Here is a 72089-nt window from a genome sequence, read left to right as displayed (position 1 = left end):
ATTGGAAACATTTTTGGGCTTTGTCTGAGAAAGAAATGGATTCAAATTTTCCCTCCAAAACTGACTTTTTATTGGAGCAAATCACTTTATCTTTAAGTGCCTCAGGCATCTCCCTAGGACCTATCTGTAAACTCTGGACTATTTTGTCATCTCTGTAAGTGGAAAGAGTTTTCTTTTACACTGAGAAAAACAACAGGTCCTTCCTGTATTTGAACAGTAAAGCTTCATATTTTATTTAAAATTGTGTCTCTTTCTAACAAGGCAAACTTACAGTAGTTTTCTTTTTTTTTTAGGGAAAGCTAATTTTCTAGATGTTCTATGTTAATAACTATTTCAGAAGGGGGCAGAGTCAAGAGGTGGTGTAGAGGCAGCAAAAGCTTAGACCTCGGAAAACCCTTCCTTACCAATTACAAATTAAATGCTCCTAGGGAACTGAAAATCAAACCTAAAAACAAGGAAGAACCAAAGAACCCTACTGAGACTCAAATTAAAATGTACACCCCCCTTCCCCAAGCTGGAATTCAAGAACACTCGGGTTTAAGGGGAAGGAAAAAGGAAGGTCCTAGGACACCTCCCCCACCTAGAGAGCTAAGCCTCCAGCAGCAGCTAGATCCTCTGGGCAAGCAAGAGTGGTGATTTGGAGGGAATACCTTGAGGGCAAAGCTGTGCCAGGCTCAAAGCATCAAACACAGGTGGTGGGGAAACAGTTAGAGAAGAAGCACAGAGCACAGAGTGGGCATCCTAGTTGCAGCAGGAGAGACACTCCATATTGCCACCCCTTCCCAAGGTTTTGGCCTCAAGGCACATCCAGCTCAACCCAGCTGTACTTAATCACATCAAAGCCTTCAGAGGACAGGGAAGCTCAAGCTCCAACACCCCACCCTGACAGTCTGCTCTCAGAGATTTGCTGACAAAGCTCCAAGAGTGAAGGCAGAAAAAAAAGCCCCAAACCACAAAAAAATGAGAGGAGCAAAAGCTCAGGCAATTACATAGTGTAAACAAGGGGGTAAATATGAGAAACAACAGAAGAATCTACTGATCACCTCCTGTACTTAATCCCCAACTGACAACACCCAGGAATGTTATAGCCAAATTCAAGAACTATCAGACCAAGGAAAAAATATTACAAGCTGCTAAGAAGAAGCTATTCAGATACCATGGAACCACAGTGAGGATAACACAGGATCTGGCTGCATCTACACTGAAAGGCATGGAATATGATATTCCATAAATCGAGGGAACTAGGTCTACAACCAAGAATCAACTACCCAGCAAAACTGACTATATTCTTACAGGGGAAAGTATGGTAATTTAACAAAATAGAAGAATGCCAAGCATTTGTAAAGAAAAGACCAGGCCTGAACAGAAATCTTGATGTCCAAGCACCGAACATAAGAGATTCATCAAAAGGTAATTGAAGAGGGAAAAAAGAAAAACAAACCCCCCCAAAACAACAGAAAAACAACAGAAAAAGAAAAAAGAAATTGCAGTTGACAGCTTCTATATAGGCAATGAACAAAGAGAAAACAGAACAGAGAACAATGAGGTAACATTAACAAAAAAAAACAGAAGCCTCAGTGAAATGGATACAGGCTTTGGAAGAACTCAAAATACAATTCAAAACACAATTAAGAGAGACTGAAGAAAACTGGGAAAATAACTTAAAAAGTAAAATAAGTCATCTAGAAACAGAGGCACTTGAACTAAAACAAGAAAAATAGTGTCTTGAATTCCAAAATTAACTAGTTTAAAAATGAGGCAATGGAGATGAAAGATAACCTCAAAAGAAAATCAGACCAGAAGGAGAATGACCAAAAAGCCAGAGATGAAATCCAATCATTAAAAGCCAGAATACAACTAGAATCAAGTGCCTTCAAAAGGCAGCAAGACACTATAAAACAAAATCAAAAGAATGAAAAAAAAAACTGAGGAAAATATGAAGTACCTAATTCACAAAATGAAGATTTAGAAAATTGTTCCAGGAGAGACAACTTAGGAATCACTTGTCTACCAGAAGAACATGACAAAAGAAAAAGTCTGCACATCATATTACAGGAAATTATCCAAGACAACTCCCTGATATTCTAGAACAAGAGGGAAAAGTAGAGATTGAAAGAATCCACTGATCACCTCCTGTACTTAATCCCCAACTGACAACACCCAGGAATGTTATAGCCAAATTCAAGAACTATCAGACCAAGGAAAAAATATTACAAGCTGCTAAGAAGAAGCTATTCAGACACCATGGAACCCCAGTGAAGATAACCCAGGATCTGGCTTCATCTACACTGAAGGATTGAAAGGCATGGAATATGATATTATGTAAAGTGAGGAAACTAGGTCTACAACCAAGAATCAACTACCCAGCAAAACTGACTATATTCTTACAGGGGAAAGTATGATCATTTAACAAAATAGACGAATTGCAATCATTTGTAAAGAAAACACCAGATCTGAACAGAAAATTTGATGTCCAAGCACAGAACTGAAGAGATTCATCAAAGGGTAATTAAGAAAGAGGGGGAAAAGAAAACAAAACCTCCCCAAAAACAACTTTTTTTAAGAGACCCAATAAGTTAAAGTGATATGTATCCCTATAAGAAAAGAGGTCATTGGTCACTCCTAAAATGGGAACAATGATAAACTGTATATGATGAAATGCCAAGACAAAAATGTGTATATAGATATATGTATGCATAAATACATATACACACATACACACACACACACATATATATATATATATGTATATATATATATATATATATATATATACACACCACTAAAGCTAAAAAAAGAGGTTAATACTAATAGAGATGGGAAAAGAAACAAAACAAAAACAAAGAAGCTCATGGTGGGAGGGAGGAGAACATCAATACACTGGAAGGGTAAAGAGCTTGGAGATAGGAGATACTCAATTCTTATGTGCATTTAAATTGACTCAAAGAGGGAAGAACACTCCAATCAATTGGGGTAGAGAATTGATTTGTGCCCTATAGGGAAGTAAAAGGGTAACAAATGGACTGGTGAGGAGAGAAGCAGTACAAGGGAAGGAGAGTATGTGGGGTTAGTATAAAAAGACTGTAAAGAAAATAAGAGGGAAATAAGAAGGGAGGAGGGGTAGAAAGTGAAGTAAAATAATGGTGGGAATTAGGAGGACTGATTAAAAACAAAACAATGGTTTAGAAGAAAATAGTGAAAGAAGAAAAGGCAGGACTAGGAGTGGAAATCAACATGCTGGGAAATAGAAACTCGGCAATAATAACTCTGAATGTGAATGGAATTAACTCACCAATAAAACACAAGCAAATAGCACAGTGGATTAGAAATCAAAACCCTACCATATGCCTTCTAAAAGGAACACACATGAGGAAGGTAGACACACATAAGGTAAAAATAAGAGGATGGAGCCAAATCTATTGGGCATCAACTGATAAAGACAAGGTAGGAGTCATAATCATAATACCTGACAAAGCCAAAGTAAAAATAGATCTTGTCAAAAGAGATAGGGAAGGTAATTACATCCTGATAAAAGGCAGTGTAGATAATGAGGAAATATCAGTACTCAACATGTATGTGCCAAATGGCATAGCATCCAAATTTCTAAAAGAGAAACTAGTGGAACTCAAGGATGAAATAGGTAGAGAAACTGTAAGTGGGAAACCTGAACCTTCCTCTATAATAACTTGATAAATCAAAACAAAAAATAAATAAGAAAGAGGTAAGAAAAGTGAATGGAATCTTAGAAAAATTTGAGTCAGTAGATATGTGGAGAAAAATAAATAGGGACAAAAAAATAAATATGGACAAAAAGGAACACACATTTTCAGTAGCACATGGTACATTCACAAAGATTGATCATGTACTAAGACATAAAAACATTGCAAACAAATGCAAAAGAGCAGAAATAATAAATGCAACCTTCTCAAATCACAATACAATAAAAGTAATAATTAGCAAGGATACATGGTGAGGCAAGTCAAAAATTAATTGGAAATTAACCAATACAATTCTCCAAATATGACAATCTAGGTGATATGGATGAATATTTAAAAATACAAATTGCCTAGACTAATAGAGGAAGAACTAGACTACCTAAACAAACCCATATCAGAAAAAGAAATTGAACAAGCCATCAAAGAATTCCCTAAGAAAAAATCCCCAGGTCAAGATGTATTCACAAATGAATTCTATCAAACATTCATAGAACAACTAATCCCAACATTATACAAACTATTTGACAGAATAAGAAAAGAAGAAGTTCTAAAAAATTCCTTTTATGACACAAATATGGTACTGATCCCAAAGCAGGAAGGTAAAAAACAGAGAAAGAAAACTATAGGCCAAACTCCTTAATGAATATAGATGCAAAAATCTTAAATAGGATACTAGCAAAAAGACTCCAGCAAGTTATCACAAGGGTTATTTACTATGACTAGGTAGGATTCATAACATGAAGGCAAAGATAGTTCTATATTAGGAAAATCATCCACATAAATTATTAAATTAACATGCACACAAATTGAGATAATCACATGATTATCTCAATAGAGGCAGAAAAAGCTTCTGACAAAATACAACAGTCATTCCTATTGAAAACATTAGAAAGAATAAGAATAGAAAGGTCTTTCCTACAAATAATAAACAGTATATATCTTAAAACATCAGCAAAAATCATCTGCAATGGGGATAAACTAGATGCATTCCCAATAAGACCAGGAGTGAAACAAGGATGACCATTAACACCTTTATTATTTAAAATTGTACTAGAAACACTAGCAGTAGCAATTAGAGAAGAAAAAGAAATTGAAGGTATTAAAATTGGCAATGAGGAAACCAAGATATCACTCTTTGTGGATGATATGATGGTCTACTTAAAAAATGCTAGAGAATCAACCAAAAAGCTAGTTGAAATAATCAACAACTTTAGCAAAGTTGCAGGATACAAAATAAACCTGCATAAGCATCAGTATTTCTATATATTTCCAACACATCTCAGCAGCAAGAATTAGAAAGAGAAATCCCATTTAAAATCACCCTGGTCAATATAAAATACTTTGAAATCTAAGTGCCGAGTCAAACATAGGAACTATATGAACACAACTACAATACATTCTCAACACAATTAAAATTAGATATAAACAATTGTAAAAACACTAATTGCTCATGGGTAGGACAAGCTAACATAATAAAAATGACAATCCTACCGAAATTGATTTACTTATTTAGTGCCATACCCATTGAACTACGGAAAAAACTTTTTTACTGTATTAGAAACAAAACATAATAATGTTCACTTGGAAGAACAAAAGGTCAAAGATATCCAGGGACATCATGAAAAAATGTGAAGGAAGGAGGCCTTGCAGTCCCAGATCTCAAACTATACTATAAAGCAGTGGTTATCAAAACAAATTGGTACTGGCTAAGAGACAGAAAGGAGGATCAGTGGAATAGACTTTGAGTAAGTGACCTCAGCAAGACAGTCTATGCTAAACCCAAAGATTCCAGCTTTTTGGGACAAAAATCCACTATTTGATAAAAACTGCTAGGAAAATGGGAAGACAGTGTTGGAGAGATTAGGTTTGGATCAACATCTCACACACTACACCAAGATAAACTCCGAATGGGTGGATGACTTTAATATAAAGAAGGAAACTATAAGCAAATTAGGTGAACACAAAAGAGTATACACGTTAGATCTTTGGGAAAGGAAAGATTTTAAAACCAAGAAAGAGCTGAAAAAAATCTCAAAATGTAAAATAAATAATTTTGATTACATCAAATTAAAAAGATTTTGTACAAACAAAACCAATGCAATGAAAATTAGAAGGGGAGGAACAAATTGGAAACAATCTTCATAACAAAAACCTCTGACAAAGGCCTAATTACACAAATTCATAAATTAATAAACCAATTGTACAAAAAATCAAGCCATTATCCAATTGATAAATGGGCAAGGTAAAAGGATAGACAATTTTCAGTTAGTGAAATCAAAACTATTAATAAGCACATGAAAAAGTGTTCCAAATCTCTTATAATCAGAGATGCAAATCAAAACAACTCTGAGGTATGACCTCACAACTAAGAGATTGGCTAACATGACAGCAACAGAAAGTAACAAATGCTGGAGGGGATGTGGCAAAGTTGGGACATTAAGGCATTACTGGTGGAGTTGTGGATTAATCCAACTATTCTGGAGGGTAATTTGGAACTATTCCCAAAGAGCCCTAAAAGACTGTCTGCCCTTTGATCTAGCCTTAGCACTGTTGGGTTTGTACTCCAAAGAGATATATAATAAGGAAAAAGACTTGTACAAGAATATTCATAGTTGAGCTCTTTGTGGTTGCAAAAAATTGGAAAATGAGGGGATGCCTTTCAATTGGGGAATGGGTGACCAAATTGTGCTATATGTTGGTGATGGAATACTATTGTGCTCAAGGGAATAATCAAGTGGAGGAATTCCATAGGAACAGGAATGACTTCTAGGAATTGATGCATAGTGAAAGGAATGGAACAAGGAGAACATTGTAATGGACTTTTCCATTAGTGACAATGCAGTGATCCTGAACAACTTAGAGGGTCTATCAGAAAAAAAAAAAGAACACTATCCACATTCAGAGGAAAAACTGTGGGAGTAGAAATACAGGAGAAAAAGAACTGCTCGATTACATGGGTCGAGGGGAAATGGCTGGGGATATAGATTCTAAATGAACATCCTACTGCAAACACCAACAACATGGAGATGGGTTTTGATCAAGGACACATGTAATACTCAGTGGAATTGTGTGTCTGCTACGGGAAGGGTGAAGGGAGGGAAGGAAGGGAGATAATATTATTCTTGTAACCAAGGAATAATGTTCTGAATTAACTAGATAAATTAACTTAAATTAAAAAAAAAACTATTTCAAATGTTTGTGAAAGTTCTTTGTATTTGGTACCTTAAATTTTTTATTTCATGTCTTTCTTTTGTTTTTTGTATATTCTGCAAAACACTGGAAAAATCTATGAATTTGTAGTCTCAAGGCTTATTTCAAATAGAAATACTTATTATTTGTATGACTATGGAATAGTAACTTATGTTATCTATTTCTCCCTTATAAAATGATATGTTTTGACAAGGTGACCTCTAAGGCCCCTTTGATCTCTAGATCTATGATCCTATGATGCTTATAAACGTGGTTACTATATAAAAAATGCAAAAGAAAAACATCTATAAGTCAGAAAAGGGATGAAAAAAGAGGTTAGGTTTCTATCTACTTTCTGCTGAATGTTACTCATTCCCATCCACCTATCATGGCTAATGGTAACTATAGAGACAGAATATTTTTTTTAGATGCTTGGAAATTAAAAGCGAATTGTAAATGCTCATATTAGTCTTAACCTAGTAGTTTTGAATAGTTCATTAATAATCAAACCTCCTGTGTTCTGTAAACAAGAACATAATGCCAATATTGCATGGTTGTTAACCAAAAGCGTTTCTTTGAAAGTGGCAGCAATAGGTTTGATGAGCCATTATGCTGCTTTACAGTGGCAAATGCCACCTTTTTTCCTTTGTTGAATTTAATTATCATTTTGCATGTTAATTGCCTGTTATTTACATACAATTAAGTTCTATTTCACAATTTAAGCTTTTTCAAAATGCTTAATTTTTTACAATTTTATATTCATATAATTTTAATTTTGACATTTTCCCCATATACCAATAAGAGGTTTGTATGGTACCATCTTCTAGAAGTATAGATTTCAATTTATATATTATTTAGAGGATACAAGAGGGAATTAACCTTGAAATATCAATGATTTTTCCCCTTAATCTATTAGCTTCTTGGTGGTATAAGTGGTATTCAATTGAAGTCCTCCTAACTATATTTCTTATCACTCATTGTTGATTGATTATATATATATATATATACATATATATGTATGTATGTATGTATGTGAGGGAGGGAAAGATAAGAGCTATCATTTTTAATGTGTCTATTGCACTATGCTACATGTCTTACAAATATTATTTCATTTGATCCTCATAATAGCCCTGTAAGGTAAGTGCTATTATTATCTCATTTAATAGTAGAGGAAACTGAGGCAAATAAGAGTTGAGTGACTAATCTAAGGTCATACAGCTATTACTTGTTGGGATTTGAATACAGTTCTCCCTGACTCCAGGACTAGGAGTCAGAAAGAGAGAAAAATACTTCAATATAAATTCATAAATTTTATATTTGTCCCAGGATTCCATTGCCCTTCTTCAATAGTTTATCCTTCTCCTTTATAGCTAGTGTTCTATGTTCAATGAAATTAACTTTTCTTACCTGGAGAAAAAATTGTTATAAAAGTACAGGAAGCAAAAATAGTACAAATCTTAAATAAGATTGAAAGATAGCTGGAATAAATCCTGCCAGTTCAACAAGCAAAGATGAAGCAGAGAAGAGAAAGAAAGTAAACAGGAGATGAATGCACTAGATTCCAAGAGTTAAAACAGTCAGAGAAACAGCTCATGCAGTTCATTCCCGAAGCAGATCATTTATCCAGTCAAGGCATGCTATTCATGATTACCTTCAGTTTTGCATAGTATAACTTATGACTTGAAATCAACTGACCTTAGGCACTAACTCTCTTTACCCTATACTTTCTTCTTTTTTCTACCTTTCATGGGCTTCTTCCTATCCTTCTGCCCTCATTTCACAAGCCTTTTTTTTTTTTTGCCTTACTTTCCATAAATCTTCCAATAGGGAAAGTTATATGTTCAATTTCTCATTAGACTAATTGCAGAGAAGAAAAGAGAGACAGATAGTGACAGAGAGATAGCAGCAGAGACAGAGAAAGTTAAAAGACAAAGGCAGCCACAAAAAGAGAGGACAGATAGAGAGTGAGACAGAGAGAGAGGGAAGAAGGAGTGAGAGAGGATGGACAAGGTATGTAAGGGAGGGGAAGAAGGAGTGAATGCATAGTAGCCTACTTTGACAATAACAATTCAACATATATTTGAGAGATCAATATATAAAAGGACATTCCAAGTTCTTAACGATATTAGAATTTAAATTATTAATTCCAAAAATAGTAGCTATTTTAAATGTCCAAATGACCATCTAATTTTGTTATTTTTTAATAACTTCAAATACTCTACCTATGTTTTTGTTTTTATTTTTGGGTCAGGATAAAAAGTTTGAACAACTTCCATATTAGAACACCTTTTATAAATACTGTGACATTTTTCCCTATTGATTATGAATCAACTTTCTAAAATAGCTATTTTCCTCTTCCTAAAAAAATATCTTCCTTTGGTCGCTCACGTAATAATCCTAAAATATTCCTGGCCATTAGATAAGGCCTTAGGAACAGTCAGAGAGAGATTACTTTCAATTTCTAATGCTATTTGGGTTTCTTATTTAAACTGTTTTGTCTTTCTTCACCTTGGCTAAGGGAAGATAAATTTCCTGTAATGCTATGTAGATACATTCAGTTAAAAAAAAAAAGAAAGAACTATCTATTAGAATTTTGTTGTTAATATGTACACTTATAAAAGGGTCATCATTAGTAATGATTTCCTGAGGCCAAATGGCTAAGGGAAGTAAAGATTGTTTTGGTGCCAGTTGCAATGTATCATTACTACTAGCACATTATGTAGGCCAAAGTCTTTGTGATTTTTAGATGGCCAATAAAGTCCTTTCTGTTTCTAGAATTATGATCTTACAATGAATGGGCATAATGAATGAAGAACACCTATCACTCATTACCTAGGCATCTGGTTCATTTAGTAGATAGAGCTGGAGTCAGAAAGACCTAGCCTCAGACAGTCTGTGTGACCTTGGGCAACCTCTGTCTGCCTCAGTTTCTTCAAATATTAATTGGGGATATTAATTCTCCCTGCCTCCTAGGGCTTTTGCAAGGATCAAATAAGATCCTTTAGGATATTGACTATGTCCTTAGAAAGAGGAAACTGTGGGAGGACACAAGTTTTGACCAGAATGAGAAGGCTTAAATGGATTGTGATTTTTAGTGATGCAAAGGATTAAACATCATTATATAACAGTAAGTGTAATGCAACTATTTGAGAGAGAGAGACATTACTATAGTCTCAAAACTTCTTAAACATTTAGACCTCCAAAATTTTACTCATACATCTAAATTGTTTAATTTCATCTAAATGAAGCAACTTAATGGAAGCATCTATCACAGAAATAGATAGGTTAGAGAACTAACAAATGAATATGTAGATGAATGAACGAATAAATGATAACAATCATCCCTTACACTGCTGTACTCAGTTCATTTGCAAATCTTTCCATCTTCATGTTACATTCGAACATGGCTATGTATTTCTAGTGATACTACAACAAAAGTAACAGGACAAACTTGAGTCTGATCTCCAGTTCTAAGATAACATTTACTACCTGTGTGAACATGAGCAGGTCACAAAAACTATGGAACTCAGTTTCCTCACAGCTAAAATGGAGATCATAATATACTGTACAGCTCTTGGGTTGTTTTAGAAGAAAAACGTATGGAAAATGTCAAGTTTTCTGGTGTTCTTTCTTCAAATCTCTACTCTAATCCATTCTCCATGGTGTAGAAAATGTGATGTTTCTAAAGCATGGGTCCTAACATGCTACCCCTCCTCAGTAATTTCTGGTCTCTTCCTAGCACCTCCAGGATCAAATTTACCTTACTCTATTTGGCTTTTAAAATTCTTCACAATCTGTCATCTTTCAACTTTTTCATTCTTTTTCTACTCTCTTCAACTCTATGTAGTTTATGAATCAGGTACAGGTTCGCTGCAAATGACACTATGCTTCCTGTCCTTTTTCCTCTGCATTGACAATCCATTCATGCCAGGAATTCAATATCCTTTCACCTGTATCTCTTTGTTTCCTCAGTTTCTTTCAGCTCAAGTTCAAACTCCCAGAAGAGACCTTCTTCAAACCCTCCTAACAGCTATTCACTTTCTTTCCTTAAGACCTTTCCTCTGCTCTGTATATATCTTGTGTGTACCCAATGGCAGTCTTAATATTTGTATCTATTCAATTACAGTATATTCTCCATATTTTTATCTTTATCCCTAGAAATTAGCATATTGCTTGTCAGATAGTAAGCATTTATTACAAGTTTACTGAATGACTGACAAGAAATGAATCGGTCTTTTTCTCTTTGACCTTCTTCAATATTACTTCCATCTTGAGAATTTTCCTGAAACTGCTCTCTCCAAATCTTTCTATGACTATTCTCCAAATCATATGCATAAGATGTTTCTGGAGCATTCACACTATTAATCGTTTTTTCTTTATAATTTTTTGCTCTTAGTTATTTTGTTGTGGTTGTTATTGGTTCCTCTTCTATTCCGGATAGCCCTCTCCTCATAACCAAGTAGTAAATCTGTATAATGGGTTCTACCTCACCAGACATCCTTTTGGAGAGGTTTAAGTGTTTACTTTTTACATGTGTTGTTGAGGGATTCAGATAAGAATTTGATTTAGATAGTTACTGGCACTCTTTCTGACAGTGTGTAATTTTTATATGTGAAATAATGTTGATAAAACAGTGCAATCCTATCACCATAAGTGCAAAACAAGGCAAATAGTTGGTGCTTGGAGAATCTATGGCACTCTTCTGGGCAGAGATAATCACCTTCTGACAGCATAACCACTTCATGACATAAAATAAATATGAAAACCATTGTTACTAATGGCCTTTGAAGAATTAAGTGTGCTTAGCTGCTTTGATAGTTTGTTACTAATGACTCCCAGACTCCAATTCTTATTATGAAAGTCAGGAGAGAGAACATGATACAATTCACAAGCCAGAAAAGTGTACCTTTTAACCATGTGTCAAACCCACTATGGAGCTACGATTTCCACTTATATTCCATAGACAAGAAATCCAATCAGAGGTAAAAGAATGTTCCCAGCAAGGGGACCTGAAATTGTTTGATAATGGGAGACATTAAGTGCAAATCAGACCCTTGTTCTTGATTAGAAGCTTCTGATTATGACATAGCATTTCAGATTGTAGGATTACACCTTGTAAACAATGTGGCAAATGAGGCAAAGGAGATAGATCCTGTGGTTTAGAGCCAGGGCTGAGCTCAGGTGTCTGGACTCCTTTATACATGATATCATTGGGATTAACACTGCAGTCTCCAGATCTGCTCTGACTCCTCCATGGTCCCTGTAATCCCCACTTTAAGGAAGCTGTCCTCCCCACCCTCTACTGTTCCGGAGAAATTCCTCTCCCCAACAAACAGAAGTGACAATAACCCCATCACTTTGCTGTGGTGATATCTGCAAAAAAGGGAACAATTCGGCAGACACTGCCAGAGCAGCTTCTATCAAGCCGGCAACTCTTTATTTAACACAAACAATGGCCAATTAAATTCCTCCTTTCTGTGTGCTTACTTGATGTTCACAGTGTCTCCTGTGATAGAAGTGAGGGCGCCTCTAGAACAGTAGCTTGCTCTCTCTGCCTGCCGTGACTTTTAAAGTGACTAATAGCAAGGGTTCTTTGCCTGCACAATTTTCCGTCCTTCATCTCTATTAATAGGAAGGTGCACAATGGGTCCTTTGAGTGTTTCTCTTGTTTCACCAAGCTTTCCTACCGAGCTTATGTAACTTCAGTGCCTCATGCCTGTTTCTTGTCTCAAAAAACCAAATCAGAGGTATTCCAACAGATCTCCTTTCAAAACTGCGTTATCTCTTTTGGCTGTCAAACTGGATCAAAAATAACAAGCTAATGGCCCCATGGCCAGTTGACTTTGTCCTATGTGGACCCATACTAATTTTGAAACCACCAAAATGGTACTAAACACGGTTTATGGAAATGTTTCAGGATCAAAAGTCAATAGGAATGTTGCAGAAAATAGAATATAAAATAATCAAAGGTGCAGCTGAAGTGTGGAAAAGTGAGGTGATTTTTTCAAACTCCCACAGTCCCTATTCTATGCTGAGACTGTGAATATGAACACCCTAACTAAACAAATTCAGATTGTCAATTGAGAATTATCTTTGGAAGAGAAATAAAATAGTGGAATCCATGGAAAATAATGGGAGTTTCAAATACTCTGTAGTAGGAGCAGAAAAGAAGGGGAGAAAAAGAATATTGTATACATATTTGTAGCTCTGAAAGTACAGGTACAAAGATACAAAGAAATACCTGTTGCATATAACAAGAAAGAGTGGTTTACATGTAATTTAACGCCTTCTGTCTCTTTTTAAATTATCATTTTATCTATGCCTAAGGTATAGGTGGGGCAGCTAGGTATCACAGAGGGTTGGATCTAGAGTCCAGAAAATGAGTCTTCCTGAGTTTAAATCTGGCCTCAGAATCTTACTAGCTAAGTAACCCTGGGTAAGTTACATAACCCTGTTTGCCTCAGTTTTCTCTTCTGTAAAATGAGCTGGAGAAGGAAATGGCAAAACCACTCCAGTATCTTTGCCAAGAAAACTCTAAATGGGTTTACAGAGAGTCAGAATCAGATAAGACCAAAAAGATTCAACAACAAAAATCAATTAAATAATTGTTGACTGACAAATGAAATTATTGTTTTAAGTTACTTTGAAAGATTTAAAGTTCTATGCAAATATCAATTGATACTACTGTTGTTAATAATCCACACATTAGGAAGTTAATGGTGTGAATAGCAAGCTTTACTTGACATCAGTGAAACCTGATTTTTTTCTTTTACATGTTAGATGGGTGAACCTGGGCAAGTTAAATAACTGTTCAGTGTCCCAGTGGCAGAGTCAAATTCCAGAATGGAAGTCCTATTACAATGATAAAATGGCAGTTTTTGACTAAAAAAGTACCCTATTATCCTGTCCTATCCCCCCATCCTAAGAAATATAATAAAAAATCCTAAAAACTATATATGAATATATGTGATTTTCTTCCAGAAACCATTTTTGGCATTATTGAAATATTTTAAAAAAACACACATAAGCAGTTTTGAAAATTATAAAATAATATATTTTCAATTACCTTAGCTGCTAAGAATGATAAATAAAAATCCATATTATTTCATAATAGCTAAACACATTATGTTGTGTGAAATGTGAAACTGGTCTAAACTTTAAACATAAAGTTAAAAAACATATCTATATATAGTTAAATTTGAAATGAATCCTATTTGATCCTGCTCACTAATAAAAGAATTTGGGAGACAGGTGAAGAGAATGCTTGGCAAAACTTTTGCCCTTTAGCCTCATTATTGAAACAATAAATTTACTAGCAAATGTAAGCCTTTGAAAACTCTCCTGGTATGTATCCTGTTAAGTATTGACTGGGTAAAAATCAATTGAATTGAGCAAACATTTATTAAACAAATAATAAATTCTTAATAAGAACATATAATATATATCTATTTGAATACAGATAGTGCATATGTATGTGCATATGCACTGAGATATAGTGCATTAAGGTATATATATATATATTTATATATATACATACTCATTATGAAGTTATTAACCAGTACATTATCACATTATCTACTTTATTTGTTTTTCAAAGTACCAGCTCCTAGTCTTATTTATTAGCTTAATAGTTTTTTTTTATTTCATTTTTATCAATTTCTCCTTTAATTTTTAGGATTTCCAATATTTTTTTAGTCTGGGGATTTTTAATTTGTCCTTTTTCTAATATTTTTTAAGTTGTAAGCCCAATTCATTGATCTCCTCTCTCCCTATTTTGTTGATATAAACATTCAGAAATATCAATTTTCCCATTAGTACTGCTTTCTCTGTATCCCATAAATTTTGATATGTTGTCTCCTCATTGTCATTCTCCTCAATAAAACCAGGAATTGTTTCTACCATATGGTTTTTGACCCATGAGTTTTAAAGAATTAGATTATTTAGTTTCCAATTAATGTTAAATTTGCCTCTCTATGATGCTTTACTAATTATAATTTTATTGCATTATGATATGAATTTTTTTCATTTGTTATTTCTGCTTTCCTGCATTTATTTGCAATGTTTTTATGCTTTGTAAATGATCAGTCTTTGTATGTGTACCATGTGCTGCTGAAAACAAGGTATATTCCCTTTTATCCTTCTTCCTTTTTCTCCAGATATCTATCAACTCAAAATTTTCTAACCTTTCCTTTACTTCTTTTACTTCTTTCTTATTTATTTTTTGGTAAATCAAATTTTAAAAAAGCAAAAAAGATAATCAAATTAGTATCAAAAATGAAAAGGATGATCAATGAAGACAAAATTAAGATAATTATAAAGAATTACTTTGCCCAATTATATGGCAATAAATGAAAGTCTAGGGGAAATGGAAGAATATTTACAAAAATATAAAATGCCTAGATTTACAAAAAAGGAAATTGAATACTTAAATAATCTCATCTCAGAAAAAAGAAATTGAACAATTCATCCAGGAACTCCCTAAAGAAAAATCTCCAGGCCATATATATTCATAAGTGAATGGGCTAGCTAGATTCACAAGTGAATTCTATCAAAAATTCAAAGAACAGCTAATCCCAATACTACACAAACTATTTGACAAAATAAGCAAAGACGGAGTCATACCCAATTCTTTTTATAACATAAATAGGCTACTGATTCCCAAACCAGGTAGACCAAAAACAAAGAAAACTGCAGACCAATCTCCTTAATGAAAATTGATGCAAATTCTTAAATAGAATACTAGCAAAGAGACTACAGCAAGTCATTACAAGGATTATTCACTATGACCAGGTGGAATTTATACCAGGAATGCAGAAATGGTTTAATAATAATGTACCATATCAATAACCAAACTAATTGAAATCACATTATTATCCCAATAGATGAAGAAAAAGCCTTTGACATACATTATGAAATAAGAATACAAAATGTATCTTAGCAATAGAGTCCCCTCTGCAGTTAAAAAGAACTTACACATTTTTAAAGAAAAAATAACAAAATAGCTAAAATGAAACTACTAAAGAAAATTCCTCCTGAGTTGAATTCATTTCTTTTATTAAAGCACTATTAAATATAAGAAATGATGGGAATTTTAACATGAATTCACACTATGCATTTATTTAATTGCCTCCAGTTCTGTAAACTGTCAGAAGGCCTCAGTAAAGTAGAATGACTTTGTGTTGATTTTTAAAATATTTTAATTTATAGAAAGTATATTATGCATACTTATACATTATCATCGTATGAGGGGCCTAATTAATTCCTGGATTGGGTTAGAATTGCTCACTGATTTAATAACAAGATTCTACCCAGCACCTCATCCCATCTTCTCAAAGAAAATACACAATGGTTCTATGATCCCTGCCTTAAGAAGAGGGAAAGAGGGAAAGTGGAGAGGTCAGTAATTACCAGTTTGGAGATTCCTTCCATTGAAGTCAATTAGGTCTGTGATTTAGGAGATACATAATATAGAAGGTTTGGAGGTACTTAAAGGTTAAGTCACTTGCCCAGGGCAAAGTATTAGAGTAACTATTTAAAATCCAGGTCTCCATGACTCAAAGCCCAGCATTTTAGCTACTATTTTTTTTTGCCTTTATTTCCCAGTTCCAGGATCAAAATAAGCTTTTCTATTACCCAGTCTGTCACTGGTCTGGAGCATCTGTTTCTCTATTAGAAAAATTTTTCTTTGGCATACTCTATTCAAAGTATGCTCTGTTTAAGAAAGGGGGCAGGGAAGGAATTCTTTAAAGTGCCTTCCTAAATGAGACTGGTTAGAATATAAAGCACAGCTGCTGGGAATGTCTGCATTACTTTGTAGACAGATTATGAAAGAAAAGGCCATGAAATAAATGAGAATACATCAAATTGATATACATGGGTCAACCAAATTCCTAAAGTGAAATTTCATTAAAAAATTGGTGAACTGAGAATGGGAGTGGAATAAGATTTTGAAAAATTTCTGTATTCAATATTCTGTATTTGCTTTTGGTGAGAATTTCTAAATGGCTATAGGTAGACAAAGAATTATTACATCAACCCTAGATAGAGTAGGAGATGAAAACAACAGGTAGGGTCTAGATGACCTGGGAGCCAGAACATAAAAGTTTAATCCAGAATTAGATCAGTCCTAGACAGAGCATTTTTTGTAAATTTCTTTTGTTAGTGAGAAGGCAGAGAGATCATTAATCTTCCTGTTTCCATCTAGCATAAAGATCTGACCCTATTGGAGTCCAAGACATTGAACCTATCTTTCACTAATATTCCCCATAATCCTAAGGAGTGAGTGCTTCAAAACTATCTGTCTAATACATCAAAAAAGAAATCTTTTTGGATAAGGAAGTTTAAGAGGTAGTTGAGCTAAGAATTCTTTGAGTAAATTGTGTTGTTTAATTCATGATATGATAATAAAAATTGATTTTCTGTCTTGTATACATTTAGAGTTGAATTGACCTAGGATATTTCACAGAAATGGTATAGGGGCAAAGCCAGTGGTTTTGCCATAATTTTCCAATAATTCTAAATCATATTTCATATTACTCCTAGAAAAAATAGAATGCAGTTATCAAGTCTTATCTGGCAATCTGAAATAGCATCAATAAGAGTGTTGAGTAGCTGGTGCAAGATGATATGACAAAATTCTCCTCAAAAATTTTAGAGAATTGGAAAGTACAGAAAGATTGGAAATAATCAATGTTCTCATTTTCAAAAAAAGAAAATAGTAGGTCTCAGAAGTTAAAACTGGGTAAATTTGACATTTATTTCTGTCCAAATTCTAAAATTAATCATTAAGTCACTGACTTGAGTAAATATGTAAAATGACTTAGAAATCACTGAGTCAATGCTAGATTTCTAAGAGTCAGTGATGGCAAACTTACTTTATATGTATGCATAGGGAAAGTCTCTTTTCCCCTAGTTGTTAAATAAATATCAAAATTGAAAACTAATTTCTGTAGGCTTATAGAAAGCAGGATATGAAATAGATGTTGGCTATACCAAGGGAGCTCCTTAATTTTTTATTTTGGATGACAGGGATGTTGCATAAGCCTATACTAAGTTGTAATAACAATTGGCTCTTTTATAGTTGTCACCTAAGAGACTTTATGATAATCTTTGATATATATCAAATCGTGGAGTTCAAATTAGAGGACATTAGTTAAAATTAGAGTCCCTATTCAAATCTAAGCCTCACCTTTCGTGCTACTTCTGTGATTTGGGGCATGTCACTTAATCAGTCTGGGATAGACTATTTCCTCATTAGTAAAATGAAGTTGTTGAACTAGAAGCCAAGACTTTGTGGTTTCTTCTAGCTTCATCTCCATGATCCTATAAATAGTTATATTTATTGCCAGAGAAAATTAGCTTGTGCTCATCACCCCCTTCTGACAACACACACACACACACTCCAAGACTATCTCTAGATTTAGAAAACATCAATTAAAATGTGTAATAGTTGAAAAGAAAAGGGAAACCCATGATGAAAAAAGGCATAGATTTATTTAGATTTTCATTTGTTTTAATTTATTTATTTAGACTCCCTATGGGGAAGAGAAGGGCATGGACACAGAAGGGAAAAATCTTCACTGTTGACTAAGTTTCTCCTAATGTTACATGGTGAAAGAAATCAATAGAAGCAATGAGGAGGAAACAGAATTCAGAGATTAATCCAGGGTTGTTAGATCAGAAGAAGTTTTGCAAATGCCACATAAGCTAGATGGTGTGATAGAAGATTTTTGAACTACATCTGTAGGGAAAAAATCTCATTTAGAGGAAAATGCCTTCATTAAAATCAGCAAAAAAAAGTTTTTGCATAACTTGGGGTTTCTATATAAAATAGAAGGTGTAAACTGAAAGAAACTACTACTGATAGAAATAGAAAGGTAAAACTGAGGGGAAACTGTTTCTTCTGCAATGATTGCTGTTCTCAGGCTTTGACTAGAGAAGGCTGCTAATGGGACCTAAGGCTGCTTATTTGAAATGGAAGTAGGAATGAGAATTTTGTATTTCATATAGCAGGCAATGTGGTACTGTGGAGAAAAAGTGTACTTTGTATTTAGTAAGCTCTAGATTAAGAGTGACTCAGCCAAAGGTAAAACTACAATCTAGAGATAAGTTGATATGCCATTGGAGGTATTTCCACACTAGGAATTTCCCACATTGATGAAATCAAAAGTCTGGACTATCATATTCCTCCCCCTGCAAGGAGCAAAAGTGGGGAGAATGTTCATGTTCCGAATCCAGATATTTAAGCTCAAATTATTTGTAACATTAACACTGAAAGATAGGTATAGACTTTCAGAAAGAATCATAAGAGTAATGACAATTTCTTATCTAGGAAAAATTTTGTTTATAGGAAAGTTACAGGAATATTGGAATTAGTCGATAACCTCATCTATAATAAAGGGAAAATGTAAGATTTGGGAAGCTAAAAGCAGGCAACTTTGACATTGATCTCTGTACAAATTCTAGAATGTATCATTCAGTTAACTGTTCATGAGAACATAGAAAGCAATTTAGAGATTACTATAAGTCAATCTCAGATTTCTAAGAATAAGCTACATGATAAATTGACTCATTTAATTTATTTCATTTTATTGGTGCTAAAGTCGCAAGGCTGTTAAATTAGGGAAATGTGAAAGTCAAGATAAATGGATTTTTAGCAAGATATTTGGCAATGTCTCAGTATATTCTTGTGGGTAAACAGGGAAATGTGGATTGAATCATATCCTAGTCAAGTTTTTTTTTAAGTTAATATCTTATATTTTTGATTTTTAAATTGTATTTATTTAAAACATTCTTTTAAAAAATTGATTTCTAAATTCTTTCCCTTCTTCCTATCCCATCCATTAAAAAGGTAAGAAATATATCAATCATATGTATGAAACCATGCAAGGTATATTTCCATGTTAGCCATATTACAAGAATTGAAAATTGTACTTTTATTTGTAGTCAGAGTTTATTGGTTTTCTCTGGAGATGGGCAGCATTTCTTAATCATGAGTCCTTTGGAATTGCCTTGTTAATCCTATCAGAGGTAATCATCATTACAAAATTGCTATTACTGTGAACAATGATCTCCTAGTTCTCACTTCACTTGGTAAAGGTCTTGATATGTTTGTTTATTTTTTCTGAAACCAAACTTTCATCATTTGTTATAGTGCAATAGTATTTCAACCCAATCATATGCTACAGCTTATTCATATATACCCCAACTGTTGAGCATTTCTTCTTGTAAGGGTTAAATTAGGGGTTTGACAAAAATAAAAGAGCAGCTTTTAATAATTTAAGTTTTAATGAGAATATACTAGAGTTGTAAATTAATATTATCCCTTTAAGCCAGAGAAAAGTTCTAGCAGCTTTTAACAATTAATAATTTAGTTTTATTAAAATAGAGACAGTAAAAGAATATAGCAAAATGAATATAGTAAAGGAGGGAAATATAGGAAAGAGGTAGAGAAAGAAATTCCCTAATGTCTATATGTTATCCTATAACTACTCATAACTACTATCTAAAACTGCCTATAACTACCAATAATAACAACTATCCCACAAGGTTCCCACCCAATCAAAACCAACCCAATCAATTGTTTTTAATCCAACCCCCAAAAAAATCTAACAGCCAAAACCAAAAGCCCCAAACCCAAAAGTCAAAAAGCCCTCCAGTGGCTAAAGCCAAAAGCCCTCTAAAGGTTAAGGTCCTCTCAGTAAGCTTAGTCTCAACTTTTATATTCTAACAACTAAATGCCAACCACCAACCCAGCACACTCACAGAAGCCAACTTCCCTGCAACTGCCATCACCTATCAGCAACTGACTCCCACTTCCTCAAATGAAACTGGTCTGACTTTTATATCCCCTTCTTACTTCAGTTCCTGTCTCTCTGGTTTCTCCTTCCTGTCACTGTGGGCTAGTTATTCCCTACACATCTGTATGGTAAGAGGACCTCCAGGCCCCCTGTTAAATTAGAGAAAAATAATAAAGAATTCTTTTTACACTCTATTTCCAATTTATTGCCACTTCTAAAAGAGTTACTATAAGAAATTTCGTACATGTAGGTACTTTTTCCTTTTTCTTTGATATAGATCTAGTAGCAAAATTGCTGGGTCAAAGGGTATGCACAGTTTTATAGACCTTTGGGCATAGTTCCAACTTATTCTACAAAATGGTTGGATCAATTCAGTTCTCCTCTAACAGTTCTTTAAGATATCTATTTTTCCCTCTTTTCCTCCAGCATTTGTCATTTCTAATAGGAGTAAAGGTATCTAAAAGTTCTTTAATTTGTATTTCTCTAATCAATACTAATCAGAATTTTTTTTTCATATGGCATATAGATAGCTAAGATTTCTGCTTCTGAAAACTAGCTATTCAAATACTTCGACTATTTAATACCAACTAGGGAAGTAGAAAGTGTTAGATTTGGAATCAGAAGGAATGCTATTTATATCTACCATTTAAGCAAGTCATTCACCCTCAGTTTTCTCCTCTAGAAAATTAGAAAGTTCAATCAGATGATACTGGAAGCTTGTAGCTTTAAATCTATATTACTGTGGCATACTGAAAGAGTAGTTGCTAACCCATATCTTCACAAAGGTTGCTTCCCAGGATGATGACTTCAGATATTGGGCCAAAAGTATTGCCATTCTTAAGGCTTTTGATTCAAGATCCCAGATTATCATCATTAAGGTCTGAGAGAAGATGATGGTAAAGATGGTGGTAGTGGTAGTTTCATTCATCTGAAAGATATTATCTCCTATTTTTTCCTCAGATTGTCTTTCTGCTTCCTTCACATTTTCAGTTGGGCTTGCTAGTCATTAGGATAATAGCTATTTGGCAGTTAGTGGGGATGACAAGTACCTTTTCTAAAGAAGCTGACTATATGATGGCTGTAAAGGATGGACTTAAAGAAGGTTGCAAGGCAGAGTATGGAGCTGCTTTCACTCCTGTACTTATCTGACTTTTGTGCTTATCTGACTAAAGGTGGAAATTGGTCAGGAGTTGGTGGCAATGAGGAAGGTGGATCCTTTCAGCACAATAATTTTGCCCTTCAATGATGGCTATAGGACCTGGGTTGGAAATAAGTCTGGTGGCTTGTAGGACACTCTTATTCCTTATTCACTTGATTTTATAGTCCTGGGATAGCTGTAGCACTAAATGGGAAATGGTCAAGATGATGACTTGCCTGGCACAGAGTGACCATTGGCTCTCCTTCAGGGTGAATTGTTGATTCATTAAGTTAAAAGGAGACACCCTGAGAGACAAACTCTTTCACATGTATAGTTATCCCTAAAGTTAAACCCTGGTTTTATGTACATATATTTGCCTTCACACAAGAGATTTACAACATATTTAGGCTTATTGGCAGGAACTAATTAATGAAGAAGCATAGGGAGCAAAACAAACAAATCCTCATTAGGTAGATCCTAATGAGCAGAAATTCTAAAAGTAAGATTTTGTGAAGAGAATTTATTGTTGGATATAAAATTCTGGATATTCAACACATTTTGTGTTTGATGTTTGCACACAACTCTCAAATATGTCTTACTGTAAATTATAAATATCAAAAGTCTAATCCTTAGGCAAGAATTTTAATCTTACAGTCTTTTTGGACATCTCTACTTTGTGTTAAAAAACCTTAGAAATATTCTAGTCAGACTTTTACTCCTGGTAACCAAGATGGCAGAATAAAGAAAGTTCTGAGTTCACCCAAACTTACTTGTAAAAGTCTACAAAAAATGAAAAGCCTCCAAACAAATTTTTGAGTGACTGAACCAACTTTTATTGAAAGAGAACAAGTGTTTAATCCAAAGAAAATGTAGAGAGACAGCAAGAAAGACCTATATCACTAGGCTAGAGGGGAAGAGCAGAGCAGTGGAACCAGTAAAGTGTGGAGCAGGCCAGCTGATGCAGATGTGAAGATTTGATTTAGCTACCTCCTGATTGTAACAATGGAGATACTTCATCTAACAGAATCAGGAATGTCTTGTGAACTTACATTTCTCCACCCTACTTAGTCTAACAAGGTCAGGAATGTCTGCACTCATACTTAAGGATTAAGTATCTAGGAGGATAGCCCTTGATATATATGTGCAGAAACAGCTGACAGACGCTTGGGCTGTCCTAAGTCTAGCTAAGCTACTATTGGTACAGATAAGACACAGGAAAGTGACATAAAACTGTCTATATAGGGCATGTTACTTCCTCTCTTTGGTCTCTTTCCCTAGAGAGGTGGATCTGACTGGGGACTTCCTGTGAGCAGGTCTGGGCACCAGTTTGATCCTGGAACTTGAGCCTGGAGGAGATCCCTCAAACAGCTTCCTTGAGACGGTCACATGGTAGGTGATAAGACTGACTTCCCTTTCCTTTGGCTCTCAAGGGAGGCCCCATGGGCCAAGGCCTTTAATTCCTGCCTGGCCCAGCCTAAGCCAGAGCAGTTTTTATTAACTTTTCCCCCTCTCTTTTTTAATTCTTTCCTCTATATTAATTAAAATCACCATAATTTCCAGCTGGCTTGGGTATTTTATTATTTCGGATATCCCATGGCAACCAACAAATAATTTAGATTATAAGTCACAACCATAAAATTATCCTTACACAAAGGAGTAACCCTGTGCATGCAAACAAGTAGCCCAACATACAGGAAGGAACATTAGTAATGGACCAAGGTAAACACACTGGGAACTATGGACTAGGGGAGAGGAGGAGCTAGCATCTGAGGAGTGAAATTCAGCTCATTCTAATACACTTGACACCTGGGGCAACCTAAGGACAGTACTCCCTTCAGCACAGGAAGGGTCTGAAAGTCAACATACAGCCAGGATCATGAAACAGCACCCTGCTTCCCACTTAGTAATCAGCAAAAGAAGAAGGAAAAAAATCTGACTCTAGAAAAACATTTCAGCAACAAGAAAGATCAAAATGCAAGATCAGAAGAACAGTAATACCAAAATTGTAATGTGTGAAGCTTCAAGGCAAATGATAAGGGATGTCAAGCCCAAAATGAACTTCTAGACAAGCTTCAAAATAAGATAATGAAATAAATAATAAGATAGGTATAAGAAAAAAAAAAGAAATTAGAGACCTAAAAAGGAAATACAAAACTTCAAGAAAGATAAATATCTAAAAAAGAAAGTATAAAATTTCAAGTCAAAAAAATGCTCCCTAAAATTAAAATTGGAGAAATTGAAGCTAATGAATCCATAATATAGCAGGAAACAAACAAAATAAAAAAAAAAACAAAAGCATGAAAAATAGAAGAAAAACAAACATTTGACTGGAGAAACAACTGGCCTGGCAAACATAACCATAAGAAATCCTCTAGAAATCATTGAAGTGCCTGAAGGCCATTATTAAAAAAATTCATAGAGACCATATTGCAAGATATTATTAGGTAAAACTGTCCTGATGTTCTCAAACAGAATGAGAAAATAAAAAGTGAAAGAATTCACCAATTTCCTCCTGAAGGATTTCCCTAATTTAAAAAAAAATAAATCCCAAGAATATTAAAATAAAATTCCAGAACTCCCAGACCAGGAAACATGTTCCAAAGAAACACAAAAATTCAAATATCATGGAGCCAAAGTAATGATTGCATAGTACCTAGCAGTTTCTACATCAAAGGACTAGAAGGCATGGAACATGATATTCCACAAGTCAAAGGACCTAAGACTACAACCAAGAATCATCTATCCAAGAAAACTAAGTATAATAGTTCATGGGAAGAAATACACACAATGCAATAGAAATATTCTATTCCAAGAATTCTTGAGTTTTGGGGGATGGCGGTAATGGACTCTTTTGACAGGGTGATTAAATCTATAAATTCTCTCTTAGACTAGTTTTTTGTTGGTTTTATTTATACTTAAAAGAAAGGGTAATTTTTATTAGATCTTAGTGAATGTAAGTAGTTCTTGTTTTCCCTTTCTTTCTAAGTCCTTAGAGTTCAAGAAATTAATACACATAAACTGAGAATTTATAGAACTTACTTTGAGAAACCCTGTTTTATTCATATCTTCTCACTTATGTTTGAGAAAATTGAGGTCCATGAAGTTAAGTGACTATACATACATTTTAAATCTAATTACAGATAGATTTGGATTAATCAAGTAAAAAAGCATTTATAAAGTGCCTCCTATATGGAAGGTAGTATTGCAATGGGAATACAAAGAAAAGAATAAACATACAAATAAAAATCCCTTACTTTATAGGAGCTCAAAATTAAATTATTAAGACAATATGAAAACCAATAAATATACATATATATGGATACATGTATATGTGAACAATGAATTGAAGAAAATCAAGTCAACATCTGATGGTATCTCAGAGCAAAGACAGGAACATTAAAAGGGGTTGTAAAAGGATTATTGAAGAAAGAGTAATTAGTTTTATGAAATAAGTCATGGAAGTCAGGAAGCTGAAGTGATAAGAAATAAAATTCTAGGGATTGCAGGCAACCACTGAAAATTAAAAGAGTTGAATGATGAAGGAATGGTAAAGGGTCCAGTTGGTAAATAAAGGGGGATAAGGTGTAAAAAAACTAAAAAGCTAACCAGAGCACTCTATATTTGATTCTGGAGATCTAGAGAGAGCTAGGGGTTGGGGTTTATTGAATGGAAAGGATTACATGATCATATCTGTTCTTATTTAGAATCCAAACAGTATACTTTTGAGTCCTGAAGAATTATATAATGACGTCAAGAATTGACTTAATGGGAAGAATACATTTTAAAAAATTGACACCTTTGTGATACAAGCTAATGCACCTTCAGTGAACAGTAAAATGGATCACAAAAATATTAAAAATATTCAATCAAATATCTTCATGATGATGAAACACAAGATTGCTCCATCATTTCAAGGCAGCTATAGAACAATTAATGCTTTCTTGATGAAAAAAAGAGAATGAAGTTTGGAATATGTCTCAGAATATCTCATAAAGAAATTTAAAGCTTACGAAACTACTTCTGGAATAAATGCTGAAGAATTAGCTGATATTAGTTACATTCCAAAGGATGTCTAGAAAGTAAGTGAGAAAGACTTTGAAAATGGGAACAACAGACATCCAAGGATAGAGCTCTATTTGAAGTGAATTCTGTGACTCTATAAATAGTACATGCTTTTCACTTCAGGAACTATCTAAAATCTCATCTTCTACAATTAGTCTTTCCAATCCTACTCATTGCTAGTCTTCACTCTGTTGATTATCTCTATATGCTTCATTTCTAAGTATTTGTTTGCACGTTGTCTACTCCAGTATACTGTGAGCTTCTTGAAAGCTGAGACAGTCTTTTAACTTTGTGAGTTTTTTTTTGTATACCCTATGCTTAACATCATACTTGGAATATAGAAGGCACTTAAATGTGTATTGACTTGACTTGACCTATTATTGTTTAAGATTTCCTCTCATTTATTATAAATATTTATGGATTGGCATAGCCTACAGAGGCTTTATGAAGGCAGGGGCTATGCCTCATTTAATCTTTGTATCTCACCTAGCAATGACTATAGTGTCATACATATTTTAGGTGTTTGGCAAATATGAGTTGATGTGAAATATGTGAGATATAAATATTCAATACAGTAATCTTCTCCCTAGTAGAATAAACTTTATAACACCTCCTATGTATTTTACATATATTTTAATATAATACTTCCTGTGAAAGGTACTAATATTTATCCCAATTATAGATGAAGTAATTGAGGATTAAATATGCTTACTAACTTACCCAGAGTCACAGCTAAAAAGTATGTGGTGTGGTACTCCTACTCACATCTTCATGATTTCAGGTCTACAAATGATTATGGGAACATTATGGGTTTATTGGATTATGCAAGTGGCACCTAGTTGGTCCACAGATAGAGTCATTATGACTTATGGTCTTAGACATTATCTAGCTATCTACAACATAATCTTTGCTCATCTCAGGGTTCTCATTTATAAAGTAAGTATAATATCACACCTACATTCCAGGATTATTTTCAGGACTAAATGACATAATATTTTTAAAGAGCCTGGTACATGGTAAATGATTAATAAATACTAATTTCCTTCCTTCCTTCCTTCCTTCGTTCCTTCGTTCGTTCCTTCCTTCCTTCCTTCCTTCCTTCCTTCCTTCCTTCCTTCCTTCTCTTTCCTAGTTCTAGATCTAGAATCTAGATCTAGATCTACAAAACTAATCATACTGCTAATTTTATACTATTTACTCCACTTGCTGACACAGACAGATGAGTCATTTTATATTAGGGAAGGAAAATGTTCCAAACCTATATTTAAAAAAAAGACTTCTAGTGAAGCTACTACTACCTTTTTACTTCATTTAATTTATTTTATTTTTTCCAATCAGACTTAAATACAGTATTTAGATACAAATTCCTCTATCCTTGAAGAATAGTAGCCACCGAATCATATTCCTACATAGTAGTGGGAAAAGAATGCTATCTCAACTTTAAGCTGGTGATTCAGTTTTTTTTTTTTTTTCTGGAAAGATCAGCCAGATCAGAGCCTATACTCTCTTACCTAAGGGAATGCATCATTTCTGACAGAGTTCTCAGGTATCCAGTAACTAGCAGAACCTGGGGTCAAATACCCTCATAATCAAATTGTTGTACTGATGTGGATATTTAGTTCAATAGTTATATAGAGACAAGTAAAGTCATCCCCAACTGTCTTCACTTCTCAGAGAATACAGAAATAAAGGTTTCCCCTCTGTTGTTGAATAACAATCAGGGAGCCTTCATAGAACCAAAGCAATCTCATCCATAAGGGAAAAAAATGGCATAACTTCAGTATAAAAGCAGAATTTAGGGACTAAAAACTAAGTTCTGAATTCTGCTTTGCACCATACATGGTTATGTTGTTATTACTGAATTACTTAATGAATCTGATCCTCAACTTTCCCAACTATAATAAAATGATTTTTAATCTACTCTACTATCTGCTTCTGTTTTATGAGTGAGTTCATCCCATTCACAATCAGAGGTTTGATTACCACCTGTGTATTCACCATCATTTTGATTTTCTCTTTTAATCCTGACCTTTCTTCTTGACTATTTCCTTCCAAACCAGCTTTTTTGCTTTTAATCAGTCCTCCTTTTCCCCACCCTTATTTTACTTTCTGTTCTAACCTCTGCCTTCTTATTCCCCTACTACTTCTCTATAAGGTTCTTTGGTCACTGTCCAACAACTATTTCTACCCTTTCAATACTCCCCTCCTCACACATCCCCTTCCTTATTCCCTTTTAATTTCTCAATAGGGTAAGATATAATTCTATACCTCAATGAATCTGGATGTTTCTCCCTCTCAGAACTGATTTCCCTGAGAGTAAAATTTAATTATTACCTGTTACTCCTCTCTTCCTTCCCTTCTAATAAGAGTATCCCCTCTCCCCAATGCACTTCTTTATGTGGTACAATTTACCCTATTTTACCTCTTCCTTTGCATTTCTCTTAGTTCAATCCTTTTCCCCCCATTCCTTTTTTTATACCATTCTAAATAGCTCAATGCCACAACCTCTGCCTATATATACTTATTATATTATGATAATGAAGATAATTTTTGAGAGTTATAAAGAACATTTTTTCATACAGGAATATAATCAATTTGACTTTATTGAAGCCCTTAATTTTTTCTCTCTTATTTACCTATTAATGTTTCTTTTAAATTTTCTATTTGGATGCCAAATTTTCCATTTAGTTCTAATCTTTTCCCTTGGAATGCTTGGAATTCTCTTTTATTAAATACCCATAGTTTCCCCTTAAAGTATATAGTCAGTTTTGATGGGTAGGTGTTTCTTGGTGATAGACCCAGTTCTCATCCCTTCCTGAATATCTTATGCCAAGCCTTGTGGTCCTTTAGCTGCCAAATCCTGTGTAATACTGACTGGGGCTCCTTGATATTTGAATTGTTTCTTTCTGGCTGTTTGTAGTATTTTCCTTGACCTGTGTTATATTTCTACCTGCCTCAGTCTCCCCTAAATTTTAATCCTTATACCTGGAAGCTCTTGAATTTGGCTATAATATTTCTGAGAGTTATCTTTTGGGGATTTAATGAAGGGACTTATCTATAGATTCTTTCATTGTCTATTTTTCCATCTTGATCAAGAATACCAGGGCAGTTTTCTTGTATAATTGCTTGTAATATGATACTTGTCTTTTGTTGTTGTTGTTGTTGTTGTTGTTGTTGTTGTTGTTGTTGTTGTTGTTGTTGTTGTTCCAGGCTTTCAGGTAATCTAATAATTTTAAAATTGTCTCTCCTGGATCTGTTTTCAAGGTCAGTTTTAATTTCAATAAAATGTTTCATATTTCCTTCTATCTTTTCATTCTTTTTATTTTCCTTCATTAATTCCTGCTGTCTTGTGAGATCGTTAGCTTCTTCTTGCCCAATTCTAGACTTTAAAGACTGATTTTCAGCTAAGATCTTTTGATTTTCCTTTTTGGTTTGGTCCATTACTGTTTTTCATATCTTCCAACAGATCAATTATGGTCTCCAATTTGTTTATTACTTTATTTGATTTCTGTTCCTGTTTTTTATTTGGGCAATTTTGTCTTTTAATCTGTTATTTTCTTTTTGAATTACTTTCATTTCTTTTTCCCATTTTTCTTCTACCTTACTTACTTGATTCTTGATGTCCTTTTTGAGTTCTTCCAGAGCTTGTGAACAATTTCCATTCTTTTTTTTTTGGAAATTTTGGTTGTGTTTGCTTGTTTCTCACACTCTGCTGTTGTTGTTTTTTTATTTTGCTCTTTTTCTCTATAGAAATTTCCAGGGTCAAGAGCTTTTTTGATGTTTACTTCTTTTTTCACTAGAGGACTGGGATTCCTGCATGTTAGTGGTCATTTCTATCTTGGTTTCTGTCTTACAGGGTTATTCCTTGGGACTATCTTCCCTTCCCCATCAGAGATCTGAGTGAGGGCAGGTAGATCTGTAATCTGTTGTTTTCTGCTTGGGAGCTTTCTCCCTGCTATTCCTCACTGCCTAGTTCTGTCACAGCCCACTGGAGTGAGTTTGTGGTTCTTTCAGTGTGCCCCCTTGGAGATTTCCCTAGTCCTGGTTCTAACTGGTGTGGTAAATGAGGGAAGGGGTAATAATCCCCTGTGGAGATTTGACTCCTTATAACATGAGACTCTCCTCTCATTGCCAACCTTTCATGTTGTATACAGTGGAAGAGCCCCTTTACTTGTCCTGTTTTGACCTCTGTCCTTTTGAGATGCTTTGTAATGATCAATTTGGAAGAAATTTCTGAAGGACTCTACCTCTGTATGTAATAAAATGGGAATAATATTTTCTCTACCAACTTCATAACATTGTAACAAGGAAAAGGTGTTGCAAAAATAAAAATAATGTATGAAAGTTAGTTGTTAAAGGGATACAGATCTGTCTGTCAAAATATGCAGGAGATTCTCATGTTAAATAAACAAAAAAAATTCATTGTCTTCATGATCAATTGCAATTTTGAAGAATAATAGGAGCTAAGATGTAATATAGTATATACATACTTATAATAAAATTATACGGTATAATAACAATAAAAGCTAACTAAAAGAGAAATCTAATTCAGTTTATTTCCTTAGCCATAAACTAAGGGTTACCTTAACCAATATCTTCTAATTATTCATATGATAAACCCTAATGGGATCATTCAAGAATCTATTCCCTTTTATTGGATATACATGATAAGGTTGAATAACCACTTTTCAGAGGTTTTGATATTGGAAATTTCCAGTGTTCCTACCAACCAACTCTGAGGTTCTACATGATGGGGTTCACTGCTTTTTTTTTTCGGAAAGGAAAATAATACAAATTCTTCTAAGAAGAATAATCTTTCAATAACCTGAAATTTTTTTGACAAAAGTGCCTCATTTCCCCTTAATCCAGGAATCAAATTCTCTTTTTTTGTATATGATAAACAGAGACTTGGCATATAATGAAGGGCTCATTAACCTACAATTCTATATTACTTACTGTTTCCTGATCTTGGGTCATATTCTTGTTATTTCCTTCTGAAAATGTGTTAAAAAGCTTTTGCAAATTGAATTATTATAAATGAACAAAGGAAACCTACTATTTAACAGAAAATCACAATGAATTCTTTTGAAAATGAAATAAACACTCACTAGCATATCTTTTTAATGTAAATTACATCTCTGCATTGTTTGCTCAATATAATGCACCTATTAGTAATTTTCCTCTCAAGCAACCAGGTAACCAGAGGGTTAGAATGAGCCAAATATAAATACAACCCATTAAAAATAAATAAAATTTCTGTACTTTGTGTATGATGATATTGTATACCTTGTGGCTTTGAATACTGAATACCTGCAAAAAAAGGATCCAGATTTCAGTGACCATGTTTCTTGTGTTTTCCTTAGAAGAATTTCTATTATTTTCCTTTCAGAAAAAAAATAAGAGCAGTGAACCTAAACATGTAGACCCTCTATTTCCCACTAGATAGAAAGACAACTTCTCCTTTATCTAAGATGCTGAAATGGAAATGCATTGTTGTTAAATAGAATTAAAACAATTTTCTATTTCAGCTGTCCTACTTATGGCCTTTGGTAAATCAAGTCATTTTATCTGTCTAGTATTTCCTATGTTTTTTTCTACAAATCTAGGAAGTTAGACCAGGTGACCTGAAAGGTAGCAATTAAGTTCTACATTAATGATTGTATTATATGAAAACAACAACAACATACAAACTATAACAAAAACAACAACTCTAGTACCTCCTATTATGGAGAATTAGCTCAGTTAATATTTTTGCTCTTGTGATATTTTGAATGAGTGGAATACATTTGTTGAGAGGAATAAGTGCTTTCCCACCAGAAGAATTGTTTTTTGGGCATAGTTGTAAATGTGGAATATTTCAATAGTTTTCTTTATGCTTCCATTAATTCTACCCCTGATAAATATACTGTTTATAGGTGATTAGTCATCTTCAAGGATGGGCTTTTATTAGAAATCAATGTAGTAGAATTTACTGTAATTGCTTATCGATACTGAAGTTTGCTATTACTATGGTGAAATATGCAGAGAGGATATTTTAAAACTTTTCCACTAACTGGGGAGTTTCATTATAATGAAGAATACCAGCAATGAATAATTCAGTTGTAATTAATCAATTACTTTAATAATAACCACAGCTATCGAAATGATCAATGAGCAGTGGGAAGAATGCATAATTACTCTATTACTAATATAGTATTTTTATGTACACTACTTCTCCTATCATGTAAATAATATTCTTTGTCCATTTATTCTATCTTTTCCACCATCTGGCCATGTGTTTACCTTTGCATTCATAGTACATGAAAAGCTCATTACCCATAGAAGCAATTTTGTGAACAAATCATACATTTATTATGATTAATTTTAGTGTAAAAAACCCAAAGGCTACCTCTGATTTAAATTAATAACATAATTTAAATTCATACTTAAAAAAAAAGCAAAATAAAGTGCACAGTCATTTAAGAACCATGTGCATATTTTTATATTAAATAAAATATACATATACACTTAATCTACATATTTATCAGAATTTACCATTGTTAGAGAAGTTTCAAGTATAAGTAGTATTGTGGCTTGATTCTCCCACCCTCACACGCAGAGACTTAAGTCCTTATGTAAGGAGGACTCAAAACTAACTCAGAACTGCACATAGCAATGGAACCTATAAGGATAGATATTACTGCCTCCAATGGAGGAAAATTCTATCCCAGAATAGAAGAGTGGAAGTATGTTGACATTCACATTCTACAGAATGAGATGTTATGTCAGTGTAGTTCTCTGTCAGAAATACTATTGTGTCCTCCCATTCTAGGAAAGGAATAAAAGGGGGAAAAAAGGAAAGAAAAGAAATTAAAAAAAATGAACTGACAATGTGACATATTGAAAGTGTCCTCAGTTTGGGGTCAGAGAAAATGAGTTATAATCTAGCCTTTGTCACGATCCTGTATGACTCTGGGCAAGTCATTTATGTTCTCTTACCTTCAGTTTTCACCTGTATGAAATGATGACAGTAACAGTAATTACTTCCCAGAGTATTGATGTGAGTTACAAGAGAGGGGATGTAGGTGAAGTCCTTTGGAAACCACAAATGCCAGCTATGATAGTTATGTAAATAAATGCTCTATTCCTCCAGTAGAGTGTAAGCTTTTTGAAACCAGGCACTCTTTGCCACTTTGTCTTTGCTAGCTCTAGCAACTGTCATAGTGAATTTCATGCAGAAATCCTTTGATATCTGCTGCCTAGAAGGGATGTATTTCTCAGACAGTAGACAGAAATTTGGTGAGCAGACCCCAAAATAAAGTTCTTGATACAGGAATAAAAAGACTCAGACACTGAGGGGTGGGAGGGACATGCCAAAATGAACACATGCTCCTCAAATGAACATCATTAAGATTTCCATGAAGGATCCAAGTTCTCCTTTGAGAGGAGGTCCCAAAAGGTGATTTCATCTATAAGTGAAAAAGTTAGATTTTACTTAAGGATAGAATGTTGCTTAATCAGTAACTATTGCATAAGTTTCAACTAAACAAAAGTAGTGAAGGGGAAAAATGGGACAACTGTAACGCTTTTCTATGATCAGTAAGTCCATTAAAAATATTTATTAAGCACTTAGTTTACCCCATTTAAGTTCTAGAGTATAAAGGCCAAAAAAAAAGCTGAAACAAACCAAAACAAACCTATGGCCTTCTCTCAAATAGTTCATATTTGAGTGAATGAATAAATAATAAAATGATTTATTAAGTGCTTGCTATTCTAAGAACTGTGTTAAGAACTGAGAAGGCAGTGAAAAAAATGAATCAATGTGCTCATGATTGCCCTCAAATTGGGGTGACAATTACAACTTCAAGACAGATGGAGAGTCTCAGAGGTCCTATGGTGGAAAGGATAAAAATGGCTAGGTCCAGGGTCCTTTAGATTGCACAATACTAGAAGATTGCATGACAAAGAGCCAGGACAAATGGTAATGATTTAAAACTTTATTATTCAGTGGCTAAGAAGATTGATATGGTCTAGTTGTCATCCATGTAATCCAAAATTGAGTCAACAGATCTCAATTAGGTTTCATGATCAGTCAAAGAGCTTGATAAAAAGAGAAAGTCAAGGGACATGTGGTGGTGGTTCCTCTCTTTTGGGTCTTTGAAAAAGAGAGGTCTTTAGGGGGCCTGGAGAAGATATTTGTGTAAGGATGGTCAAATCTTAGGGAAAGTCATTTCAGATTAAAAGAAACAGTTTCATAGTAGGGACCTGGATGACTACAAAGGGAAAAGTACAGCATAACCTCCAATCAGAGAAATGGTCATGGAAGGAAGTCTTAAGGTAGAGTGGAGCAGTATTTACAGAATGAATAAACTTGGGGATCCAGATTGAAGCAATATGTATACTGTTTCATACATAAACATTGTGGACTCAATAAATGTTGGATGAATAAATCAATATGGATTCTGGAAAGAATTGAGGATTCTATATAACCTTGAAGAGGGTTCAAATCTTAAATGTCTTTTAGGTAAACTAAGGGGGAAAAGTATGTTTTTCACACATCAGTGAAGATAGGAAAGTCTACTGAATCTCCAGTGCCCAGGAGTAGTTGCAAAATTGTTATCATTCAAAGAATAAGTATCATACAATTTGATAAAGAATGGAAATGAAAGTGTAATGAAATTGAGAACAATTTTTACTTTTGACCCCTTTCTCTTTAGGACAGTTCTTTAAGGAGTTAACTGGATCCAGTGATCACTATCTTTTTTTTTTTGGCTAAAGGTAATTTAATTTAATATGTGATGAGGAGATACTTACCAATATACTACAATGTGTGGACATCCCCATTGAGATATATATTATCTTTCTGATACGATAGGAAGGAAGAACTAGGCTAATTTCACAAGGTTTTGTTGTTGTTGTTGTTGTTTTTAACATTAAAATAAACAAAATTAATTCCCTCCATTCTTCTCAGTAGAGAAGGCATCAAATAACAAAAAGATATATGTATATGTAAAACTATGCCTTATTTATTTCTATTCATCAGTTCTTTAAGATGAGGCCTTTTGAAGATATTTGCCTGCCTTCCACAAGACTCACCTTATCATCTTTGCCATCTTGCACAGAACTGCTGAACCCACACCACAGGACTTAAGCATATTCTCCAGTTCTAAAAGCCTTTTGGTTTTTCATTCCTACATTCTCTACATCATAACTAAATTTGCTTTAATGATAATGGGCTAGTTTGAACTGCCTATATTGTGACTATCTCTTCATATAGCATGAAGGAGTCTAAATTGATGGTTACCATAAAATATCATTATCTCTTGAGAGTTGAGTATTGCATCTGGAGTTCTAAAAAACCAAACAACAATAGCAACAACAGTGACTCCTGAGTATGAATCCCAATTCTGAAGTTTACTAGCTTTTTGACTAGTTAACATTCTTTAGTCTCAGCTTCCTTATATATAGTAGATGGCTTTCAGGATTTATGTGAGGATCAAATAAGATGTAATATAGGTACCATTCACACTTATAGTTGCTTGAAGGGGGCTATCATTATTATTAATTTAATTCCACAAAGAATTATTATCCATCTACTTATTGAAAGTCTTGGTGCTAGGAACTTGACCAGCTGCTGGGGATACGAAGACCAAAATAAAACCTGCCTTATTAAAGAAGACCTTGCATTCTATTAGAGAATGGAAATATGTAAAATGATGAATAATGAGAAAGTAATGGTCTAGAGTAGAATTCTATCAGCTTGGGGAGATCAGAACAGATATTGTGAAACAAGTAGTGAAAGTCATGCTTTAAAGAAACATAAGTTAAGAGGATGATGTGAGGAGGGGTTGCATTCAACCATGAAGGAATGCTTTGCAAAGACTTGGCATATGGAAGTGGAGTGTGGAATGTAAGGACAAGCTTGTCAGGCACTTTTTGGAATGGAATGTCAATAAAGAAGATCATGAAAGGTGAGGGGGTATATAATAGAGAGTTTTATTTTATTTATTCATCGTTTCATTAGTAACAAGGAAGGTTTATTCTAAAGTTTTATGGAATGAATGCTGATCTAAGGTTTTGAGACCCTACTGACATTTACTGGTTGTAACCCATTCTGTGCCTCTGTTTCTTCATCTCTTTTAGTGGAGAGTTTTAAATACTAAGATGTAGATTTTTTTAAAATCTCAGACAAAAAAAGTTTCACTAGAGATTTCTGAATAGAAGAGCTACAAGATCTATATTAAGACAAGATTATTTTGATAGTTTTGATAAGAACAAATTGAAGATGGGAGAGAGCTATTATTCTAGTAGCCACAAGCAAATCTCCAATCTTCTTTTTTCTTAGAATATACTTAAAAACAACAACAAAAACTAACAAAAATATTTATTTTCCTTACCTTTACTGTGGTAGCCTAAGTTCATTTCAAACCTTAGCATTCTGAATATTCAAAGAGATATGTCATGCTCTTATGTTCATCATCATTTGCCTGTCTTTTTTTGTTTCTATCATGTGCATTTTCTTTATTATATCTAAGTTTATTGGTGAAGTACCTGTATATACATATTTGTGACTCTGTGCAAATATCATTTTCCTCTGCACTATAAGTGGTTCCTTTTATCTCTTCAGAATTTCATCCTTGTCCATCTTTCACTTTTTCTTGGTTTACCTTTTTTTTCTTCACAATAAGAATCAAACCTATTTTTCCACTAAAGTCTGAAATATGTTTTGTAAAAATCTAAAATGAATGTTAGACCATGCCCAGTTTTCTTTTTCCTCATCACAAACTCTAAAACAGAATAGTTGCTCTAACTTCATTGCAGTTCACATGTTTTCTATTCCACCAAACAGTTCTTTCCTGTTTGTGAGAATGAGATCCAGAAATTCCCCTTTAAAGAGTTCTCTACCTTTCAAAAATTGTAATCATTGCTATGGCAAGTCCAGAAGTTACTAACTCACTTTTTGGCCAAGAGATCTCTAGTAGCTTTTTAGACATTACATCATTTTCATTGTGTCTGCCTTTTGACATTTCCCAGTGTCCTCATCTATTTTCTCTCTGTCTAGGTGGTCTATATTACATGACAATGACAAAAATTGCTTCTGTTTCTTTGTCTTTCTATAAGTTACCCAAACATCCTCAGCTGTTTTCCCTTTCTAGCTCCTAGATTTCCTCACACTACTTTATTAATAAAAAGTGATACTCCATTGATATACATTGTATGTCATATGCATAAGTTGTTTTCTATACATAGAACCATGTTGCCCACAATGATTTTACTGAAGTTATTACCTTAGGTTTATATATTATATATTTATTATATGACATATATATAAACTGAAATTATATTTCAGTTTTAAGAATATATAAAGTGAATCATTTAAATATACTGGGAAAGTCTTTTGTGTTTTCCATCAGTAGAATTCATACATTGCTAGAGGAAGAAATAAAATCTGTTATCTATCTTAGTTTGTATCTTGTTTCAAATGAGAAAAGTTAGGATAAGAAAAATTAGTAAGTTATTTACCTATGCTATATAGTAGGTAAGAGGCAAAAATAGGGTAAAATCATGGTCTCAGATCTCTTTATTCCCCTGTTAATGGTCTTTCCACTTAGTATTTTAGACTGAATGTACTTTAGTATGCATAAAGCCCCCCAAATATACACACATCTTTGTAAATATGTGTATGTGTGCATATATATAAATATATGTATATGTTTTAGATGACAATAAGTTATTGTGTCCTCCTAGATTGTTAAACTGAGCACATTAAAATAATTTCTAAATCCTGCCTTATTTATTTTTTGCTAATCCTTATCTTTTTCTTTTAATGCAAATGGAAACCCCTAGGGGAACAGAATGGCCTCCTAATTGTGTTCTGTATGCTGCCTATCAAGATGAGCAGGATGCAAGAAGACACAAATGCTCAGGTGCACATCACTTAGTAAAATGGATTCTGCACCCCCAGTGGAAGGTCATGATTATTCAATATTCTCACCTATTCTCAGAACAATATTCAATGAATATAAATACTTGAGAAATTGCAGAAAATCTAAAGAATTGAGTCTAAATAAAAAATGCATGCTATCATCATTATCTAAAATACAGTAATAATACAAAGTTCACATTATTCAAATTCAGACCATTCTACAGAGAGTAGAGAGAAAAATAACAAGAAAAATAGATGCTTAAAGATTGACAAAACAGCAAAAAAACAATAAAATTGATATAGGAAAATGTGCACATCAATTCTTGTGAGGATAATAATAAAACATTTAGTACTTTTTATTTGACATCAACTCAGAAGACAACTATGATTCAGGCTGTGCATTGGTAAATACCTCGAAGGATTAGATCTTCTTAAATTCACTGAGATGCAAAATGTATAATCAGATTAAAGTAGAACCAATGGGGAAATTCATCTGAAGCTCTCTCATAATGGAGAAATGGCAGAGAACAGGGCAAAATCTGACAGTTTTGGCAAAACTGTGATCTCTAAGTAGAGAACATATTGCCAAGTCCAATTCTGTAGTTCCATGTGGAGTTCTCTGTTCTCCTTGGTTCTCTCTCTTTTTTTCTGGCTCTCTCTTTGTCTCTGTTCCTATCTCTATCTTTATTTCTCTCTGTCTCTCCCTCCCTCTGTCTCTGACTTTCCTTCTCTCCCCTTCTTCACTATCATCTGAATGACAGGCAATTAAATGATTAGATGCTAGATATTGTATAAATTATAAAGATTAAAGAAAGCTTGGAAGACAATGGTAATATTAAGCTGAAGTAAAATATTCTGGAATGATAATTTGGGATAAAGAGGAAGAAACATGATATTTAGCCTATTGATAAATGGATGCTCATATTTTTTTAAACATCTGGAGTCTATAAATTTCAAAAGACCTAACTAGAAGACAACCACACATTCTATAGACACTTTAAGTTACAAAATAAAATCTATCTTGCTTCCCTTTGGAGCCACACTTTCATTGAATTCTCAGTCAATGTGGTAAAAAAAATCAACTAATAAGGAGTATTTCATTAGGGCCTACTATATTCCAGGCATATAATTCTAGATGCCAAAAAAATACAAGAATAAAAAAAAATCATTTTTCTTAAGGAGCATGCATTCTATTAAGGAAACAACATGAACAAATATATAGAGAAAAGAAAAATAAGATATATGCAGAATAAATACAATGCAGTTAAGTTCTGTGAGAATTTAACACTAGCATATACCCCCTTTTCCTTTGTTAGCATTCCAATATTAACCTTGGATTTTTAAAAGAGTGAGTTTTGATATTAAGTTTTATTGGATTGGATTGATCCTGTTTGAATTAAGCTGCAACCTGCCCCAATCTATGACTGAATCAAAATAGTGAATGAGGAAAGATAATGGGAATGAGGAAGAGTCTCCAATGAGGGAACATTAGAGTTTTTATGACTCCCTGGCATTGAGAAAATGCCTGACTCTTGTCCCTTGTGATTGACTGGTAACATGAAATACTCTCCCTTTGTCCAGAGTGAGGTTGGAATATTTCAATCAGAGGGAGTTTTGAACTGGGCATCAAGAGCTTTAATTTGGGTCCAAGAGGAAATTAGGGCTTTTTGTGGGAATGGAGAACTAGAAGTTTAGTTTAAGCATTGTTTGGGGGCTGACTGGTAAGGGAACTGTCAGACACATGTGGCATGAAGCCTTTTCCTCTTCTAATTTGGTATTTTAATTATTTAATAAATCATTATAAATTATGATTAGTCTCAAGAGAATTTTAATATTTAATTTTATTTTTCCAATATTTATCTTTTAAAAATTATTTTTCATGTTTATATGATTCATTTTTTTCCCTTCCTTTTCCCACCCCCTCCTGGATCCCAGACTAAAGTTTTGGAAAAAAACTCCAAGTTGCCATCCAGAATAATTGGATCAATTCATAATTCCATCTGCAGTGCTTTAGTTTTCCAAATTTGCCACATCCCCTCCAACATTTATTATTATCCTTTACTGTCATACTGGCACGTCTGCTAGGTGTGAGGTGATACCTCAGTATTGTTTTTGCATTTCTCTAATCAGAAGGGATTTAGAACACTTTTTCATGTGCTTATTGATAGTTTTGATTTCATCACGTGAAAACTGCTTGTTCATGTCCCTTGATCATTTGTCAGTTGGAGGATAATTTAAATCTTAAGAGTTCAACGTATTTAGGGAAGGGAATAAAATTTATCTTGAAGGAATAAATGGAATCTATGAGAGAGAGAGGCAAGAAGTAGTAGCATTCCAATGGCAGAAAATCAGTGTAAAGGTACAGAACTGGAGATAAATTGTCATGTGTTAAGGGACAGGACTGGCTAGTCTGGCTGGACTATGGAGTTCATAAAGAGGAGTAATATAAAATGAGAATGGAAAGAAAATTTGCAACACCAGTGAGAAGGAATCAAAAATCCCTAACTGTCACTCCCCCCCTCTCCAAAGTTGTGTTCCTTTTTTCCCACCCTCCACTGTTGTATAATCTTGCAGCTCTTCCAAGTTTATTTTCCTTCCAAGATCTCAAACCTTCTCTCACATCTCCCCCTTTTGTATTTCCGTGTAGTTGTCACCTTGACCCCTTGTGGTAATATGTGCCTTACTTACCTTGATTCTATTAATACTCTATCTATTCTACATCCTATTCCCACTTTATACCCCCACCCAAAATAACAAAATCTTAGCTTAATCTTATTTATACCCTATTATTAAATCTATCCTATGCTAACATTAGGGTTTTAGGGAAATGATTTGGGGTTGGATGTATAAGTATCAAGGTCTTGTACAATGGAACAATCATGTTTGGAGGATTGACTATTTTTAGCCATGTGCCACAATGCTTACAACTATGCAATAACAATGTACTCTGTAAATATCACCTAAATATGAACTTTTCTATTTCTTATATCACTAATGCTTATTTAAAGTTTATCAATTATGATGTATATGTATGTACTATTCTTTCTTTTTTACAATTTGATTCATTCTTTTTCTAAAGCTCCCTCTCTGTGTACAGAACATCCCTTTTCTCCTTAAACTAATTCTGTCCCTGTCTGTTAAGGGTTAATATGTTAATTCCTTTCTATTCTAAGTTAGTCTATTAATATGTTTGTAATTTACATTATGTACATGCATGTTCCCTGTATATTTATTACATATGATGCATACATGCTACATATATACATACGTTCAGTTTGAAGTTAACCAGTATAAAAGTTTTTGTCTTTTCTGCCTATATGAGTTCTGCCAGAAACTTATTTACAAATGTACATTTTCCATGTAATGGACTGTTCTTATTTATGAGACCGTCACTAAAATCACTTTGTTATTGTGTTTATGTTCTAAGTATGTAAGTGGATGCATATACCCACATACTTGCTGGTATCTCCTCTTTACATGTTGTCTGATGACTCTGATCTTTTTCTTTCTTCTTGTGTCAGGTTTATGTACATGTGTGTGCAATTCCCTAAGTGTGGTATTAATTTTTACAATGGTTAATCTTACGTGACCCTTTTTGTGGAAGCTCATTTTCTATATTGTCCTTGATTAACAGTCCTTTCCTTGTTATATAAGTCCATTTGAAGACTTTGCTGCTGGTTGGAACTTTCTCAGGTCTGGATGTCTTCTTTACAGCGAACCGTCTGGTTGATTGTCTCAGCTTGCATGTAGATTTCTCTTGTCTGATTACCAGAACATACAATATCGTGCATGCGTGGAAGATTGGCCCGTCGTTGTATGCATGCATGTAAGAGCGGTTTGTATTGTGTGCTGGTGAGATTTTTGTAGTGAGGATTATATGGTTTGTTTTATATGTGAGTTCATGTTTGTGTTCTGATGTCAGTTTATAGAGGGTTGAGATGGAGAGTTGGATGAATGTCCTTCTGTCCATAATATGTATTATTATAATATTTCATTATCACTATCTGTCGGGCTTTTTATGCTTTGTGTTTCATATTCTTTATCATTTTCTTTTGAAGTGTGAGTTTCTTGAGTGTGATCTGGGGCAATATATGTATCTGATACATCAGGGGCCATTCGTGTATGCATTTGTTTTGGGCCAGTTTTTGTACTGGTTTCATTTGGGGCAGTTTGAGTCTCTTGTATGTACTCTGAGGCAATTTCTGTGCTATTTTCTGCTGTGGCAGTTTGGTCATGGTGATGTTTTACATGAGAAGCGTGATACCATGGGTTGTTTCCTATAATTTTGATTGAAGTGTGAGTAGTGAAAGCGACTTTGAATGGTTCGTTCCACTTTGGTTCCTTTGGTGTTTCCCTAGTGAAGTTTTTCACGTATAGTTTATCCCCTGGGCTAACATTATGTAATGAGAAATCCAGCAGTAACCTTTGCACTAATAATCCTAAGCTCCTCAGTCCTTCCAGGCTATCTTGTATCTCTGTCAGATAGGTAATTGGCATTCTTCTCCTAGCATGGAAATATAAGACGGTTTAGTGGTCTGCCTATGCCATAAATGTTGTCCAAACGTATCTCCTAAGGAGAGATATGCAAGTCTCCTTTGGGTCTTGTGCTGAGGTAGAATAATACAAGTGGGAGAACCTCTGTTCACTTAAGGTGTGTTTGTGCACAGAGTTTCCCCACTGCAATTTTTAACTTTTTGTTCATCCTCTCAACTTGACCTGAACTTTCTGGCCTGTAAATATTGTGTAGATTTCCTTTTATAGCCAGGTTTTTATATACTTCTTGCAATATATGTGATGTAAAATGAGTTCCTCTGTCCAAGTCAATGCTATTTGGAATGTTTACAACCTACTGGTTGTTTCTTTTAGGAGTGTTCTCACTACAAAGGCTGTATTTTTCTTTTTAGTCAGATATGCCTCTGTCCACCTTGTTACTCTGTCCACTAGCATTAACACATATCTATCTTTCTATCTATCTATCTATCTATCTATCTATCTATCTATCTATCTATATATATCTCCTCTGTCACTAGGCATGTTTATATAGTCTATCTGCAAGCATTGGAAGAGTATGTAAGCTAATGGTCTCCCTCCCAATGCCTTGCTCTTGTAACGACATTGAATCATCTACAAAGGTTAAATGCCTAACAAACTCTTATTGCATGTAGGATATCCCTGGGGCCACCCAAAAATGCCTAATTTCATCTAACAATGCTTTCATGCCATAGTGCCCTCTGCAGTGTATAACATTGTAGAGATATTGGTATAAGCTTTTGGGCAAAATTGGTTTTCCTCCTATCGCTATCCAAATCCCATTCACAAATTTGGCCCCTAGTTATTTTGTTTTTTGTTTTTTTTTTTCAATGACTGAACTTCCTCTTCCTTGTAAGCTTGTGTGATATCATGTTTTTCAGCTAGAGAGATGTTTAGTACACATATTGGACCAAATCTAGTCTCAAATTTCACTGTTACATCAGTTCTATTATTGCCTTGGTAAATCCTATTGTTGCCAGGAGTGTGTGCTCTACACTGTATGACTGCTACCTCTCTTAGCAATGACACTGCTTCTAAGAGTTGGGATAGAAGATTTCCATATGTAATTTTCTTTCCAGCTGTTGTAAAGAATCCTCTATCCAAGGAATGTCCTAAGTTGTCTCTTTATTCTTGGGATTCTCAGATTTTTTATGTCAGTTAATCTTTTGTTGGAGATTTTTCTAGGGCCCTTTTCTAGGATAAACCCAAGATATTCTACTTTAGGTAGGACCCATTGTAACTTTTTCTTTGAGACTTTATGCCCTCTTTTGTGTAACTCTATGAGCAGCTTCTTTGAGTCTTTTAAGCATGTTTCAGTGTCTGGGGATGCAAGGAGCAGATCATATACATAGTGTACTATTTTACTATGTTTGAACTTGATATGTTTGAACTTGATGGATTCTAGATCTTTCTTTAATAGCTGACAAAATATAGAAGAGCTTTCATAGCAACCTTGAACTAACCGAGTTCAGCAGAGCTCATGATTTTGCCATTAGGATGCAAAAATATTTTGAATCTCTGGATGCACAGGGACCATAAAATATGTGTTTGTGAGGTCAATGACAGTATACCAACTTGCATTGCTAGGGATTTCTGATATTATGTCATTTGGGGATGGAGTGATTGTATGTTTTCTTTATAAAATATTTAATAACCCTCAATTCTTGAACAAATCTCCAAGTCATTCATCCATCAGCATTCCTTTTGCTCTTTTTGATGGCTAATATTGGACTGTTGAATTCTGAGATAGTGGGTCTTAATATGCCCTGCTTTCGCAATCTGTTAATAAGTGTAATGCCTTCTATTGCATCCTTGCTTAATTTGTATTGGGGGACTTTGGAGGTGTCCTATGCTTGACTTCAATTTTAACTGCAGTCACTGATTTTGTCATCCCTCCATCATTTGGATGTGTAGCCAATATGTCCTGTGGAATGTCATACAATGATGTCTCTGTGTGTTGCTGGCCATTTTTTTGCCCATTTAATCACCCCAGGAATAGTAATTTATAATGTTTCAGGGAGTGTTTTGGTAGATGTAGATAAATATTCCCTCATTGGTTGCCCCTATCTTCCAAAGAAAGTCTCTTCCCAGAAGGTTGTCTGGGGACTGGGGTATTAGTAGGAATGTGTGATCTATGGATAATGGACCTAACTTTACCATCTTAGATTTTAATTCAGAAACTCCGTATATTTGCCCTGTTGTCCCAGCCACTGTAACTACTCCTTCTATGGTGCTGTCCCCTGGGAATGATTTTAATACAGATCTTGTTGCCCCTGTATAAATGAGAGCTTTGTAATTCTGTTCCCCAACTGTTATCCATACCTAAGGTTCTTGTGTGTTTGCTTCTCCTTGTACAACTGCCGTCACATTGTTTGACTGCTCTGTTTTCCCCATATCTCCTGCCATTTCTTGTTCCATAATCTGTTGTGAATTTGTGTAATTTGTTGATGTGTGTGGTTTATTTTGTATTAATGTGTGATTTTCCATCCCCATTTGTGAAGTTTTAGGGATCTGATTCATTTTTGTTTGATTCTCCTTAGGAGTGCTTGCATTGGTTAGGTTAGCTGGTATAATAAAGAATAAACTGATAGGAAACTTTTACTGCTTGAACTAGATAGGGTAAACTGAGGGGAAACTTTCTTCACAATGGCTGTGGCTAGAGAGGCTGCTACAGGGACCTGAAACTGCTGAGGGAACCTGAGGTTGTTTATTGGTAATGGAAGACAGAGAATGGCTGCTGGGGGGAGATGCCACCACACACACACAGGGATACTGGTACACAAAGGACTGCTCTAGGATATCTGCCTATTGATCCCTAACAATGGCTGATCTATTTCCTAACCTCCTTCCTCCCTCACTCCCTCTTCCAACCCTCTTCCTCCTGTCACCCTACTCCTCCCAATTTTCCCTCCCCCCAAATGAATTATAAAATATTCCAAGTTTCTTTCTCAGGTAAAGGGTTTATTGGGATAACAGGATGGGAAACTGAGGTAAGGGAATGAGGAAGTCCCTAATCTAAATGAAAGATTTTAGAAAGGTTTTAGGGAGTACTCCAGTCACAAACTATGACTCTGAGACAGGGAGATGGAGGACAATGGCTTTTTCAAGATCTTCTTTCTTCTTCTTCAGTTAGATTTCTCCTTCTTGTCAATTTCAACTGTCCAAAGTCAGAGAACTTCAAGTAACCAAGCCAGCCCCACAAGAGTCAAAAGCCAAGTCTAACCTCCAGGGAAAAGTATGACTTCCAATCCCAGACACAGAGACACAAAAGCCCCCTCCCTCAGCTCCAACTCAGAGCCAGAGAGAGACAGAGACTAAGTTCAAAAGCCCCTCCCCCCTGTCAGCTCAACCACCAACAACTGGGGACCTTCATGGAATCGTGGTTTTTTTGCATTTTAGAGCTAGATTTCCAGTCCTGAAAAAACTTCTCTCTCTCATATCTCTATCACACTGTATACTGAGAGCTTTCAGGACCATTGTCAGAACACTGGTGTCAGTTTGTAACAAGTGAATCAGACTTTCAATCTGCATTTAAAATATTGGGATATGGCATATTAGATATACTTAGAGAATGTTTGTTTGTTGAACCTGTGCTTTGTTCTGCTTTATCCATCTCCCTAGAGTTTATTTCAGATTCTGGTTCTAGGGATAGTATGTCATAGTGGAGTAAATTTTGTCTTGTTCTAATCCTTACCCCAACTCTGTTGTCATGTGTGGTTTTAAATGTTTCAGGTTTATCACATTTTGGATGTGATGGGTAGAAGTCCTCTGTTGCTAGATTTAAGATTGATTTGTTTGTATCCTCCTTAAGTTTCTCTTGTTGATCTTTGAATGTTATTGTCTGCCCCTGCTCTGTATCTCTTGATTCTGTAGGCATTTTTATGGTGGGATTTGTATCTTTATGTTCTATTTGCCTTGTATCACTATTTTTCTCTGATAAATTGTGTGGTTTAGAGAATTGGTGTGTTGCTTTTTTTTTATTAGTGTTATTTCATGTTGTTGTTTATGGTTGAAGGATTTGTTACCCTTTCTTCTGTTTTCCTCTCCCAGTCCATGTCTACATCTTAAGAAGTTCTCTAAGTATTTCTTAAGTTGCTCTTTGGTTTTCTCATTGTTTTCTTGTATGTCCCCCTGTGACTGAAATGTTTTACTTTTTATGTCTGTTATGTCCATTTGTAATTCTCTCTCACTCTCTAATATTTCCCTCCGCTTTACACTTTTGTTTCCTCCCACACTCTCCATGGATTTCGATTCTCCCACCTTCACTTGTTCTGTTTTCCTCCCTTTTTTGCCATAACCATTTCTCTTCCTTGTGATTACATCCCCATTCTTCCACCCTGGCCCCTTCTGTGCACAAAATATGGCTGATTCCTGGCTTAATTGTGAGTACCTGGGGTTCCCCTTAGCTATAATCTCCAAGTATCGGGGTTTTGCTCCCTGGCATATAAGAGCCTGTATTGTTTTTAGGTCAGGAGTTGTTTCTTCCCTGAATTTGCAGTGGTCACAACATTTATTCTTGTTTAAGTCATTAATCTGTTGTTTCCCATAATTGTTGTTGTACCTTCTATTCTGTTAACTTTGGTATTGATAGTTTCTACCCCATTTGTATCCTTGCTCATATTTTGACTTCATTGGGCAAGAGTGAACTATATGGCCTACTCTGTTACAGAGAAAGCACTTCCTATTATATTTTTGCTCCCTTTGCTGGTATTGCATGTTCTGTTGTGGGAATGTTCTACTCATGGCCAGGTATTTGACCTCCTCTATCTATTTCTGTTTAAAAGTTTCTTTGGTTTCATGTAATTTTTGCTTTAACTCTTCTTTTTCTTTGTCTTGCTCTTCCTGTATTTCAAATAGGTAAGTGGCTGAGTCCCTAAGTTCTGACAGGGAAAGAGATTCATATTTTGGGCAGTAATTCCTGAAGAAATTTTTGAGGTTTTTGGTACATCTTTTAAGAAATTGTCTCCTAACATGGGCAATTTATTCTTGGGAGACCTGGCTGAATCCTAAAATGTCTTCCACATTTTCAAGAAGCCTGTCTATAAATACTGAGGGGTGTTCTTTTTTTCTCTTGTTGCTATTCATCAAATTTGCTCCATGCATTCAATTGTGCACACAACTTCTCTTGCCTTTCTTAGATATGTCATATTAAAAGGTCTGATAAAATCTAAGCCTCCATATTCTTCTGGCCAGGAGGTTAAATTCTCATCTTTTTGAGTCTTATTTATAAATTGCTTGTGTTCCTTGTGTGTACAAAGTTCATAAAGAAGGATTTCCACGTCTTGGAAATCCAGGTCATAAAGTTAAAAGCTCCTTTAAACAGTAGTAGGGCTTGACAATAAAATAGGGTATCCTACATTTTAGGGAGTCTAAGTCTTGGGTGGCGAAGGACTTATGTACCTTATGTACCTTTGCATGTAGTATCTCTGAGTCAAGTTTGACTTTGTCAAAATCCCTGAGAAGCATGATTTTGTGTGCTCCTTGGACTTTCTTGGGTTCCATGTCAGTCTATCTACCATAATTTTGTTGATGCCAATCCCAACTGTTACTGCTACTGTAAAGTTGGATATCTCAGTGCCCTTGCCCATGTCTGTGTTATCAGTAATATCTTTGTTGTGTTTAATCACATCCTCAGTCACTCTCTCAGTTTCTTTCCCCAGATTTCCATTCTTCCTCATGGTATGTTCTTGATATATCTCAGTATCTGTGAGAATAGTGTGTCCAGGGTGCAGCTGGTTAGTTCAGTGGATTGAGAGCCAGGCCTAGAGATGGGAGGTCCTAGGTTAAAATCTGGCCTCAGACACTTCCTAGCTGTGTGATCCTGGGCAAGTCACTTAACCCCCATTGCCTAACCCTTACCACTCGTCTGCCTTCTTACTAACACACAGTATTGATTCCAAGATGGAAGGTAAGGATTTAAAAAAAATAAAGAATAGTATATCTAGCTTGTTGTTCATTGCCTTCTTTCCCAAGATTATTCCCATTTCTTTCTTGATGTATGTACATGCTTGTCTAGAAGCTACTAAAGCTACACATCCCTGCAGAAGGGTATCCATAATGTAGATATCTCTATTGGTAATTTATTCCAGTATTTTGTGATATTCAACATTGTTTCTATTATATCATATATCATACTAGTGATGGTAATATAACTGAAACACTGATGAATCCTACAAAAAAACTGTCCAGAATATCTTCTGGATCATGTTGATTTCCTGTTATGGCTGCCCCCTTTTGTTAGTATTGTTGTTCTCTTTACTAGGAATCAAAAGGTATGTTTTGTTCCTATGTGATAACTTCCTATGCACTGCCCCTCAAGATGGCTGCCCTGCCCAGAGTGCTCCAACTTACAGTTGGCGATGGATTCTTTTAATCACTGTGATGCCATTTGTAATATTATTGGGGAAAAGGGGAAAAGGGGAATGGAGGTTCTTCCTTTTAAGGCAGGTACAGAATGAGGAGGTGATGTTAATAAGCCAAAGAAAAGAAGGAGGATGACTTTGTCTTTACCCCCTAAGCTCTCCCTGACAAGCCCCCCACCCCACCCCTGACAGCCTTGACTCCTAACTGGGTTCTCTGAGGATCTTGTTTGAAGAGGCTTGTTTTGATAAATCTCTCTTTCTGGAGAGAAATGTCACTTCTCTACCCCTTGATCTCAGGCTTCCCTCTACTAAAGTCTGGAGTTAGTCTCTGGGTACTATTAACTGAATTTTATTTGAGGGAAACAGAAAAAGGGACAGGACAGATGAAAGAACAGAAATTGAGGTTCAAGAGGGGAGGTGGGAGGAGTCCCTAACTGTCTAATGTTCTCCCCCCCCCCCAAATCAGGCAGACCAGGTCTTAGTCAACCTGAACCCCTTGGCTGTACAACGAGTATCCCCACATTCAGGGTTCAAAGAGGCTGATGGAGATCTTGTTTTTAGATAGCTTATATATCAAGTCCTGGCTTATCTTCATAGGATTTTGGGGTCAAGAATCACAGAGATAGATCACTGAGTTGGAGATTTAGCCAGAGCCTACTTCTCTTGTCTGTGTGTTTCCAGATCAAGTCTCTCTCCAAATGCCTGGATCAGCTCACCCCCCCCCCAAAGTCCTGTGTTCCTTTTTGCCCATCCCCCACTGCTGTAGAATCCTGCAGCTTTCCTAAGTTTATTTTCCTTCCAAGATCTCAAACCTTCTCTTAAAAGTACCAGGTCTACAATTGGAAAACGCATCTTTGTGAGTTCAAATCTGGACTCAGATACTTATTAGCTGTGTGACCCTAGGCAAGTCACTTAATCCTATTTGTCTCAGCTTCTACATATACAAAATAAGCTGAAGAAGGAAATGGCTAACTACTCCAGTATATTTGCCAATAAAATGCTATTCATTGTAGGCATTAGTTAGATCGTTCTGTTCAATTATTGAGAAATTCAATACATGTAGAGGTCCTTTTCATTTCTCTAGTAGCTATTAAACAAATTTCTCCTTGTAGTTAGGAAGCATCCATGAATAAAAGGGTAGGTGAGGGCCTAAGATAACTGGGAATCCTTGGCTGATAAACCAGTGCCATGGGAAAGGAAATAAGACTGACAGTTGGTGGGGGAAGGAGTAACTGGGAGTGGCAGTTGGGTCTTGTTTCCTTTCCACAAGTCAGACACAATTGAAATGTCTAAGCAATAGGAATGTAGGGGTAAGTAGAAAAGCTCTTTGAAGATAGGATCTATTCTTTTTTTTTTCCTTTATATCCCAAGCCCCCAGTACAGTGCCTATCCAGAGCTGGTGTTTAATGCATGTGTTGATTCGGTATAGAATTGAATCGACAAGATGAACAATCTTTTGGAATGACAAGGGGAAACTCAGTTTATAGTCATTACTCATAGAAATTAAAACTTTGAATTGGAAAAAGTAAAAGTTTGTGAGGAAATGGACTCAGAGAGTTAGTCCAATAATTTTTCCCAAGGTCATATCATTAGTAATTTGGGGACAAGCCACTCGTGAGTGATTGGAATTCCAGGTTCAATGGCCTTTGTACTACTTTGGTGTATAAACAATACTTCTGTGTATACCTACATAGGCATACACATGTAGCCTAAGATAGTAGAAAAAGCACTGGAATGAAAATCCCTCAATATATCAAACAGTACATGGCACAGCACACACACACACACACACACACATACACACATACATACTATCAATTTCACTATAAATATATGATAGTTGTACAAATCATTGTGGTCACTATACAGAAACTAAGTGTATGTGTGTGTGTGTGCGCGTGTATATACATATATACACTTTTTTCTAATTAAATTTTATTTTCAAGTCCATATTTTCTCTTTCCTGGATTTCTCATCTCATCTCAATTGGGAAAGCAAGCAAGGGAAAAAATTACAAACATGATAGTTAAGCAAGAGAAATTCCCACATTACTACATATGAAAGAAAATTCTGAAGCTGTGCTTAGAGCCCATCATGTCTCTCTTAGGAGTTGTGTGTAGCATGTTTCAGTAGGTTCTGAGTCCTCTGGAGTTGTGGTTGGTCATTGCACTCCCAAGTCTTTCATTTTTTTATAGTCTTTCTTTTATTGCATAAAGTGTCCTCCTGGAAAATGTTCAGTTTTAAGACACTCACAAACCACAAATAAAACCTAATGAGAAGAGCCTCTTACATATAAAAACATACCAAGTTGCTTATCCCTTATTACAAACTAATGGCAATGACAGACGCTAAACTCCGATGTCATGGTTCCAGTCCCCTGCTGTTTCTACCAGCAAACACTGCCTTGCCTCACAATAGCCAAAACCAAATAAAGATACCATTAGGAAAATGAAAGTCATTTAGAGTAATGATTTTATGTGATGCTAATGAGTGGGGTGTACAAGATCAACTGAAGTTTATTGGACTAAACAAAAGATCTATAATTGAGGCTTATGCCACAATGATTTGTCAGATCACATTGTAGTCTTCATGAATTATTGAGTGCTAGATATAAAGATAACTGATTCTACAGGAGCCACGGGTCAGGAAATACAATTTCATAAAACAGTCACATTGTGCTCTTCTTAGATGCTGTCAAAGTCAATGGAAGCGACATGGTTGAATAAAGTCAACAGAGCATCAACAGTTCAGCTCATTTCTCTTCATATCACCTAGTTTCATGTTTTTTGTTCCCATTTCATTGGTAGAAAAGCAGAGTAAAGAGCAGTTGTTAGCCTACAAAGAATGCCTCAATTTTAGATCTAACCACTGTATTTTTCTCCTCTCTCCTGATGCCCCACTACCTTCACCACTGCCTGAAAAATGTGTCCATTTGTCTTATTTCTCTCATACAGACTGGGTAATGGGCTGGGTCCTGGACTGAGGGAAAGGAGGAGATTAGCCTGAATTGCATTTAGGGAATTACACTATGTTTTCAATGACCGCAGAATGATTGCTGCTTCAAAAGCTCATCCCTTGGATGTAACTATACTCCTACAGTATGACTATAAATCGTAAAGAACTAAAATCTCAATGACAACTGAAAGGACAAAGGAGAGATCCATGGTGGGTTACAGCAGGTTGTAAAATGTTATTCAAGATCACTTGTGTGTAAGAATCCAATCATTTAATTTGTCAAACATTTTTGGGAATCTTTCTATGTGTAAGAACCTGGGAACAGAAAACAATTTTAAACAATCCCTGCCCTCAAGGAACTTATAGTCTTCTCTTGTGGGGATACCGTAAACAGATAAATATATTTATAGCATTTTAAGAAAGGAGAGATCGTGGCAAATAGCATCACTGAAAAGACTAGAATATGAAAGATGCGGTTCATGTAGAAAGAAGGACACAAATAATGATTAATTCCAATATTGGAACTGTGATACACTAAAACAAATAATAGACACATGTACTATAGCTACATAACTAGTTCTGGGATAATAGTAAAGAATAAATAATTGATTTCTTGCTAGATATTCATTGGAGTATTGGAGGGAAAACACACACAAGAATCACATATAACAAGGTGTATCCAACTTGTAATTTATATTAGTGTAGAAACTTTCTATGCCAATAAAAAATAATCCATTCCTCAAAGCATCAAATATATAATTCAATCTATTAAAATCATACAAGTCATTATGACCAACCTCTATTTTGGGAACATTCACTGCATATGTGGAATTGCCGATAAAATATTCCGTCTGAAATTTAGATTATGAGCTCCTTGAGGTCAAGGACTCTCTGTCTCTCTCTGCCTCTGCCTCTGCCTCTGCCTCTGTCTCTGTCTCTGCCTCTGTCTCTGTCTCTGTCTCTCTGTCTCTGTCTCTGTCTCTGTCTCTGTCTCTCTCTGTCTCTCTGTCTCTGTCTCTGTCTCTGTCTCTCTCTCTCTCTCTCTGTCTTGTATTCTTCTAGCTCTTAGCATGATGCAATACTAGGCACTTAATATTTATTGACTGACTTATTGAAACTTCACAGGTCCTGTAATATTTTCATTTCCAGTCTTATTTATATATAGTATTTCTTGTAAAAGCAGCACACACCAATACCAACATTTTCACCTCATCCTCCTCATTATCCTCCTATTATCATTACTACTACTGACACTGATAGCTTTCACTTATCTCTAACAACAACTTTTGTAATAGGTATTATGCTCTTGTCATAGAGGAGAAAACTTAAAATCAGAGAGGTTAATTGATTTTTCCACAGCCACATAGCTCATAAATATAATAGTGGAGATTCAACAAGCATTCAGTTCATAGGAATGTATCAGGAACTGTGCTAGATACCAAAGATATAGACATAAAAAAACATATGTCCTGCCCATAAATAGCTTACATTCTGTTAGATTAAAATTTAATCTGATCCTAAATCCATCATACAGCCCATACTATCACCCTCATACTGTATTTAACTTGATCCCAGGAAAGGAAAAAATAATATATAATGTAATTTAATGTAAACATTTCACATGGACTGAAGATACTTAGAATGTATTCTCAGCAGCACTGTTTTCCAGTTACAAACCAAAAATAAATTGGTCTTTAATGTTTAATTTATATTAGTGTTTTCCATACATTTTGAAATACCCATGATGAAATGTTAAAATATCTAATCCATTGAGTCATCCTTGTGGAGAAGGAAATAAAACAGGATCAGATTATTGGAAAATGTTTTCTTCTATGTATAGCCCAGGAATAAACAAAATCCTATCTGCAGTGCTTACCTAAAGACAGGACTTTGATTCTAAATCCAAGGGGAATAGAAATCCCAGAGCTCAAAAATTAAAGAATAAAATGTATATGTTGTTGGTAGAAATTTATTACTCAAAGGAATTAATTGATTATATAATGTATTTTAAAGTAGATTATAATGAATCTGACTTTAAATTTCAAAGCTGAGAATTTCCAGATTTCACTTTAGGTCTTCTTCAATAGAAATAAATAGCATGTTCACTTAGACTTAGAGGGCAATTTCTCCTATTGAAGAAATTGACAAGTACAATTGGAATTTAAATCTTCAACTACATTTTGTGGCTTTTCATGAGCTCAATAAAAAAGTAAATCTAAATGCATCACTACAAACTGGTACAGTCAGTATATCCTTTGCTGCTGAATCCCTCAGTTACTGAATCTTACCCTTTTTTGGTGGGGGGATTATTCATTTTTTAATAAAAATATTTGTATTCAGAAAATCACCACACACTTTTGTCTAAAAATAATATTCCCAATATATATTTCAACTCAATTTACTAAAATTCTTATTAAGTATTTACTAAGCACTGGGAATAAAAAAAGACACAAATGAAAAAAGTATCTGACCCCAAGGGGATTAGATTCTATTGGGGAATATTAATGTGATAAAAAGAAGTCAAAATAAAATATTCATAAAATGAAATGACTTATAAGAACAGAGAGGAAACTATATATTTAACATAGCATTCTTAAATGGAGCTGTGATTTTTCTGATGTTGGTACTCCCTCCAAAAATGGATTTCCAAACCCATATGCATTATCACTTATCAATATGATATAAATCTAGAACACTAGTACTGCACTACTATGACAGGCTTGCACAGAAGACACTGTCCAGAGAACTAAGATTCAGTAGCATTTAAATAAGAGGCATGATGATTATCAGATGAGATAAAAGGAATCGTCTCTGTGCACTGAATAAGTGTCCATCAAAAAAGAAAATGCTTTCAAAGGATATTTTGCTAACATATTGGTAAAAATAAAGAAAGGAAGATAAAAATATCAGTCACATATCATTTGTGCCCTGGAACAAGTATTTCTGTTATCTAGTGATAGGTATAGTGCTAAAAGGAGCCTTAGGGTTTATTTAGTCTCAACTCCTTATTTTACAGACACTTGTCTGCAGATTCATTACTACAAGACAATAGAGACTTTGGCCCCAGTAGCTCACATCTGGCAGAGACATACCTCTTTGGCTTGTACACTGTGGTAGAACAGAGATTTTCCCCACTGAGCCCCCCAGGGTACCACCACTCCCACTATCCCAATGACATGGTGACCCTTTTACTTCTCTCTCTCTCTCTCTCTCTCTCTCTCTCTCTCTCTCTCTCTCTCTCTCTCGATCTCTCTCTCTGTCTCTCTCTCTCTCTGTCTCTGTCTCTGTCTCTCTCTCTGTCTCTGTCTCTGTCTCTCTCTCTGTCTCTACCTCTGTCTCCCTCCCTCTCCCTCTCTCTCTCTCTCTCTCTCTCTCTCTCTCTCTCTCTCTCTCTCTCTCTCTCTCTCTCTCTCTCTCTGTCTGTCTCTCTGTCTCTTTGTCCCTGTCTCTCTCTTTGTCTCTGTCTCTGCCTCTGTCTCTGTCTCTGTCTCTCTCTGTCTCTGTCTCTGTGTCTCTCTGTCTCTGCCTCTGTCTCTGTCTCTCTCTCTCTTTCTCTCTCTCTGTCTGTCTGTCTCTCTCTGTCTCTCTGTCTCTTTGTCTCTCTCTCTCTTTGTCTCTCTCTGACTCTCTCTCTTTGTCTCTGTCTCTTTGTCTCTGTCTCTGTCTCTCTCTCTTTGTCTCTGTCTCTGTCTCTCTCTCTGTCTCTGTCTCTCTGTCTCTCTCTGTCTCTGTCTCTCTCTCTGTCTCTGACTCTCTCTCTCTCTCTCTCTCTCTCTCTCTCTCTCTCTCTCTCTCTCTCTCTCTCTCTCTCTCGTCTCTCTCTTTCAAAACATGTTTACATTTCTCTGAGTCAGTTTGCTAGCACAATGATCAGAGCACTAGGAATAGAATAAGGAAGACCTCGGTTCAAAGATGGCCTCAGACTCTTTTTAGTTATTTTGAACAAGTCACTTAACACTCATTATGTAGCCCTTACAACTCTTCTGTCTTCGATAATTATTATCAATTTTAAGACAGAAGGTAAGGGTTAAAAAAAAAAGCCTTACATTGTTTTTGGCACCTAGTACATGCTCACTACTCCCATCACCTTCTGGAAATTATGCAGATATGGAATGAGGAGCAAACTACTGGAACACAGGAAAGAACCCCAGAGGATAAACTGGACTCTGCCTCTCTCAGTAGATTATCCTTTGCCCTCAAAGTCCTGCTCCCAATATTCCCACCCATACCCACCATCTCTAACATTACTTCAGTTGAATTTGCCCCTAGTTCAAGATTTCCTCATTTCGTTCTTCTGGTCTCCATTTGATTTTTTAAAAATATCATTTTAACACTACAAGTTTCCTGAATGTTCAAAAATGTTCAATGTTCAAAATTCTGGATTGGCTATTTAATTATATAAATATAGATCTGTAGCTATTTGGATTCTCTATTACTCTCAACCACTAAAAGATGTACATTACAAAAGGAATATTCTCCTCTTGTTGGAATAAGGGACCAGTATGTTTGCATATAATCATATAGGGCATGAGATTTAGATCTTCAGGGAGTATTTATAGAAATAGCAATAAGAATAGTATGTGTTTCACATTTTAAAAGTTCACAAAGCAATTTATAAATATCTCATATTTTCTTTGTAATCCTAGGAGGTAGATGGCATTATCTTCATCTTACAAATAAGGAAATTGAAGCAGACAGAGGTTAAGTGACTTGCTCAGGGTCACACATCTAATAAGTAACTAGGGCCAGATTTAAACTCAGATCTTTCTGACATGAGGTCCAGCTCTCAATTCACTGTATCACCTATCTTTCTAAATGTCATGTCTGTCTGACTGTCTCATTTTTCAAAGCAGGACAATGACTCCCAAGGAATTGATTTATCCAAGGTGCTATAAAGGAACAAATCTGAAATTAAAGCATAGGTCTTCTAATGCCAAAAAAGCATGCTTTCTGGTTTTGTGACACTTTCTATTGAATTTGATGCAAATATTTTTAATGTCAGTTTGTTGATACTTTTGCTCTTTCTATTCTCTACAGCTGCTTTTCACCCCTGCCCATACTGTCTACCTCAAGCTTCTACTTCTTGAAATTTATTCATTTCATTGATCTAAAAACAGGTTCCACCATTATGTTTTCTTTTATTCTCCCAGTTAGAAATGATCTTTTCTTCTTCCAAATTTGCATTGCATTTTCGATTATACTTATTTTTATTTTAAGGTCAGGAGCGATGATTTCATCAGTATGCTGTTCTTGTTCATACAACTAAGTCAGATTCCATTCTTCATGATCCCATTTGGAGGTTTTCTTGGCAAACATATTGGGGAGGCTTACCATTTCTTTTCCAACCCATTTTAAAGATGAGGAAATTGATACAAATAGGGGTTAAATTAAGTGAGTTGCCCAGAGTCTCATAGCTAGCATCTGAGGCCAGAATTGAACTCAGGAATATGAGTCTTTCTGAATCCAGCCCTGGCACTCTATCTGCTGTGCCACCCAGCTGCATCAATACAGGGAACTCTTACTATGGAGCATTCTTCCACCAGTAAAGATCAGGAACTCATCTGTAACTCTTTGAGAGTTATCCAGGTCATCAAAAAATTAGAGGAAATAAAAATGCTCATAGTCACATAACCTGTTTGTGAGAGAGTCAGGATTTGAATCCTTGTCTTCTTGACTTGCTATTTCTCATTTTTCTTTTGTTCTTTTTACAGCCTATTCTGTACCCTAGACCATGGAGTCATCATGATGTGTCATAATTATGTATTGTTTCTGGCTACTTCTCTTGAAACTCCATGATGAAATGATAATATTTTAGTCCTTGGATTGCTCCAAGGACCTAAAAGACTGTTTTAAAGAGAGTAGTAAATGATGCAGATGTTAATGAGTAAGTGAATATGAAAGAAAATTTAAGAAACGAAGAAAGTCTCAAGATTAGCATGTTAGCATCATGGCCAAATAGGTTTTTGACTACTTAAAATGTGTCAGTCTATTTTCACCTCCTGTTATCATTTGTAAATAGTCAACCTTCAACCCTAAATTTAACAATTGAGTATGTATAAGGAGCACAGATAGGTTTATGTATTTAAATAAAGCAGATTCCATAGGAAACAAAGGACTAATTAATGCCTATCCTTGAAAATAATTCCATTTTTAAATAAGGTCTTATAAGTCATTGTTGTATTTCAAGGGAAATAATTTTATCATGTTTAAAGACAGTATGTGAATATATACAGATAGTCATCAGTACAGCATTGTAGAGCTGCAAGGAACATTTAAACTCATTAATCAACCCTAGTCTCACCTCTTAATTATTGAATACTACCACAGCCATTTTATGATTGTCATTGATAATGGTGATCTATATTACACTAAAAACATGCAATATAATACTTCTTTGAAAGAATTAACTTTGTAAGACACATGCTTTATTATCAATAACCAAAAGATATACAACACTGTGACCCTGGGCAAGTCACTTATCCTTTATTTGACTCTGTTTCCTCACTTATAAAATACGAATGGTATATGATAGCACCTATATCCCAAGGTTTTCTGAAGATTAAATAAGATAATTATTATAAAATGCCTTGTGCTGTACTTGGCACAGAGTAAGTGCTATACATATGTTAGCTATTGTTGTTTTTGTATTTATTATTACTTGAAAAACATTCTCATTTATTGATTAGATTTTACAGTAACTAATTAGCATGAATCATAATTGTACTGAAATAATAGATTCAAAATTTTAAAATAATAACAGATATAAAAAAATTCTAATTACTCATAAAATGCATATGTGACACTTAAGTAAGAGTTCAGATCTTTATCATTTTATGTATGTTCCTACAATGTCATACTAAAATTTAATAAAAGGATAAAAATAAAGGATGCACTTTCTGCATGCAATAGAAAAGCCATGAGAATCTTTACTTATTTTCATCATTAAAAATTAATATCAAGAAATAGAATTATGGATATGAATAACAATAAATGGAAGTGTTTTGCTTCAGGGGAGGCTGTTGCTTTTGTTCTTGATGAATGTGAAGCATGAGAAAGTATGAGGCCACAAGTGCAAAGGACCTTGTGATCCAGAATATTTTCAAGGAATAAAGATAATAAAATTAACAATTTCTTAGCATGTATTCTATAGACATTTTAATTCTGAATCACACCTTTTTTATGTGAGTAGTGCATTTTTCACACAGTAATTAGTTTTCCTTTTGATTTCATTGGTGTAGATGTCTCTGAGAATGAAAGCTCTATTCACCTATACAATAATTTTTTCTCTACTTGCCCTCCATCCTTCCATCTCTTCTGCATCCTCTATGGAGTCAATAAAAGGCCACTCACAGAATAATACTCAATCAGTATGTGTTTGGGCTTTTATCAAATTTTCTGATCAATCTGGAAATACCTGGGATTACTTGCTCAAAATGTTCTACTCTGGTTATTAAAAAAGGCAGGTAGAAACTGAAAATCAAAAGGCAAAAAAAAAAAAGCAAACCCTGATAGATTTCATCAGGGATATCTCTCTCGAAAGAAATATTGGATTAGAAATTGAATATTAGAATTTGCCAGATTTCAAAATTGCCTACCTTCAATATTTATGTATTAAAAATGAACAGGAAAGACATTTTCATATAGCCTACAAATTAAAGAAGCAGCAAAGGTGGTAATAGAAATAAACCTTATATTTGACAGTCTGTCATTTCTGAGAAGAACCACTCTAGTAGAGGCATGAGTTGCTGAAAAGAAATATGACACCCTGTATTCAAGAGTAATACCAGTATAATACAGAAAGACATCTTCTTTACTAATGGTTATGTCATTAATCTTCTTCCAAAAATCTTTAAGCCATAAACATGGGCCAGTCTTTTCTAAAGAAAAAAAAAGACACTGCTTTTGGTTTCACTAAAAGTATTTGATTATGCACATCAGAGCCCAGTTGTACTAAAGATGATATAGAGGAAGGAGAAAAGAGTATTTGACTTGTTGACATTCTCTTTAGTCATCAATTAAGTCCTTGAATTCATTAAAGAGATTGGCAACCTTGGTGTCCAGGTGGAGAAGCCACTGACAACACCTTAAAGTCCTAGAGTATCATTTTTGCCTTGTCATACCCTAAAAAGCTAGAAGTTAATATGTGTATTTGATTTATTGTGTCTTACCACCACCATCATCTTCACAACTGAGTAGGTGCTTTGTGTTTAGTGCATGTTCATGTCTTATAGCAGTCATAATGGGAAAGCATTGGAGAAATATCCAATTGCATCAATCTGCTCTATCTCTTACACCAGCACAAAAGCCTTCCAGAACTCTGATGGTTGATGTACTTACTTTAATGGAATCCTGGTACTGACATGTGGCTCTCATCTCTACTACCCTACGATTCAATTCATCCATGCTTGTTGATATGGTATGAGGCATTTCCATGTTCTCCAATAGGTTTGCTAAAATGTTCTAGGAAACTTCCATATTGTTATTGTTGTTGATTGTTTTCTTTTCTTTTGCTTTGTTTGACAAGACATGGTTATATGGCAACACTTGGCCCCTCCAATTATCTGTCATTGTTCTAGCTTTTTAGGGTATTACAGCATTCACCAATTATCCAACCAATCAATCATTCAATAAATATGGATTAGCATCTGCACTATGCTAGATACTAAGGATATAGCCATAAAAATGAGCAGTCCCTGCCCTCAAAGAACTTATATTAATTGGAAGAGACAATGTATCTTTTTATGTGGTTATATATGTATTATTTGTGATGAGAAACAATTTTGTATATTTTCAATCTGTGAAAGCAGTGCACGTATATGTGCAGGTACTTATATTGCCAGTCACTTTACAGATTCAGAATATCTGACTTTGATCCAATGAAATGATATTGGTTTGTTTGTTTGTTTTTCACTTGTAGTTAGCTTTGTCAGTCAAAAGCTAGATTTCATACTATCTGCATATGTTTCATTTTTTTATTTTGCCTTTTTAAAATTATGTGCCTTAAAGAATGGATATTACTCTAAGGAGAAATTCAAAAAATATCATTCTTAAAAAGCAATCTCCATTGGCTGCTAGAGAAACGGTAGGGGTAGCTGGTATGGGGCAGTTGACTTTTCAAATCTACGATGAAAGAGGGGGCACCAAGGCATGATAGCAGGCACGTGTAAGTGAGAAGATGTCTCCATCACCTCCTCTCTTCAGTTTGCCCGAAGTGAGGTCCTGGTTTACAAATTCTACCAGAGACACCCTGATCAGCAAAAATATCATGCCATTATTGAGTACCTTCAGCCAATTAGCTGGAAATGAAAATGAGAAAAATTGTACCCTTGATCAAGCTTTCAGAGTTATTCTAGAAGATGAAATTGTATATATTCAGTATCTACAAATTTTGTAGTGTTGGTATTGTGTGTTATGTTGTGTGTAGAGTGTTGAATGCTGTGTGGAGTTTGCTGTGTTGTATGTTGTGTGTTCATATCATAGGTGTGCAGCATATTGTACATAGCATGTATGTTTATTCCTATGTTGTACATGGTGTGTCTATTCTATACATGATATATTCATGTTGCATGCATGTAGCATTGTAGTGTTGCTGCATGTATTATGTGTTGTGTTGTATACTGTGTGCAGGGTATTGTGTGGTATATATGTAGTATGTAGGTCGTGTGCATATAGTGTGTAGAATGCATGTTGTTTGTATTTTATATGTCATATGCAGGTTGTTCACATGTTATCCGCATGCATGTTGTATGTGTATTATATGTATTTTGTGTTGCTGTGTGAAATGTGCTGTATGTTCTGTGTAGTGTGTTGTATGTATGTTGTGTGCTTTTGCATGTGTGTTGTGTGCTGTGTGTTCTATGTATGTTGTTCTCATACTATCTTCATGTTGTATGAATGATGAATTGTTGACATGTTGTGTGTTGTTTGTGATGTGTGTGGTGTGGATGTTCTTTGCATGTTATATTGATGTTTTGTGTGCTTGTGTTGTGTGTAGTTTGTTGTGCTGTGTGTATAGTGTATGTATGTTGTGTTTTGTGTGGTGTGTTGTTGTGTGTAATGTGTTGTGTGGTGTGCATGTTATTTGCACATTGATCATATGTTGCATGTGGGTTCTATATGATGTGTGTACTATGCATGTTGTTTTTGTTATATTCATGTTATATTGTTGTGTGTTTTGTGTTGTGTGCAGTATGTTGTGTGTTCAATGATGGGTTTAGTTTGTGTGCTATATTCATGTTGTTTGTATCCTTGTGGTTTGCATGTTTTATTCATGTTGTATGTGTGTTTTATGTGATGTTTCTTGTGTGTTGTATGTGTTGTGTGTATGCTGTGTGCATTTTTGTGTTTTGTTGTGTGTATTTTCATTTGTTGTATCGTTGTTTTAGTGTGTTTGCTGCATGTATGTTGCACATGTGTTCCATGTATGTTGTTTTCCTGTCATTTTGTGTGTGTAATGTGACATGTGTTTTGTTATATGTTGTGTGTATATTGTATATAGTGTGTTGTGCATATGGTGTTTGCATGTTGTTCGAATATTGTATTAATGTTGTGTTTGTGTGTCACTTGTATGTGTGTTGTGTGTATTTTGTGTGTCGTGTGTTATATATATGTTGTGTATATGTTGTGCTGTGTTGCATGTTGTGTGCCATGTGTATTGTGTTGTATTATGATATTTGTGTGTTGTATTTGGTATGTGGTTTCTATGCATGCTATTTTCATGTCACATTCATGTTATGTGTTATGTGTGTAGTATATTGTATGTGTGTGTCAATCATGTGTTGTGTGTATTTTTCTTGTATGTTATTTCCATTTTATATCCATGTTGTATGTATGGTGTGCATGTTGTATATGATATGTGTATTTTGTGTTGTAGGTGTGTTGTGTGTTTTGTGTGTGATGTGTGTGATGTTGTGTGTTATGTATGCTGTATATATGTATAAAGTGTTTGGTGTGTTCTAGGTGTGTATTGCATGTTATATTCATGTTATGTGTATTATGTGTATGCTACATGTTTTATATGTGTTGTGTGAATTGTGATGTATGTTCTGTGTTGTGTGCTGTGTGTCATATGTATGTAGTGTATTGTATTTGTTCCATGTGTGTTGTATATATGCTGCGTGTATTTGGTGCAGTGTGTTTTGTTGTATGTATGTTGCATTTGTGTTGTATGTATGGTGTGTGTTGTTGTCTGTTGCATGTATGTTGTTTGTATGCAGTGTGTGGTGTGTGTGTTCTATGCCTGTTGTTCACATAGAACAGAAAAGGTAGGTTTCAGCCAGAGTGTGAAGTCTTTTACTGACTAGGGATGTGATGGTAGTCACTTGTGGGACAAGTCATATCTCTGATTAACTAGACAACTCATCATCTTGCTTTCTTTTAAACACCTAGTAAATGCTAGATCTTGTGGTGAGGCAGAGAATGGAGATGATTGGGGATTTCAATGCCCAAGGAACCTCAAGAGTGACTATAATTCAAAGAAATGGAGGGTGACACTGAACAGAGAGGAGTACCTTAAAGCTGAAAAGAGAAGAGATCAAAGAGCCTAGGTCATTGAGTGGCTGTGCTACAGCCGTTCTGTACTTTTTCCTTCAGAAGCTTGCCTTTAAAAAAGAGACATTTGGTGAGTCAAGTAACAAAGACTATCCATATATGGGACATAGCAAAGTAAGCTTGTCAGTTCCCAAAGAAGTCTTTTTTTTGTCATATCATGGAATACTATTCCATTATTCCAGAGTGTGCTGTCAGAGGTGACAAAAGGGACAGTTTAAGAGAAACCTGCATAATAATATACCCATTTTTCAGATGAGGAAAATGAGGCTTAGAAAGAGATTAAACAGCTTGGCCAGGGTCACAGAGCTAAATGTATCTGAGATAGGATTTGAACACAGGTCTTACTGACTCCAAGTCCAGTTCTTTATCCATTGTACCATCTAACTGCCTAGCTAGTCCAGAGCAGCCTGAAGCTAATAAGTGAATTTTACTGGCTGAATAGGGAAGAAGATGTCACAAAGGAGCCATCCGTATCCATATATGTGTGTGTGTTGTCTTGCTAGTTAAATGAAGCTCCTTGAAAGCAGGTGCTATTTCATTTTTGTCTTCCTATTTCAAGTACCTATCACAGTGCCTGGAACATAATAGGCACTTACCAAATGTGTCTCAATTTTGGTGTATTTAAGTACTCAGGATATTGGAGAACATATGTACTAGCAAACCTTTGGCATGTTTCTGCTTTGACTTTTTCTCTCTGGGAGGAGATTGCAAAATGGTGATTTTGTTACCAAGCAGCATTTGATAAAGAGATCCACTTGTTTTGGTAAACAATAAAGATTTTTATGACAAAAAAAATCTACAATGCAAAAAGGATCAGTTGCTGTGAAGCAAAAAGCAAAACATACCAAAAAATAGAACAAAAATAAAAATAAAATAAACAACCAACAAAATATTGCTGCCTCACAGAAGTAGTGATAATCAGAGTGACATGAATATCTGAGGTATTGTGATTAATTCCTGTAACATAGGCTCCCTAAGTTTACATGAAAATTAAGAAGAAACAAAATTAAATATTAATATTTGCTGTGATGGGAAAAAAAACATAACAAACAAAAACAATGTGCAAGGGGCAAGATAGTACAAAGACTGGAATACTAAAGAGAAAAAAAAATTCATCGTCTATATACAAACTATCATCATAATCAAAAAATTCCAGTTATTCCTTATTGCAAAAAACAAATAAATATACCCCTCTATTTGCATTCAAAACTCTTTACATTATCGTTTCAAACTTCATTTCCACCTGGTCATAGTGAGGAATGCTTGCGATAACTTGCTGTAGTCTTTTTGCTATTATTTTATTTAATATTCTTACATCTAGTTCATTAAGGAGATTAGTCTGAAGTTTTCTTTCTCTGTTTTCAGTTGTCATTTTTTAAAAGATGAAATCTATGATTGATATAATTCTTCATTTGTATCTGAATCATTTTCAATAGGAATCATTTTTTGATAATGAGATAATAGTATTGCCTAATACGAATCCAGTCTATACTCTTCATTCCCATTGCTAGTAGTTCAAATATTGTCATCCTGACTTCCCAAATGAAGTAGCACAATTATTGACATTCCCCATAGACTGTATGTACTACTTGGTTTTAACTGGATTGTAATCAGGATACTTTTATTCTATATGCAAGACGTTTTCAACTTTGACATAAAATCTTTAAGTTCAAGTCTATAATCGATCTTCTGTGGTTTAACTTTATGAAAAACAATTATTTAAATAAGCCAAATAATACAAAAATCTCAACTTTTTAATGTTTTCTAATGGCAAATAAATTTTCTGTTCTGGTCTGTATACTCTGTAAAATTTTAATGTGTTTTTTTTTCCTGAATAGACTTGAATCCAGAATTGCAGAAGCAATTACAAGAGTAGTGATTCTGGAAAATGGATTTTATGTAGCAATTGATTCTTTTATGAATGTTATTTTTTTCTCCTCAGAAGGATCCATTAAAAATTAAAAATAATACACCATCAACACCATATATTTTTAGTCATATAAAGTCAATATAGTCTAGTAAAAAGAATAGCTGTTAAGAGATCTAAGCCATTTTCCTTATGAAGTAACTTTCCTCAAGTACCATTAAGTTTCTTCCATCTTGGTCAAGCTACTTGCTACCCTTACACCATACTTTTTAAAAGAGGAAAGTCATTTTTCCATGCTTCTTACCTTGATTTCAAGATTGCTAACTTACTATGAGTAAAATATTTTGTGGTATTAGAAGACAAGGACTTTATGATAATTTTGTTTGCCACAAATGTTTTCTAATGATTGACAATAAAGAATTAATATTCTTATAGTGAATAACTCTGTACAATGAAGTCATCTCCCAGCTAGACACTTATTTATATGGGAAAATAATAGACAAAATGAAATTATAGAAGAGTTTAGAAAGACAGAGTCCTTCATAATGGCGGTACTGAAGGATAACATTAACACACATTGTACTGAATGTTATGAAAGGTTCTTTCAATTTGTGCAAGTTATGTTTCAGAAGATATTTTTCCACTTGACTTTTCAGATTATTCTATGCAATTGCAAAGTAAGAGAAACAGCATAACAGAGTGGATCCTTGGATATTAACATGGTCAAAAATAGGTTGGTGTTATTCCAATATATCTCTCACATAGTGTCATGAGGTACCAGTCATTTAACCTCTCTGGGTCTCAGGCAACCATTCATAATTCTAAGTTAAAGATTAGTTTCAATCGTTGTAGATAGGTACAAAATCTAGAATTGATGGCTCATGATGTCATGGTGAAGCATCACACTAATGTGAATCATCATAATATGTTATTCCACCTATAAATTCGAAGTATTGCTATTCATTTGATACAAACATTATTTCCATGAATAAAAGAGAATATACTATCTTGATTTCAGTAAGTGAGGGAGCAATTGTATTTCTGATGGTCCTCGACACATAGAAACTAAAATTTATATAGCCCTTTAAGGTTTGCAAACATTTATTATTGTAGTTAATGTTCTTTAATGGAGAGCTAGACAAATTCTAAGTTGAAAAAGTAGTTTTAAAGTGTTGCAGATCATCTGTATGTGGATCTCATAGTTCTACAATTGCCAGTTTATATCACAGCATCACAAAATTTTGAGAGCAGGATGTGGTCACAGAGACCATTTAGCCCAACTTAGACATGAAAAGAATTTCCATTTAAATATATTTGATAAGTGGTCAATCCAATCTCTGAAGGGACAATCAATATGTCTTGGATTTCATTCCAATTTTGGACAAATCTAATTGTTAGGAAGTTTTCTCTGATATTAAGCCTAAACTTCCCTCTATAAACTTTTCATTTATTGCTCCTGGTTTTGAAATCTGCTCATAAAAATTATCTAATTCCTCTTCCACATAACAGAACTTCAAATAATTAAAAAAAAGATATCATACCACTCCTTCTTTTTAGTCCCAAGTGTTCAAGATAAACATCTTTAATTCCTTCAACCCATCTTCTTTGGATATATTCTCCTTTAGAAATATTTTAACTATTTTGAATATAATTACCCAATGACTCTCAGACATGAAAAGATATCTGATCCTATTGGTTAGTCACAGAGAATTTGTATGTGATGACTGTTTTCTATTAATGAGAGGACTATTAGGAGTAGGTTACTAATTATTTCATATGATGAAATATGTCACTATTTGTCCTGGAAAGTCTTGAAAATAGTCCCTTCAATTTAATTTCTTAAGAGTAGTGACAGAGAACATAAATTGTTTTAATCAAATTATAAACCACAAGCAGCTGGGAATTTGAAAAAAACAAAATAACTATGAACTTTCTTTGCTAATTGGTTGGGAAAATAACTTTGAGATTTTATTTCTTTTGTTTCTGATTCTCTTTAATTTCTCTAGGCTCAGAAAAGCTTAGGATTGGAGTGGATCTCATTGGATATGTTTTTGTTTGTTTTAACATCTTCAAAGAACCTTTATTTTATTTTGTTTTTAAAAATATTTTTACATGTTTACATAATTAATTTTCTTTTCCTCTCACCTCCCAGAGCTGACAAGCCATTTCACTGGGTTGTACAAATGTTATCATTTGATATTTATTTCCATATTATTCATTTTTTGCTATATATAGATTTTTAAAAGTCTAAACCCCAAATCCCATATTATATATATATATGTATATATATATATATATATATATATATATATATACATGTGATAAGTGATGCCAAATGTTTTACTTTTGCATTTCTACTCCCATTGTTTTTTCTCTCAATATGGTTAGCATTCTTTCACATAAGTCGTTCAGGAGTGTCCTTACTAATAGCAAGCTTTATTACATTGGATTGTTCCACAATGTTTTACTTCCTATATACAATGTTCTCCTGGTTCTGTTCATTTCATTCTGGATCAGTTCATTGAGGTTCTCCCAGTTCATATAGAAATCCTTCAGATCAGCAATAATTACATCATAATAGTATTCCATCACCATCAGATACCACAATTTGTTTAGCCATTCCCTAATTGAGGGACAATCCTTCATTTTCCAGTTTTTCTTTAACCACCAAAAAGAGTGAGGATATTAATATTTTTGTACAAGTATTATTTCCTTAATATCACTTTGGGGTACAAACCCATTAGTGGCATTATTGGATCAAAGGGTATGCATTCTTTTAAAACCCTTTGTGCACAATTCCAAATTGCCTTCCAGAATGGCTGGATTAATTCACAAACCCAAAAGCAATACATTAGTTTCCCCATTTTGCTACAACACCTCTAAAACATTGGCCACTCTGCTAGGTGTGAGGTGGTGCATCAGTGTTTTCATTTGTTTTCACTTGTATTTCTCTAATTATAAGAGATTTAGAACACTTTTTCATGTGATTATTGATAGTTTTGATTTTTTTTAATCTGAAAACTGCCTATTTATGTCCCTTAAGCATTTGTCAATTGGGGAATGTATTGATTTTTTGTACAATTGACTTAACTACTTATAAATTTGAGAAATGAGACGTTTGTCAGAGGTTTTTTTTAATAAAATATTTTCCCAATTTGTTGCTTCCCTTCTAATTTTGGTTGTGTTTTTTTTTTAATACAGAAACTTTAATAAAAGCAAAATTATTCATTTTACATTTTATAGAGTTCCATTTCTGGATTGGTCTTAAATTCCTTCCTTTCCCATAGATCTAATATATACTATTCCCTGTTCACCTGATTTGTTTATGATTTCTTTCTTTAGATTTAAGTCATTACCCCCTTTGAGTTAATCTTGTTATGGCGGTAAAATGTTGATCTAAGCCTAATTTCTCCCATAAGCTTTTCCAATTCTCCCAGTAGTTTTTGACAAATAGTGGTTTCTGGTCCCAGAAGCTGGGTTATCTTACTCAGCTTCCTCTGCTTGAATTTCCAGCTGCACTGTGTGTTTTGTTCTGAGGCTATCTTTCTAGCCCCTGTTGCCTTGGTTGTGGGCACCCATGTTTCTGCCCATGCTCTGAGTTCTGTCGCCCAACCATCCTGGCCTTGCATTGCCTTCAGGGGAAGTATGTGGTGCTTTCTGCCAGTCCCTGAGAATTTAGAGATTGCCTTGGCCCTCATTCTAACTCTGGTGGGAAGGTGCTTGGGGGGGGGGGGTTATCATCTTGTACTTTGCTGAAGTTTCACCCCCTTATAGTGTGAGAATCCCTACTCACTGGCCACCTTCCACACTGCATCCAATAGGAGAGCCCATTTACTAGTTGGGTTTTGATTTCTGCCCTTCTGAGACCCTTTTTAATGATCAGGTGGAAGGAAATTCAGAAGGTTCCTGCTACTATGCCACCATCTTGGCTCCACCTCTTGCATATCTCTTCTAACCTATGACTAAACAAGAATTTTTTTGATAAAATAAATATCTTGTCTGTTCTTGAAGGATTCTAGTGAAGGGGCTCCAGCTTTATTAAATGCTGTGAAATCTTTCACTGGCTCAGAATCCCATTCCTGGGGGAAGTAATACAAATATACAAAACTTTAAATATAATAAATGGAGTAATATTTCAGGGATTATTTTAAAGGCTATTTTAAAGGCTATACTTACTTCCAGGGTGTTGATCCTGTCCTAAAATAGTCCACATATATACCTTCTGTTTTTTTAAAGTATCCTAACATAACAGTGATAAGAATATAGAGAAAAAGAATAAAACTGTTGTCAAGCTTCTCTTTTCTATTGTGATATTGTGAAAAGAATACTTAGTTTGGAGTCTACTTGTTCTACTTGTGGGATTATAGGTTTAAAATTGGGAGGAGTTGTATAGATCACCTAGCTCAAAAAATTTATTTTGCCAATAAAGAAATTGAACCCCAGAAAGATTAAGTGCCATAGATAATATCACACATATATTCATTAGTATAATGAGAATTTAAACCTAAATCCTGTGATTTCAAACCTCATGGTCTTTCTACTATATCACATTATCTTATTAAAATGTGACTATGTGAAAAGTAATTAATCTTTTGGCTTGTTTCCTTTCTTGTGAATGAGATTTTGGACCAGGCGATCTCTAAGCACCCTAGTTCTCCACCTGCCCCAAGTACTATGGCTATATTTTCTCCTGCTTCTTTCTCTGCCCTATAACTCTCCTTTTTCCATGTGCCAGAAAAAAACAGGGACTGAATACACATCTAGATGCAAGCAGTTTTCTCTCTTGATTCAGTCTTTGACATTTGTATCAGTAATTTGGGTGAAGACAAAGACAGGATTCAGTTGACAGAAATCTAGAAGGAATAACTGAAGTACTAGAGAGCAGAATCAAACTATAGAATGTCTTGAAAGTCTATAATGATAAGCTCGAACTAACAGAAGACATTTAACAAAGATAAATATAAGGTCATGCATTTAGATTCAAAATATTAAAATTCATAAATATGAGATGATAATGTGTTATCTTAACAGCAGCAGTTCAAGAGACTTGGGAATCTTTGTTGACTGAAAATTTACCATGAGACATCTTGGCATAACTGCTCAAAAATAGCCAATTAAATTTTAAGATGCATTAATACAAGCATAGTAGTGTCCAGATGGGGAAAGGTAATTGTTTCCCTGAATTCTGCACTGGGCAGATGGCATCTGGAGTTTTCTGTTGAGATTTAATAGCCACATTTTAAAAGAAATGTTTCTATAAGAGAATGAACAGGATACTGAAAACTATGGAAAGTATGCCATATGATCAATAATTAGACTGAAAAAGAGATGTACAAGGGAATGAGAGACAACTTCACATATTTGAAAGGAGAAACTTTGGATTATTACACTCACTCTTTATTGTCTGGGAGCAATATTTAACCTCAAGTATAAAGCAATATATTTATAACAATAAACAACAAAGGACAATATGAGCTATCTATTAATGAAAATGATTGAGGAAAGATCAAATGGCTTCTTCAAATCGAGCTATCAAGAATTTATTAAATTCTTACTTTTTACTAAGCATTGAAAATGCAAAGACAAAATGAAAGCTTATGGCCTTTTGGAACTTATATACAACATGAAACAATTTCACTCATTTAACTCAATCTAGGCTTCTAGTCAATACTTTGCTGACTGAATTTTGGGTAACTTCAGAAAGAGTATTTTAAGTGGCATGATAAGGCTGGAAGGCAGATTGGAAGGGGCTAACAAGACAGCGAAAGGATGAAGGTAGCTATTGTAGGTAAATTTTTCATATAAGGGAAGAAGAGATATAGGACAATAATTAATGTAGCTAAATATTTAATAGAATGGGTGATCATATAATGGAAAAACTAGGAGATGCAAACTACTGTAACCTTCTTGTGTGAAAAGTTTGCTGAATCAAACAGAAAATGGACATTTCCATGAGTGAAAAATATAAAGGCAAACTATCAAGACATAGTTTTTATGCTAAGATGTTGAAGAGAAGAAAAATACTTATGAGGACAAAATAAAGAACTTATTAGATGAATGGACTGAGAGGATTTGTTAGAAGTTTAAGCAATGATTGAGGTAAAGTTGGGTCATTTGCATATGATTGATTTTAGATTTTTTAAAGCTATAACTAACATAATTATAACATTTTAAAAATGAGGAATATATAAGAAATAGTGAGTTTGATTACCAGCATAACGGTTTGTTTCATGAACTTTCATAAAATTGAGATTCAAAAATGGATACAATCTGATGTCTTAGATGCTATGAGAAGCTAATAAGAGAATAACTTTTATTTTTTTAATTTTAGGCATATTTGTTCATTTTTTTTCAATTACATGTAGAAAAAGTTTTGGACAATTATTTTCTGACATCTTAGAATTCAGATATTTTGTCTTTATATTCCTTCCCTCCCCGAAGTGATGCATGGTATGACATAGATTATACCAAAGCTTTCACGTAATATATATTTCCATATTGTTCATGCCATGACTGAAGACACATATTATATGTACAATTAAAAAAACTCATGAAGAAAATTAAGTGGGAGACAGTATGCTTTAATCTATAACCAGATTTCAACAGTCCTTTCTTTGGCTGTGGATAACATTTTTCATAATGATTCCCTTGTGGATATCATGAGAACTTGCTTGGCTGATAATAGTTTAGTTCTTCACAGTTGATATTTGTATAATATTTTTGTTACTGCAAACATTGTCCTCCTGATTCTGCTCATTTCGCTTTGCATCAGTTTATAAAAGTCTTTCCAGGTTTTTCTGAATCATCCTGTTCATAGTTCTTATGGCTCAATAGGAGAAGAAATTTTAAGGAAGGATTAGAAGAGGTTAAAATATCAGAAGAAAGAACATTGTGTTATTCAAGAGTTTTGCACAAGAAAATTTAACAGACCTTGGCAACAGCTAGGGTGATAGGGTTAGAGATAATAAGGAGTTCTGGATGACTTCTATGTGTGAGGGGCTGGGAGTATACTAATA

Source organism: Monodelphis domestica, chromosome 6 (genome assembly GCF_027887165.1).
Source record: "Monodelphis domestica isolate mMonDom1 chromosome 6, mMonDom1.pri, whole genome shotgun sequence".
NCBI lineage: Eukaryota > Metazoa > Chordata > Mammalia > Didelphimorphia > Didelphidae > Monodelphis > Monodelphis domestica.
This window is presented reverse-complemented; position numbering follows the sequence as displayed.